This window comes from Ananas comosus, linkage group 4 (genome assembly GCF_001540865.1).
Source record: "Ananas comosus cultivar F153 linkage group 4, ASM154086v1, whole genome shotgun sequence".
Taxonomy (NCBI): Eukaryota; Viridiplantae; Streptophyta; class Magnoliopsida; order Poales; family Bromeliaceae; genus Ananas; species Ananas comosus.
In genome coordinates this window covers 11,700,478-11,761,425 of record NC_033624.1, presented here as the reverse complement: position 1 = coordinate 11,761,425, position 60,948 = coordinate 11,700,478, and the positions used below count along the sequence as shown (strand labels likewise).

Here is a 60,948-nt window from a genome sequence, read left to right as displayed (position 1 = left end):
ATCATGCTTAATTGAAGTGGATTGCTCATCCTTACACCATTATTGTTCTCTCTCTCTCTCTCTCTCATACACACACACACACACACAACTAATTAAGCCAAATTTAGTACAGTTGAGCATGAAATGTACACCACTATAATAAATGCGAACAAACAGGACCAAATTCACTATTCTCAGCCCAGCCAAGATGCTAAAAGTAAGCCACATAATAAAACACATAAATGAATGCATGTAAGTTTCTGTATGGTTTGGTAATTGTCCTTCTACCAAAAAAAAAAAAGAGCAAATTTTTTTTTAAAAAAAAAAACAAAGAAAAAGAAAAAACAGATGTCAAATTGATAGAAATCATAGTTATAGTTACATAACACCAATCAGCGCATAAACTTAATCGAATAATTGACTTGAAAAGGTCTGGATTAGCTAAACCTTCGATCATTTTAAGGTACTTCGAATGTAGAGCAGCGTCCTCCTACGAATGATTTTTTCGAAACTCCGAATCCAAATCAAATTTACCGCCACCACCACCACCACCACCTGCAAGATGATCCTTGCACACAATCCTCCTCGTCCCCACTCTCCTCCTCCTCCTCCTCCTCCAAACCCTATAATTCCTTACTATGGAGCACCAATTAATGCCATGCCTCGCCCACCACCACGAAACACACTCATCAACCACCCCTTCCAACTCCCTCACCACCTCCCCCATCCCCGGCCTCTCCTCCGCCTTCTCCGCCGCGCACCGCGCCGCCACCCGCAGAATTCTCGCGACCACCTCGTCGTACCGCCTCGCCCGTATCATCGGCACCGCCCACGCGACGATCGAGCACGTGTCGCTGTCCACGTCCATCACCTTCCGGGAGCTCACGAGCTCCAGCAGCAGCACTCCGAAGCTGAACACGTCGTTCTTCGGGCTCAGCAGCTTCGACTCGGTGTAGCTCGGGTCGAGGTATCCGATCGTCCCAGCCGGCGGCAATCCAATCGGCTCCGTCCGGCCGCCGCCGCCGACTCTGACGGCCAGGCTGAAGTCCGCCAGCCGGGCGTCCCACGCGGCGTCGAAGAGGACGTTCTCCGACTTGACGTCGCGGTGGACGACCGGCGGCGACGCGCCGTGGAGCGACGCGACGGCGCGGGCGACGCGGAGCGCGATTTCCACGCGCCGCGGCCACGAAGGGGCGGCGGAGTGCGAGCGGAGGGCGTCGCGGAGCGAGCCGTTCGGCATGAGCTGCATGACGAGGAAAGACTGGCCGGCGGAGTCGCGGCCGGCGCCGACGAGGTTGACGATGCAGGGGCAGTCTGTCGTGGACGCGAGGATGGCGATCTCGTTCCGGATCTTGGCGTCGCCGTGGGCGGAAGAAGCCGGCGACGGCTTCTTGACGGCGACCGGCGTGCCGTTGTCGAGGTGTCCCCGGTAGACGACGCCGTGGCTGCCCTTCCCTATCAAGTTCTCGAGGGCGAAGCCGTTCGTCGCCGACTCGATCGCGCCGTAGCTGAACTCTTTCATTGTCGATCTCTTCTTCTTCTTCTTCTTTTCTCTTGTGTGAGCGCTAATGAGAGCTTAAGAGAATCGAGGTATTAATGGTGCAACGATAATTAAGGGAAAAAAGAAGAGGGAAAAGTGTGGGGTATAAAGGAAAATAGAGAAAAAGAGAGTGAAAAAAATAAAGGCAAAGGTATCTCTTGAGGTGGTGGTGCTGCTGCTGCGCTTTGGTACCAAAAAAGGAACAAAGCAGAGAGATTGGATTCTGTTATTGTATTTGTAGGCTGTGATGGGATTTTTTTTTTTTTTTTTAAGAAAAATGAGCTTACCACCTACTTATTTAGTTTTTAAAAAATAAACTTAGCTTAAAAATATAAAAAAATTAGGTTACTATAAAAAAAATTAGGTTACTATCGAATCCTTCGCCACTTGCCTTAGAGTCGGTCGATGCAGTATATCAAGGTGCTTACACAGAACATATCAGAAACCATTTTCAATTAAATATTTAATTTTTTGAGTATATTTGATTCGAGTCAGTTAACTATATTTTGACGGTAAAATTTAAACTAGTTACTTACTAAATTTATAATTGCAAGAGCTATATTATGTATACTAACTAAATTTATAAAGATAAACGTCGTATTCAAATTTTGACGTCAACTAACTCAAATCAAATAAATTAAAAGTTTAGATAGTAAAACCAAAATTTTGAAAAGTTAGGTAAACAACTAAAAATAGTTCATAATTCAGTTAGACCCTTATTCTTTTAGCAAGAATATTTAGCATTTCTTTCTTTATATTAAGAGTTAGAATACTTCTAAAAATAAATAGAATCATATAATTTAAAATCATCTTGGACGATATATCATCTAAGTTAACAATCAGTAATGATTATCTAAACTTTTTAAGATTTCAATCATAGAACCCATGATATTTTAATCTCAAACTTCTATTACTCAATCAAACTAATTGATTGGTTAAGCATTTATTATGATATATTTACATTAGTGACATATTAATATTTAATTAATTAAATCAGACAGCTGGTCTTGATTATATCATTTGAATAAAAAAAGCTGCTTATATTCTGAGGACCACAAAAGTGATTTAGCAAAAGCAAAATGATTTTGTTTTTTAATGCCCAAAGATATGTCCCACATGGAAAGCCCCATCATCAAAACTTTGGATTGTATGTTACAGTACATCTAAAAAGATTTTCAAAACACACCTGCAATAGTTTCAATATTTTATTTCAACCAAATATTTAATTGCAAAACTTTTTTATTCTTTTGAGGGAATTTTGGATAATGAATATTGTGTGCTCATCTCTAGGTTGCTTTTCTTGCAAGGTTGTTTAATTGATTTTTGTCTTATTGGTGGAATTATCTAATTAATACAAGCATAATTAAACATACTTATCTAATTAATTAATTAATAGAGGAGAGAAATTGGTTGAGAGATAAATAATTGAATTGTGGATTTGCTTTGTTAAATGGTTGTAAAAGCAATTTCTAATACATGCAAGAACTTAAAGGTTAAGTTAGTATTCACATGTTTTTTTGTGTTTTTTATAAAAAAAGTCTCCAAATAATTTGACCTGGGAACTAGGATTTGGTGAGATATTGGATAATTAATTTTATTTTTATCCTAATGAGAGATGGGTAGTGAAAGCAATCTCTTTCTTTTTTTGAAAAAAAAAAATTATTCTGAATTCTTCTGAACTTTAGTTTCGTTACGCTTAAGGCACCTAAACTTTTAAATATTTAAAAAATCAGATAAACTTTTAATTATTAGTTTAAATTGCCTGATTGGCTCCAAATTTTTATTATTTTTTAATATTTAATTTAATGAATATTTTTTAATTTATCTTAACATTTTATATATCCGGCCAGTATGAACTCTTACAAATTCAATGATCATCATGAATTATAATTAGTCAACAAAATTTTATAAAAATTAGAGTCACATTATTATTTAAAATAAATTAAAAAGTAATATAACTTTTTTAAACCTTTATGTTTAGATGAAAATTCTACAAGATTTCACACACACACACACACATATATATAGAGAGAGAGAGAGTTTGGGTTGGAATACTATTGATAGTATTTATCCTTTTCTACTATCAAGTTTTTAATTTTTGGATGAGAAATTATAGGTTTAGAATGATATTACTCCTTTAGGATTGAGTGATCCCCCTAGAATTGATTGGTTTTCACTGAGTTATAATATTTAATCCAATGACTAGAAATGATCTAAGAAATTAATCTAAAGGCTAAAAACTTGATAGCAAAGAAACAACTATTCTAGCCCAACTCTCTCTCTCTCTCTCTCTCTCTCTCTATATATATATATATAGAGAGAGAGAGAGAGAGAGAGAGAGTTGAGTTAGAATACTATCGATAGCAAACGGGCTCCGTTGCCACCCATTTATTTTCGATGATGGAGCCTCCGAATCGACGATCGGCACCATTGAACATGATCTATACATTTGAGGTTTCGAATCAAATTTCGTACATTACGATATTTGTCATCTTATTCATCGAGTAGGACACAAAATGAACAAGACTGAATATGAATTATTCTTTAAAAAATGATGATAGGAGCCTTGTAATCAGATCAACAGGTTGAGATATGTTTTAAATAGTTTAAATAATTTTCTAACAAAAATCAATTGATTTGGTATCTTTACGCCGTTAAATGAGAAAACGCCTATATCGGACCATTAAAATTACAAATTTTGAAACACCTTTGATCATTAGTAAATGATGTCGAAAAGATTTGAAATTTAATTTTAAACACTTCAAATGGTATAGATCATGTTCAACGGTGCGATCGTCGATTCGGAGGCTCCATCATCAAAACAAATGAGTGGTACGGCAACGGGTCCGTTTTGCTATCGATAGTATTCTAGCTCAACTAAATACTATAGTATTATATTATATATATATATAATTAGGTATATACGAAGAGCGCTGAGAGAGAGAGAGAGAGAGAGAGAGAGAGAGAGAGTAGGGCTACTATACTCTTATGAGTATAGAACTCTTACTACTCATAAGTTGTTTTCGATGTTGGCGTTTTCGAATCGACGATCCACACCGTTAAATATGATCTAGAATATTTGAAACTTCTAAAAAATAAATTTCATAAATTTTCGAAATCATTATAAAGTCCATCAAGTGAGTATAAATTGAGCGGTTAAAATCGAATGACATCCTAAAAATGGATGATCGGATCCTTCAATTTAAGATTGGAATTATTGATCTTTATTTAGATAGTGAATAGAATTTTCTATCAAAAATTCAACCTATTTCGATTATTTTTTACCGTTAAATTAGCAAATATCTCATACCGACCGTTAAAAATTGTCAATTTTATGACCGTTTGATCGTAAGTAAATGATATCGAAAAATTATAAAATTGAATTTCTAGAAGTTTTAAATGCTCTAGATAATGTTTAACGGTATGGATCGTCGATTCGGAAGCTCTATCATCGAAAACAACTTNTTTGATGCTTATGATTTTTTGACTCTTGGATCCATAATTGAAGATTGATATAATTGTGGTCCCTCCTAGGGTTGAGTAGTATCCGTAGGATTGAGTGGTCCTCAGACGGTAATAGTATTAATTCAAAAATTAAAAATAACTAAAGAGACTGATCTAAGGGCTAAAAAGTTAGAAGCATCAGATCCCCTATGTTTTCGATATATATATAGATATATATAGCCCGGCAGGGATATTATCGAAAGCACGAAGCATTTAGTGCTATCAAGTTTTCTGCCGTTAAATTTAACTCTTTTATCATTTTTATCCGTTCGATTATACTATTCAACCAACCACCCACTCAACCTTAGGAGGCCCACATCATCCTAACCGCACATCTTTTAATCCAAGGGCAGAAAACGTCATTGTTGTTATTAATAGTATTCCAGCCTAGTTATATATATATATATAGAGTCCGGCTACTATACTATCGGTAGCACGGGGCCTCCCGTGCTACCAAGTTGTTTTCGATGATGCGGCTTCCAAATCGACGATCGACTCCGTTAGACTTGATCTACACTATTAAAAGTATTTGGAAACTAAATTTCATAATTTTTCGATATCATTTACTATCAAACAAATAGTCTAAAATTGAACGGCTGAAAATAAAATCTCATAAAAAATGATGATAAAATTAAATTCAAATCAGATATACGATCTTACTCTAAATAGTGAAAAGAATTTTCTATAAAATTTTCATCAGATTTCGATTGTTTTACACCGTTAAACCACAAAACAACGCCACATCGGCCATTAAAATGGTCAATTTTGAGATCTTTTGATCACTTAGACAAATAATGTCGAAAAAATTATGAGAATTTAGTTTCAAATACTTTAATAGTGGTAGATCAAGTCTAACGAAGCCGATCGTCAATTTGGAAGCTGCATCATCGAAAACAACTTGGTAGCACGGGAGGTCCCGTGCTACCGATAGTATAGCAGCTGGACTTATATATATATTAGTCCGGCTATATACTCTTATGAGTAATGACGTCCTTGCATCATAAGTTGTTTTCGATGATAGAGCTTCCGAAACGACGATCCACACCGTTAAACGTTATCTAGAACATTTAAAACTGCTAGAAATTAAATTCATAATTTTTCGACATCATTTACCTACGATCAAAAGCTCACAAATTGACAATTTTTAACCGGCGGTATGGGATCTTGCAGTTTAACGCGTGGAAAAATCAGAATAGGTTGAATTTTTGATAGAAAATTCTATTAACTACTAGATAAAGATCAATAACTCCGATCTTAAATTAAAAGGATCTGATCTCCATTTTAGGACGTCGTTCGATTTTGGACCATTCATCTTTTATGCCCGCTTGATGGACTCTATTATGATTTCGGAAAAAATTCGAAATTTAATTTTTCTAGAAGTTTCAAATACTCTAGATCATATTTAATGGGAGGGATCGTCGATTCGAAAGCTCTATCATCGAAAACAACTTATGAGTACTAAGGCCTACTACTCATAATAGTATAGTAGCCTACTCTCTCTCTCTCTCTCTCTCCTCTCTCTCTCTCATATATATACTATATAATATATATATATATATATATATATAAGCACGTATTTCAAATTTCGGTCTGTCGACAGACCCATTTTTTGGCAGGAAAAAAAAATTAATTCCTCTATTCATTACGTAAAATAAATAACAAAATTAAACAAACTTTTAATTCCTCTTTGTTTTACAACAGGAAAAAATTTATGCTATTCAAATTTTTTGCCTAACGAAAAATATCTCCTTATCTCTATCTATAATATATTATATATATATAGTATCTCTATTCTATCTACTAATATTTTATTATTATATTTAACTATTAATTTTGATACTTTTAGTTTAAAATATTTATTTAAATTTTAAATTTATTAGAATTAAAAATATATAATGTATATCTATATTTAATGTATATCTATTATCTACATAATATAAATTTATCAGAAAAATATTTAATGCATATCTATATTTAATGTATATCTATATTACACTATATGTAAATTTATCAAAAAAATGTTTAATGTATATCTATATCTACAATATATAAATTATAAAATAAAAAAAAACTTATATAATTATTATTGACAAAATATGGTAGGTATTTTCTAATAGTATATAATAAATAAAATTTACTTTTTAAAAAATTGTAAATTTTTAATAAATATGATGTACAATTTCATATTAATTTAAAATAATTATTATTAATTACATTATTACATGCATTTGTACGTGCATTCAACTAGTATATATAAAAGCACGTATTTCAAATTTCGGTTCGTCGACAGACCCATTTTTTAGCGGAAAAAAAAATTGATTCCTCTTTTCTTACATAAAATAAATAACTGAATTAAACAAACTTTTAATTCATTTTTATCTCTACCACAGAAAAAAATTTATGCTTATCCAAATTTTTGCCAACCGAAAAATATTTACTGTGAATCTATATTTTAATTTAAAAATTATTTAATTCTTCTTTCTTTTAATTCAAAATTTATTTAATACTTCTTTATCTCTCTCTCTCTCTCTATATATATATATATGTATATATAATCTCTATTTTATCTACTAATATTTTATTATTATATTAACTTTTTAAATTTGATATTTTTAATTAAAAATATATTTAACTTATAAATATATTGGAATTAAAAAAATATAGAAAAATATTTAATGTATATCTATATCTACACTATATATAAATTTTATAAAATAAAAAAGAACTATATAATTGTTGTTGATAGCAACTATTTAAATTTGAGTTAGAATATGACGGGTATTTTCTAATATTATATAATAAATAAATTTATTTTTTAAAATATTATAATTTTTTGAATAAATATGATGTACAATTTTATATTAATTTTAAATAATTTTAAATAATTAATTGTTATGTGCATTTGTACGTACACTCAACTAGTATATATATATATATAGAGAGAGAGAGAGAGTAGAGCTACTATGCTATCGGAAGTATAAAGTAGTTGGTGCTTCCGATTTTTTAGCCCTTAGATCAACCCCATTGATCATTTATAACCATTGAATTAATATTATTAACCAATGGAGACCACTCAACCCTAGGGGACCGCTATCATTTCAGCCGTAGAATTTTTGATCCAAAGGCTAAAAATCGAAAACATCGACTACTTTATACTTCCGATAGTATAGTAACTCTACACTATATATATATATATANATATATATATATGTTCTTTTATTATTATTATTATTATTATTGTATAGTGTAGATATATGTTCTTTTATTATTATTATTATTGTATAGTGTAGGAAAAAATCCTTCACAGTAACATGTCTAAGTTTCTTGCAAATTGTTGGATAGTGATAAGAAAATATGGTCACAAGGGGACAAAGTTTCCCAGGAATACGACATCGAAAGCATTGGACCAACACTTAATTATTGCTTTGTATATAAATCATTAAAGGAAATAAATAATTTGTTGAGTTGTTGTTGTTGATGTTGTTGTTGTTTTTTTTTAATTTTTGGGAATTATTTGTTGAGCTGGGTTTGGTGTCCACAATGGTGGTATCCTATGACTTATGCTTTGTGGGTATTACTTTTCAAAGATATGCTCAACGAAATTTGATCAAGCATAGTTGGATAAGTGATAAAGTTTATGGGGTTAGGTTATGTACTATATCTTATTTTAATACATTTATAGTTATATTAAAATTAAGGATAAAAAATAAAATAGTTTTGTGGGTGTAGGGATTTTCCAAAATGTGCAAGAAACACTTGAATTATAGTCTATTTTGATTTGATTTGGTACTTTTATCTTCTTAATTTTAATTTTTTATATTGAAGGGCGTTTATTAAAGTCAATGTTGATTCTGTTGAATTTAATTATTTTCAACACCTATTCAAATGCGATGCATTGAATTTTATTAATCATTAATAGTTAATAGCCATCAAAGTGGTCAAAATTGATAGATCCCAAAACTAATTTAGAAAAGTAATTCAAATAAAGTAATTATCAAAGAATTGTCATATTGATTGTATATTCTATCACAATGTACAAACATTCTAAAGTCTAAGATTTTAGAGAACGACGATGTAATATCCGCGTAAGTAAACTATTACACCATTTTTAATTATTTTTTTTCAAATTAAAGAGTTAAAACAAAATACAAATAGTTGAAGAGTATTTCTGAAAATACCCTATAGTTGAGGGGTTTCTCCATAAATAGTTCAACCACTTTATAAATTCACATAGGTGACGTGAATCATTCCATTGGGTTTTTTCAAAAAAAGTGGGAGTTGTTATCAAAGCAGTTGGAATTTAACATGGATAATGTGAACTAGATGCCGTGCCCTACATTTAAAAGGTTCGTGAAAAGGAAATTTATTTTTATTAAATTTTAAATTTAAGGATATTTTGATGTATTTATTATAGGGTAAACTTCAAATATCACTCATGTGGTTTCGTACTCTCTGACTTTAGTACCGTGTGGTTTAAAGTATATTAAGTTTGTGTCATGTGGTTTCATTTTTATCTTTTCGTCAGTTTTTTCGTTAATATTTTGTTAAATTATATACAAAAAATTTCTGATACTCCATCTAGATTTATCGAATATTTACTTTAGTACCCTTTGGTTTTAACTTTGTTACTAATTTAACGAAAAAAATTAGTGAAATCGATAATAAAAGATAAAAATGAAACTACAAGCACTAAATTAATGCACTTTAAACCATAGGGCACTAAAGTAAGAAAATGTGAAACCACAGGGGTGGTATTTGAAGTTTTCCCTTTATTATATGTTAAGTATCACATGCATGTGTCATTTTAATCCTTTTCTCCACCCACTTAATTGATGTAATTATTGAACTAATGTGGGGCTAGAAATGGAGAGTAGCAATTAATCTTAACCACAAAAAAAGAAAAAAAAAAACCTTTATCATTGTATTTTTTATCTCTTTTTTTTTTCTCCCTAATATTTCCTGTCGTATGCACATACACACATATATACATACAAAAAAATATGCATAATATAATTTAAAAAATGTTGGATTGAAACTCTAATAATTATTTGCGCAACTAAATGTCACACATTTATAGTAAAAGTCTATTTAGTCTTATTAAGACTGCTATTGTAATAATTACACGTTGTACTATTCCATTTGGAAAATTATTAAAATTATAGTGACAAAAAATATCAAAAAAGATTCAAATAGTCGCCGCCGTTTCCTATACATTGGCGGCGACAATAAATGTCGCCACCGTATTAAATACATTGGTGGCGACAGTGCTAATCGCCACCAAAAAATCGCCACTAAAAATTATTTTTGTTGTAGTGAAGTGTTATATTTGTACCAAAAGTAATCCAATTTTTTTAAAGAAAATCTAAATAATCTAGGTGTCTAATTATACAAATAACCTTATTTATTTTTTAGATTTTCTTTCTTTTCTTATCATAATCTTAATCTTATGATTCAAGTTATTAATTATTTAATGGTGATGATATTGCTTGGTTTCACACAAATCTTGTGGACAAATAATTGATATTTTATGTGGATTTAGCTAAGGTTAATTACTTGGGTACACCTATCAATATCAAGTTATAATTACTTGGATATTTTCATGCCCAAAGTCGAGTTATTTTGTGTAGTAAGATTTAACAATATCAAGTTGTTATTGGATACACTTATTATCTGAACCGTGCTATTCAGATCAAATTTTGGTAAGGTATATTTGAATCCTACATATTTATCAAGTTCAAATTTGGTTCGGATTTATCAAATGCTTGTAACGGATTAAAAATATTAATTGGTAATGGAAAGTAAAAGGTTTCATGATACAAAAATAAAGGAATATAAATGGAGGATAAAGCTACAAGTAGAAAGCATTTTGACTACATAATTGAAACAAATAATAATTAAAGCTGTTGCCAAAAAAGCATTTTGAATTCAGTGGTGTATCCACATAACTGTTTTTTTTTTTTTTTTGTATTTTCCGCAACTATTTGAATTAAAGACGTGTTTGGTTCGCTTTTTTTTTTACCCTAGAATCGGAATCGGAATGGATTAATCCGTTTGTAGATGTTTGGTATGTGGGAGTTCCATTCCGATTCCGACTCCCGAGTGGAATGGGAATTTTCCAATCACCCCTTTTTTCAATCCGGTTTAAGAAGTCGGATTGAAAGTTGAATCCGGACGGAATGGATATTTATTCGGATTAAATTTATTTTTTCAACTTTTTAAATTAAAATATGAGTTTAAATTTAGAAATTTAATTTTAAAATTTAAATTTTAATTTGAACTTGAATTAAAAATTAAAATTTAATCAAGTATTTCGAATCTAACTTATGAATTTGAATTTAAATTAAATTTTAATTTATATAAAGTTTTATTCAAATTTTATTTAAAACTTAAATTAAATTTATGGATTCAAATTAAAATTTAAATTGTAATTTTAAGTTTGAATTTGAATAAATCGAAATTTAGTTTTATATTTCGAATTATCCACTCTTTTCGAAGTTTAATTTTTTTAAAAAAATAGATTTAAAATTTTGACATCATTTCAAAATTTTGATGTAAAATTTTAATTTTTAATTTTTAATTTAAATTTAAATTAATATATTATAAAGATAGAGTTAATATATTAATCTGATTACGTTTTTTTATATTTATCTGAAACAAACACTGACAATGGGAATGATTTATTCCGATTCCGATTCAGGTGATGAACCAAACAGAATTATGTAACGAGTCATTCCGATTCCAATTCCAGCTTATTTCGATTCCGATTCTAATTCCGACTTCGAACCAAACACGCCATAATAGTTAATGATATAATTACCTCTCATTTGTTTGGTCGATGCCTTATCAATGGACTTTATTTGATCCAACAAAGTTTAGGCCCACTACGAACCCAATTTTTAAGCATTCTAAGCCCAGCCTAACTTTAGCCCAAGCATGTCAAGGTCTAAATGGGCCAAAATATAACTAAGTTGTGACCCATTATTGGATCCACTTGATTTGAATCTTCGCCTTTTTGCATGAAAAATCTGTTGTTTTGATCGCCTTTTTCAATTTTATAGATTCGAACAGTATTTTTTAGAAACGGGTCAAAATACTCTTCTTCTCTCTCCCCTCTCTCTCTTCTTCATTTCTTTTCTGCTTCCGCTTCTTCTCCATCCTCCATCTCTCGCACATCATCATCATCGTGCTCCTCCCTCTACCTCACTCACATCTCGATTGCTACCGGCGGCAGCAGCGCCGGCTCGAATTAATGCAGCAGGGGCTGCGAAGGTGAGGGTGCGAGTAGTGGCACAGTTTGAAGTGATGGGGCACGTCGAGGTGCCGAAGTTGGAGAATGATGAGAAGGAAAGGAGAGATCGAAAGAAAAGGAGGAGGATGGATGTTAATGCTCTCTTTTTTATTCTTTTTTTTTTCTATTTTCTTTCTACATTAAAAAAAATAAAATATTATACTATTTGACTATATATTACACTAGTTAATTAATTAGTGTAGTAAATCGTAAAAATAATATAACAAATTGTAACATTCAGTCAAATAGCAGAATATTTTTTTAATTTTGCATTAATTAAATATTACGATGTACTATTTAATTATACTAGTGCAGAAACCCGCGCGATGCCGCGGGTAGATAATAGAAATAAATTTTAAAATTTTTTTTGAGATAAAAAATAATAGTAAATATTAAAATTTTAAAATATACATGATAACGTAATAAAATAAAATAGTAAGTATATTTTATCGTCGAAATAAATTGAGGGTGATACTACATTTTTATGATTGCAATATCTCTCTCATAATTCATCAGTTGGACCTCATGACTGATCTGCTTGGAACTCCACCAGAATCCATTTCTCGGGTTTGTTTCCTTCCTCTTTCTTTCTGACGTAGTTGTGAACGACAGCCCTACTCTAATATATCAGCTCATTTTAAATTTCAAGAATCATTCTACTTTTTAGTTTATATGTATGCTTTACCCGATAATATGTCTATGTAAGTCAACTTTTATAAACAAATGAAAGTTCTGTACATTATGTATTACAGATGAGGTTAAGTTCTGGTTAGTCGCATTATTGTTTGAAGATTAAGTATTAGTTTAAGTATCTTCATCTTGCAGTTCATCTCTGATTTAAAATTTTGGTCGATTTGTGCATCTGTTAATATTTCTTTTTGTGCCACAGATTCGAAATGAGAAAGCTATAAGATACTTGAGTAACATGAGAAAAAAACCAGCAATTCCTACAAATGAAATAATGACATGTAATAATTATCATTTTCTGTGATGTTAATAATAGACAGACAAAAAAAACTATATCAATATTATTTCATCAAGGTTCACTTGAGCTTTAAGAATGGCCTACACTCTTGACATTACATAGTTTATAGAGAATGAATGGACTATGCACATAAATACTATGCGATTAGCGTGCCAAAGAGAGTAGACTTAACAATTTAACCATCATTACCTTCTCTGATGATAGAAGAAAAGATATTCTGAAATATCTTCTGAGGAGACAATAATGATTAAATTTATCTCAACAATCTGAATACAAATCAAAGTAATAATACAAAATGACATATAAACGTCACTTATTTATCTGTTAAAATAAGCAAAAAGTGAACGGAGAATTAGCTATAGCAGCTTTGCATTTTTACCCCCTAGTCAGTAGAAATAGAAAATAAGTTTTCTTGGCCATACTGGAGAATAATTTTGTCTTTATGTAAAGTCTCTACTCGGACAACAACGGGTGCATTGATAAACTAATGTGGAGACTTCACATCATCTAATAATAACAAAATAGAATTATATAGTTCGTAATGTTGTATATCAATTTTCTGTAATGTGATCTATAAGTGCATCAATTTATTAGAATCACTTCACATAATTTAAAGAACTCTTCAAAAAAGTATAGAATTATATTTTATTGTATGTTCTTAAATAGCAAAACATAAACTTTTTTATCATTATCTACAAATTTGTAGGTTTCATTTGATGTAGCTTTGCCATATGTACGCTAGGAGGTTTAAATACAAAGCATGATGCTAGCTTGCAACCTAGTAAAGTAAGCAAGAAGAATAAATAAACAAAAAAAGATTGAAGACTTGATAGAAATTGCAAATAGGTACCTGCAAAGTTAACATCAAAAGAGATAAAAAGTGCCTTATAGAATATATGCCTAATCAAATATGCAATGTTGAGCGCATACTTGCCAAGAAGTATCCACTTCATTTTGTTTGTCAAGAAGTACAGAGCGCCCTGTCGTCGCCGCCGCCGCCAACACGTGTAATTTTCTCAATCTCCTCGTGCTCTTTCGATTCGGCTTGAATAAAATGTGAACTTGGCTTCTTAGATCTGGTTCATAATCCCATTCATGAATTCATCCATTATCTAAAACATAAAGATAAGAAATAGATTCATCTAAAAATATCTGAAGGGGAAAGAACACTCTAGAAAAGTCACAATAATCATAGTTCAAAACAGGAATCATATATACTCTTATTTGCAATAGCGTAAGCACGTACCCTTTTGACCAAGGAATTTAGAGAATTCGTAGAGCAACTTTATTTCAAAGTAACTTCTCCATTTTGCATCATTTCCTTCAATCCACTAACTTCCTCTAAGCTGATTCCTAGCTTGTAAAGATAGATTCTTTACATTTATAGCTATCGAACCTATTATAATTCCTACTTACTACTACGTAACGTCTAGGATTTTACAACTCAAGCCCCGGGGATAAGAGAGCAACAAAACCAAATTTCAATTCAACAAATTACACGACGAAAGTAAATTACCCTATTGTTGGCTATCATCTCCAAGACTTCAACAATTCAATAGGACTACCAAAATAACCCTATTGGCAAATTTTCTTAAAAAATAGGACAAAAATTGGAAGAACAAAAGATCGATTGAAATAATATGATGAATCCAAGAGGCGAATACAAACCCTAATGTGGTTGAACTCCTCAATGCGTCCGTTCGGGAATCGGGCGAGGAGGCGCGGGCCCTGGCCGTGGCGGGAGATGCACTTGAAGGTGCGCACCACGTTGGTGCGATCGAAGAAGAGATCCGTTGCCATAGATCCGGAGCCGCACCTTCTTCTTCCTTACCTCCTCCTCCTCCGCCTCCTCCACCGCCCCCGGCCTCCTCCTCCTCCCATAAGGTCCTTTTCTCGTCCGAAAACCTAATTTTCGCACCACCCCAGAAAATAGTAATAAAAGTATCTAATGGATCAAAACCTAAATTTTGTATCCAATCAATATAGACAAAAGTATCTAATGGATCAAAACCTGGGCTATGGCTTGGGAATCATCCTTGCAGGAGGCGCTGATGGTGTTCTTGCCTTGGAGGATTTCGTCGAAGGAAGCCGCTGTTCCCGTGGAGGATGGAGCCGTTGTTGAGTGCGGCAAGGTGAGGAAGGGGATGGAAGGGAAGAGAGGGGAGGGGAGAGGAGTGCGGAATAGAGCGAACGACGCAAAAAGGAGAAGAGAAGGAACTCTGCAACGGATAGGGGAGAAGGAACGTCACGGAAGGGATTGGAGAGGAAACGGTTCAAAACCTAATTATTGCCGTGTGGAAAAAAAAAAGGTTTGGATGGAAAAAAAAAAAAACGGTTCAACTAAAAAGAAGACCAAGTGAGGGTGAAGGAATTTTTGCCACGTGGCAAAATTATTGGGAATTCATATTAGTTTATAGATTATAGATTATAGATGATATACTGTTTGACAATATGTTACAGTAATAGAAAAAAAATTATCTACGTGGAGGGTATTTGCCCCGTAGGACGCTTTTGACAACCTGTGACACTATAAATATCCAGGAGCACTTGTCCCTCTCGATTCGCCGCGCCCTCGACCGTCGCTTCCGAAACATTCTCACCGCCTCTCTCTCTCTCTCTCTCTCTCTCTCTCTCCTCCTCCCTCGCCCCCTCCATCCCCCTCTCCGATGGAGGGCTCCGACCCTCTCGTCCATCGCCACCACTACAACCGCGGCGGCGGGGGCGGAGGTGGCGGGGGGTGGTGGTCGGAGGCGGAGCAGGGGCGGCGCGGCGAGCGGGGATGCACGAGGGCGGTGGTGGCGCTCGAACTCGCATGGAACCTCGCCTTCGCGGCGGCGTCGGCGGCGGCTCTCATCGCCGCGGCGGAGGAGAGGCCGCCGACGCCGATTAGGGCTTGGATTTTCGGGTACGCGCTCCAGTGTTTGATCCGCGTGGGGTTCGTGTGCTTCGAGTATAGGAGGAGGAGGAGGAGGAGGAGGATGTGGCCGAGGGGAAGGTGGTGGGAGCGTCTAGGGCATGCGGATGATGATGATGATGATGAGGATGAGGAAGAGGATGGATCGGAGGATAATTGCTTTGAAATCAGGTATTAATCACCATGTGTGTTCTATTTATTCGAATTATCTATTAAGCAAATGAATCGAGTTACAAATGTTTCTTGAAATTGATTGGATTAATGCGACAAATTCGGTTTCCTTTCTTTAGTACTGTTGATTCAATGTAATTTTTGTATGTTTAGTTAAGCAAAAATGTGTACATTTTATCTGCACTGTACTCTATTTTGAAATGGATACCTGAGATTTGATTTACAATCTAATTTTGTATTCCTTTTTATTTCACAAACATTCTTAGAATGTTTTGTCAAAATTTCCTGGGATTAAACAATTTATGATAAAAAAAAAAAATAGAGAATACTGGCACTGCATCACGTGATAGACTAGTCGGATAAATTGTGAAAATATTTCAACGAATAAACTAAAAATGTACAAAACTTACTTGAACTATCAACCATTTTGAATCAGATGCACAACCTTTTAAAATTTTAATTTTACTGCCCAATTTTTCAAGTTTGTTTGATTTGAGTAATTCAACGGCACATTGACTTTAAACAATTTAAGCTAATTACTTATTTTAATGAATTTATAGTTGCAGGCATTGCATAAAAATACTAACTAAACCTGTAAAAATAAACGACACATTCAAATTTTGAAGTCAAAATGTTGTTGACTGATTTAAATCAAACAAATTAAAAGGTCGGGCAGTAAAATCAAACTTTCGAAAGGTTAGGCAATCAAATCAAAATGGCCCATAGTTCAATTAGTTCTATACGTTTTTTTATATAAACTAAAAAATGTTGTTTAATTTTGATGGGAACATTTTTTTTTTTTTGAAAGTTTTGATAGAAACATACTTCAATCCAATAAATTGTGAAATTAGATAGCAGAATAAAAAAATTCTGAACGTTCAGGAATACCAATCTCAAAATGCTTTACAGTTGAGATAAGCTCTATTCTTTCTTGCCTTTAATTTACAAAGAAATTTTGGTTGTGATTTTTCCCTTTTTTTAAAAAAAATAATCAATTTCCAAGCTACACTGAATGCCAACAGCAAGCATTTTATAATTTATTCTTTGACCGAATTTACGACATGAGCGAATGTAGAATGCGGGGCATATCCTTTTGACATCACCATTTGAATATTGTGTAGTCCATGCACCTGAAGAAATATAACATTAGCTGGAACTATTCATGATTATTGTACATTCAATATCAACCAGATTTTGTAGTTTTTGACAGCAGACTGAGAAGGAATGGTTAGGTATTTTCTGAAATATAAAATACTTTATATTTTATGCATTATTCAAAGCAAAAACTTTTATTAGTTGTTGGCCTGTGTTGGCGAAAGAGACACCAAGAACCACACAGGAAGGAAAAGAAAACTAATGCAGCTTATTGGGTCAATTGCATCACTGTTTCCTGAACTCTTCTCTAAGTTTTACTTTAGTGTTGACCTTTCAATTTAAGCATTTCTCCTGGGACTCATGAAAAGTGCTTCCTTACAATCTTCAGTTTAATGAACTCTCTGTTGTGTGCATATCAAATATGATATAGTTGGTAAACCATACCTATCATTACTCTCTCTTAAAATTAGATAATGGCTTGTTTTACAGTGATACACTTGATACTGTTGTTGCTGTATGCTTTCTTGTTTGCTATTACGATATGTTAAAAGGCATATGAGACCTAGTAGATTATTACCTCTCGAGTGCTTTATTGCAGAGAGGTAATGGTAGCTGCATTCCTATAGCACAGAGTCATTTTATGAGGTAACTATGATCTATGAAAGGTGAAGTGAATTATGTTTGTCTTTGCTTTCCAGATCTGTGAAGAAACTGGAGACACTTAATGCTTTGATTTCTGCACTCTGGTGGATGCTTGGATTCTATTGGATTGTAGTTGGCGGGCAAGCACTTTTGCATGACGCTCCTCATCTCTACTGGTGAGTAAAAACTATGTCGTGTAAGGCACTCGTTTCATCAATACCAATCCTAGGATATTGGATAAGCAATTATTCAAAAGAATGTATTTGTCATAAATTTGAGAATATTGAATTAAACTTGGCAAATAGATGCAAGAACGGAAACTTGACAAAATGAAACTAGCGAAAGTTGGATTTTATTTTTTTCCTTATGATATAATTTAGGAGGATTAAGAAGTTGTATTTTCTGGAGCGGAGAATTATGACTGCAATAATTGACCTGTATACAATTTCCTGGCCATTTTCTTGCTATCAACTATGGTCCTATTGTATACCGGCCTTTGATGATGAATCATGTAAGCTTAATCCTTTAGAACTCCTCTAGCATTGAAATAGTCTATAGGAGAATGAAGAAAATAACTAAAGAGTTTTCTAACGGTCCACTTGTAAGGCCAAACCAAGCCAGGGAATCCGATGAAGCCGGAATTGTAGAGCTGCAGAAATAATGAATCTGTTAAAGTCACATGCAGGTTTTTCATTTGTTGCCGTCTTTGTTCTATCTTACAAATTTTCCACATAAAGAGTAGTTAAAAGTTCTTGTCATTATGTCTTTTCTTGATTTCTTAAGTTCGTTCTTGTTCGTCGAATCTGCAGGTTAGCCGTGGTGTATCTGGCGTTCGATATGTTTTTTGCGATATTTTGCATATTGCTGGTTTGTCTAATCGGCATAGCTCTGTGCTGTTGCTTCCCGTGTATCTTAGTATTTCTTGCATCAGCTGTTGTGGGCCATGGAGCATCGGATGCCGATATCAGCGCTATTCCTAAGCGTCGGTTCTGTCGGGCTGATACAACTCAGAACTTCAACAGTGAAGAGCATTCGGTTGCGATAGCAATAGAAAAGCAGGAGCATATTGATGATCTTGCACTTCCTCCTGAGGATTCGGTACATTTTCCTTTACGTTTACAAACATCCTGTTTGATTTTTTTTCCCCCTAAAATATTTGGTACTCCCTGCTTCTTTGTTTTGCATCTTTTTTCACTGTTCAATCTCCATGCTAGGGAATAACCAAAAAAGGGTTGAAGTTTGTGTGAAATAGGAATTATTTGTGACTAATTGGTTAAATGTTTTTCGCGTTAGTTAAACCGGGGGTTTTGTTAAATTTAGCGTTGGCTCTGACATGCTTTTCAGCAAATAAAAGTACAGGTTCCATTAATAGATTTTTTTTGGACTAAATTACAGAAAACATCCATGTAAATACCCGCTTTTTTATTTTCCCTCTCTGTCATTTAAAAACCTACACTTTGTCTCATTATAAAATAAAAAATGTTCACTTCACCCTCTATCGTTAATGTCCCGTTAGGTTCCATTTATAAAATATTATTATATATTTTTTATACCAAAAAATCCTCAGCCTTCTTTCTTGCCGCCTCGCCCTCCTCCGCCTCGCTCTCCTCCGCTGCTTGGCCCTCGCCCACATCTCCATCCACGCCCACAAACACTCCCTCGCCCTCCTCCGCTGCCTCGCCTTCGCCTTGTTGCCTTTGTCCACCTCTCCATCCACGCCTACCTCGATTTCCTCTCTATTGTTGCAGAAATGGAACGACGACGGCGGTGCAGAAGGAGAAAAGGAGTAGGTGGAGAAGAAAATGAAGAGAACTGTGGCTGATCAATTCGAGGCGCAAACCACGGCCGATCGAGGCGGCGGATGGGCAAGATGAGGAAGGAAACGAAAGTGGGGAAGGGCAAATTGATCATTTTGTCATCACAGTTTACACCATACCCATTTGTGAATATTTTTTATTTTACAAGGGGCCAAAGTGTAGAGTTTTAAATGATAGAAAAAAAGTGAAAAAGCAGATATTTGCAGGAAGGTTTTATATAATTTAGTTTTTTTTTTTTTTTTCTTTTGAGGTCCCATTAATTATTAACAGAGCTAATAGAGCCACTCATCTTCTATTTTAATTGACCAAAATAACTGAAAAAAAAAAAGCAATTAACCAAAGCAAAAGGTTGCAATAGAAGAAAATATATAGCTGTGGAATCTATTCTAAAATGCCCAGGCCTGAGTGCATTTCACATCTATCTTATAATTCTTATCCGTTTCCATCGACCCTAATCACAAATTCATCTGCACCATTGATTTTCTCCCTTCTTTTATTTATTTATTTATTTATTTATTTTTGTTTGCAGGAATGCTGTATTTGCCTCGCCAAGTATGAAGATGGAGTGGAGCTGCACCTGCTTCGCTGCAACCACCATTTCCACACTGGGTGCGTAGTCAAATGGCTTCGGATCAACGCGACGTGCCCTCTCTGCAAATACAACATTCTCGAGGGCGACGAACTTGTCTAAGTACGTAACTTATTCATCTGCCTCATTTTTTGAGCGGTCCTATCTCATCAACCATCTCAAAGTTTTATTACCGGCCTTATTGAGCTATTGAGATTGAGATAGATACTGTATATTCTATTCTTCTCCCCCTTTTGTGTTTTTTTTCCTTGGTCGATGGTTCCAGCTGACATTTTCTTGTCCCCCCCCTCCCCCTCTCTGAAACTATACTTGATTGTTTACTCATTGAGCACTCAAACATTTACGGAGAAAGATATTAGAATGTAAACCTCATTTCTCTTCATCAGCTTAAGGGAAAGATTGTGACATCCAACTCCAGTGCCAGGAGCAAGAAAGAGCTTCAGAAGCTCTTTCTAAGCATCCGAGTGCTCATAGCATTTTATCAGATCTTTCATTTTTAAAAAGTAAAACCGGTTTCTTGCAGACAGATATTGTAGAACACCAGCAATTACTACCGGACAAGCTGCTGCTTCCTGAAGTGAGACGAGCATATAATATCATTGATTCTGTGTTTCAGATGCATTTCACCTGGACATTGAATATCATACATGCTAATCTAACAAATTCAAATTTGTCAAGAATGGAAAACATCTTTATAGAGCTGCAGACAATTCCGAAAAAGCAGAAACGGATCAAAAGAAACAAGTTACACTCTGCGCATTGCCAGCCGGCACATGCCACAGTAAAACCAACATGAATTGTTAATGATCCAAACAATGCAACTCCAGGTGTACGAAAGTGCTTACCGAGAGGTACATTTTCAAGTGGCTGCACAGGCGGTGCAAAACCAAAAGCATTTGCGGGCAAATTCACAAATTACTATCGCATTAGAGAAAGCTAAATCACCAAAAGCAGTATGAATTCTCGAATTACTACCAATATGTCATCCGCAAGATGATTATGTTGTGCACAACTATGACTAAAAGCCTTCAGCTGGTCACAATAAAGGCTCTACACTAGAGTATAAAAGCATACGATAAGATAACAGTGAAGCATTCAATTTCTTCACAAATCCATTTTTACTCAACAGATAACGAGAGGTTGAAAAAAGTAGTAGTCAATTCTGCCAAAAATCATTGTTTTCAATTAACTCAACAAGGAAATCTTAAGGGAATAAACAAACATTCGACGTTTAAGCATACCTCATAAGAGCTGGATGAGAGAACAGAAAAATATACAGGCTATTGTATATATGTTTCCTCGAAGTGGAATACAGGGCCAAACTTCAGTAACTGGATGATTACAACAGAAGATAGATAATAGAAATTTCACCATTCCAAATTAAAGGTACCTATTTGTATCCCTTTGTCGTATCCATCGTTCACCTATGATAGCAAAAAGAACAATATCTATACAACGAGTTTTGTACCTCCTAAACCATAGAGCCCACTTCGCTTTGTCAAGAAGTTAAAGACAAAATTATATACAGCTCTACATATGAGTCAAAAGAGGAGTTTTTCTTACTCATGCTCATGAGCAACCAATTGAAGTTTCAATTTTGAATCTCACTTTGCAAGCTTTCTTACTATTATCCCCATCACGTGTGTCAGGGATTTTAAGGCACGATTTAAGATTTGAAGGTGAATGTCCCACGTTAGGCGATGTTGACTTGTGACTGTCACCTCTGCATAATATCTTCCTATTATCCTCTTTCTGAACTACGTCAATGCATTCATGAGACGGGGTATGATTTAGAGATGAAAGCACTTCCTTCTCTGGAATTACATGGTCATTCGAACTTGGCCTCATCCTAAATTTCTCATGCTCATCAAACCAAAATCGGACATTAGCACAATCAAATATGCTCTTCTGTTTCACATATCTATAAGCAGCATCAGCATCAGTATTGCGGAGGAAAACCACCTGAGCAGCACCAGTGTAGAAGAAGAGCTTAGTTCTTGAGCGGTCTAATCGTCCAAACACTCTGAATCTTTTCTCAAGCTCTTCTTTCGAAGGCATTTTAAAATCTTTCGGGAATTTCATATGCAGTGATTTAGGGGAAGTGGGAAGTCTACTGATTGAAGAAGACTTTTTGGTCCTGCTTGTTGGGTTGGATCTTTCCCTCATCATGGGAGATGAATAAAATCTAGTCCACTTCGATGAACCAGAAGAAATAAGTTTGTCATGCTTCTTCTTCCGGCGAATCTTATAACTAGATGCACAATTTGGTAGAGTCAAGCTGCAAAAACCATTTCTTTTATCACCTTTGTTCGCACCAGACGGACTACAATGCTCACTACCAGCTGCCAAAACAGCCCTCTTTTCATTGGTATTATTTCCAGTGATGGATCCATCATAAGATCGAGTATCATAACCAGTGGAGGTTACATATTCCACAAACACTTTAGCATATGACAGAGCTTCAGAATAGGGGACTAGGGACTTGTGCAACTTAAAAAAATTGTTGATGAGATTATCCCTCCTTCGCTCAATGGAATTTGGCGAAAGCGCTTTTGTTGGAGAAGCTAAGGTGGAACTATTATCTATGACGCCTCTTGGAACACCGTCCTGCACAACACAACAAACATCAGAACTAGATTGAGCTCCAGCAAACTTAATTTCTTTGTCTGAATACTGTGTTTCGTCTGTAGGGAAGTCTACAGAAAATCTCTGCTCTGCAGAAGAATCATCATTCCCATGCTTAATATTCATAGCAATATCATCCTTTTCTTCCCCCTTCTCACTTCCTAAGTTGCTAAGTGAAATGCTATCATAAGCAACAATTCTTGAAAGAGGAATATCAGAAGAGTTTATGATATCTTCTACATTTTCTGGCAAGTTATCATCTTTATAACATGATAGATGTACCGAAGCTTGTTCATGTGCATGAAAAACAGATCCATCATCAGCAGACGGAATGTTTTTGTTGCATGTAGTACCAAAATCTACTTCCCTTAACGGCATTCTAGTGAATGACGTTTCCAACTCAAAAGTTTGATCCACAGAGATATCTTTCCATGTTGAATTGCTCTGTTCAACTGCTACTTCTAGACAGTTTGGAAGAGACTCATATTCTTCATCCATATCAAGGAATGCGTAATCTGCCCGGTTTAGCATGCATACCTCTGGGCCCTCTAGGACCTCTAGCTCTTGCTGTTGAGTTATCTCAAATTCTAAATCTAGTATGTTATCATCAAGCTCGTCTTCAGGTTCTACAATTCCTCCATACACCGTCTCACTCTCCGATGATAAATCGGACAAGTCCTCTTTACCTAATCGAGCATTTTAATTATTAAATGAGAAAGCACGTAAAGAATTTTCGGCTTAGTTCAAAGAAAAAAAATAAAAACATTAAATGAAGACTTAGAACATAAAAAATTCAGAAATCATACACCACTACATGTTAAACAATTGAATGCACACTCAAGCAATTAATTCAAATTCCACAATATTTACTAATTTCCAATAGACAGCCACAGAAAACTGAATAAGTAAAGCTCACGCACGAAGTTAGTTTAGTATTGTTTAACAATCTTACATATTTTACTGTTAAAATAGGTTTTAGAATCCTATACTATCCTAATTCTGTGTCGACATACCTAGAAGTTGAAGGTTAACGCTGAAGGAGGAGTAAAATCTGAAGAAGGTGCATCAATGTGGATTTGACAGGCCACTAAGTTTCCCTTCTCAGCAAGAAATGAAGCTAAGTTAAATTCGTTTTCAGACTCAACTGTGCCGCTATGTATGTTGATTTATTTAGGTTAAAATAAAAGGTGCATGCATAAATCATGCCAAAGGTTATTGCAAGATTTAGATTTTAGTAATCGAATTTGTGATCTTAAGAGGCAATTGAGCCTTCATAAAAAAAGAGGGATGTTCAATGATGTCACAACAATAAATTGAAGATTCCAATTACTTTAGAGGTTAGCAGTCAAATTTATTATCCTCTTTGCTCAACTTTCTAAACTTGGTTCAGGAACAATTTTACGATTCCAATACAACTACGTTTAGAGCTTAAAACGGTCCAATTAATTATCCTCTTCGAACACTACATAAATATGCTCAACTTTGGGTCCTAGACATAATAATGCATCTCAGACTGGGTTTAGCCTTCTGTTATTTCAATTCCATCTTTGCATGACTACTTATAATACTGTTTTGTTCCATTCTAGTAAGTTAAGGTGATGTAAAGCTTTAGTTTTTTTAATTTTTGAAGATAGGTTCAGAAGAATATCCTTGGCTAAATAAAAGAAAGAAAGCCGAGCACGACTCCTATCAGTTTCTTATTAGTCAGTCACTTCAGGCTTGGGTCACAAGCGCTAGCACATCGGGCTTCATAGCCTAAGAAAGAAGTGCTTTCCACCTCTTTCTTGTTGCAGTTGCAGGTCTCAGATGAACCTTGCTGTTTACTTGATGCGTAACAAATACGCTGGATTGTGTTACGCGAAAATAAGGCCATGTTTAAGCAATTGAAATTAAACCTCACTTTCTAGTCTAAAGTTCACCAATTACTCTAGTTGGGAGTATGAAAAAGAAATACCGTCATTGCAATGAGCCCAAAATTAATAAATTACCTACAGACTCATCAAAGGGGAAGGCCTCCTCAAGTTCCACTCTTTGCTGATACATCCATCTAGGGAAAACTGAGACGAACCGTCTAAACTCATTGAACCGATCCAATTCTGCCGAAACAACAGAATCATCGACACCATCGATGAACAGCAAAACGGCGAAATCACGAGCAAATTCTAACATATCGGCCACACTAAAGTCACCAGCTACTGCACTACGTCGACACGTTGAAGCATACGATCTATATGCATAAACCTGGGCAGAAAATCTAACTACCCTAGCAGTTTCTTTGTCTGCAACGCATGCGGAAACCCCCAAATCATTAACGAAGCGCAACACTTCCCTCGAATCGAATCTCTCCCTCACTCCGGAAATATGATCGGCCGAAACCCCGCTCGATTCGACCGGCGAAACCCAGCAACAACTCGTCAGTGCGATCACCGTCCTCCGGCTTAAATCCTCCAAAGCAAGATTAATCTCATCAGCCAATTTCACACCCCCCATCTTCGACATCCGATCGTAACCCTCCTCAAACCCGCAGATTTCCGAAACCCTAAACCGCCGCGACTTCTTGCAGCCGTAGAACGAAACCCAAGCGAAGGAACCCTCGATTCTACCAACCCACCCGGGCCACCACGTGTACGGAAAAGCCTTCGCCCAGACGACGTCTCCCTTGAAGAAGCGATTTTGGAATAGGCGGATCTTCGTCCTCTTCCTTCGGGCTCCATCGACATGCCCCTCATCCAAAACCTCGTGAGAATGAGACCTTGAGGGGGAACAAGGGAACGGCTTATCTGAAACGCAAGGTGCCCAGTGCTTCTGCTTCTTCTTGGGGGGAGGGTGGAGCTCGTGATCGCTTAGGATCTTCTGGCGAGGAGAGATCGGAGGGGAGCAAGAAGCGATTGAGCACTGGGGACTCTTGGGAGAGGAAACCCTAGTTTCGGGGAAGATGAGGGTTCTTCTCACTAGCGAGCTCATCCCCTGCTTAGAGAGAGAGAGAGAGAGAGAGAGAGAGAGAGAGAGAGAGAGAGAGAGAGAGAGAGAGAGAGAGAGAGAGAGAGAGAGAGAGAGAGAGAGAGAGAGGGGTTTAGTGCTTCGCCATGAACAAGCGAGGGAGCGGGGGATGGAGAAAAAGAGAAGGGAAAGAAGAAACAGTTAAAAGGGCTCTAGGGTTTTTCTTTATTTATTTATTTATTTTTTTTAACGAAATTTTGAGAGAGATGGTTTAGGAGTAGGGCAGATCTTTATTTGAACAAAAGTATCCTTCCAATTTAGGATGTTAGTGGTTAAGTATGCTCGAAATTTTATTTAAACGTAAATTCGAATAGAACAGATTTAACCGATGCTAAATGTTTTAGTTATACGCATAAAAAAATTAAATTTGATGTTTTCGGGTTTGAGTATGGCTTTTATTTGTATCCAACCTGAATCTGAACTTGAGCTAGTTTTATGTTATATAATATATAAAAATTTTAATTTGTAATTTGAAATTTTAAATTTGAGAATGATATGTTTTGGAAAATTGGGGAAAAAAAAAGATAAAAGTGCTTTCAGGTTTATGTTTTTCGGGTTTGGTTTTAGGTTTTGATTTTCAGTCATATTCGGAATTTGGATATGGATTTTCATAGCCCGGCGATTTTGTGTTTGGATTTGGGTTTCGATTTTTGGTAGTTGGTTTCAAATTCGGATTTTTTATAACCCGCTTTGAACTTGACCCGTCGACATCCCTACAACCAACAGCCGACTACTTGGGAGAATATTTGATCCAAATAATTTTTAAATTTTATAAATTTTTATAAATTGTGAAACAATTAAATTTTTTTAAATATTTGTAATGTTTATTTATTTTTATTTTATTTTAATCGAGGCTTGTAGAGTTTGGGGATGGATGGAGTTTGATAATTTAATTATAATGACTTAAAATTTAGTGCTTTAATTGAGTTTTTTTGGGTAATAAAGATTAAAGTGAAATATTTAAGATAAAAATATATAGAATTTATCTAAATTATGAGCCATTTTGAGTCGACTATCCAATCTTTCACTTTATTTGATTTAAGTTTGTCAACTACACTTTGAGTTTAAAAGCTAAATTTTCTTTTTTATCTTCAAAAATTTACTTAGTATACTTTATGTCATTTTGACAACTATAAATTAATTAAAATAATCAACTTAAATTTTGAAGTCAAAGTATTGTTGACCGACTCAAATCAAACAAATTAAAAATTTGTACAGTAAAATCAAAAAATTTTGAAAAATTGGATAATTGATTCGAAATTGTCTATAGTTTAGATCAATCCTATAAGTTTTCATAAGTTGAAGTGTTGCAATTTATCATTCTAAACTAATTTTTGTTAGCATGACTTTAAATTTTAATACTAATTAGAAATGCTAAAAGCAAAAATAAGCATCAATAATAATAAATTAGTAATAATACTAACTGCAGATAATATTGATATCTTATTAAAGTTAATTCAAGATGGCACAATATAAAATCATTTTCAAGTTGATCTCGAGCTAGTCCTAGCTCGCTCGCGTTCGGCTTTTTTTTTTTTTTTTTCTTTGAAAAGAATGTATACGTTTCATTGAATATAATAGGAGTTACATATAAAACAAATAATATAAATTATAGTCACTGGGGCTCAGTAGTGAATAGACCCACTGCAATAATTGATTCCCAAATTTAACCCCCCAGTTATAAAAATTTGAATCACATTAGCACATCATTGTGAGATACTCGAGCTTGTTCTTCAGATGATCTACACAATCCATTAAAAATTTTATTATTGCGCTTCTTTCATAAGTTCCGGCATATAGCAATAAACATCAAACCAATTTTATGTCACAGTTTGACCTATACTTTTTCCCACATTTGGATCCACGTGGAAAGAAAGGCACCATTTGACTGTAATAGAGGCCAGTGGGTGTATCTGGAGAGTTTTCCGCATTTGGCTCATTGACAATCGAGCCAAATACAAATCAGGTAGAATTAGTTTCAAGTCAATCTTGAGCTGCGCTTAGCTCGCTCGTATTTGGCTCATTGACAATCATAGTAATTTGACGATTCATTTTAGAGCTCTCAAACAATACATTATTAAAGAGCTCATGATTTGCTATCATATATTAGTTTTGTCTCTATCCAATTCCAGCCGCAACAAATAGGCTCAATTATATCGGTCCAAATCCTACATTTCAATTTATATATAATTAAAATTATTAAACAGTTGTAACTATACGCTCTTAGGATTGTACTTATACGAATGGCAATAACGAGCAACGCCCCTACAAATAGAACAAGCTCCGCACGAATTTCAATGCTGCCATTAGTATATCATTAGCTCAAAGACGTGGAGGCAACACCAAAATATATATATATATATATATATATATATATATATATATATATATACAAGCTCTAGTTTAATTATTTGCTAATAATGTTACAGCTACAAATGGTGAGCACGGAGATTCTGCATGGAACGCGTCAAAGGTGCCAAATGCCGAGTTTAGTTTGTTTTCTCAGGATGTTTTATTACTGAATACGGCATTTTCGTTGCGTTGGATTTTTCCATAAAAATAAGCAAAAAAAAGGGTTTTTTTTGCAAATAGCCCCTTGATAAATTTTATTTTTAAAATTGGTCCTGTCAAAATTTTATTTGCAAAAATGGCCCTGACCCCGCCACGCAAGCGCCACGTCAGCGCCACGCGGGCGGGGCTGGGCCATGTGTTTAAGTTGAACACGGTGAACCATTCACCGTGTTCAATGCAAGATTTTTGTATTGGACACGGTGAATGATTCACCGTATCCAATACAAATACCTCCAACTTAGCCAAAAATGACTAAGTTGTGGGTGTTTGTATTGGAAACGGTGAATCATTCACCGTGTTCAATTATTTGTATTGGACACGGTGAATCATTCACCGTGTCCAATATAAATACCTCGCAGTTAACCATTTTGTATTGGACACGGTGAACCATTCACCGTGTCTAATACAAAAACCTTGTATTGAATACGGTGAATGGTTCACCGTGTTCAACTTAAACACATGGCCCAGCCCCGCCCGCGTGGCGCTGACGTGGCGCTGACGTGGTGGGACCGGGCCATTTTTGCAAATAAATTTTTGATAGGGCCAATTTTAAAAAAAAAATTAGTTAGGGGGCTATTTGCAAAAAAAGCCCCAAAAAAAATTCTAAAGTGTAAGGGATTTTTTGTAAATTAGCTTACTTTTTCTTTTGGGTAAACTTCAAATACCCCGCTGTGGTTTCACACTATCTCATTTTAGTACACTATAGTTTAAAGGATATCAAGTTAGCCCTTGTTTTTTCGCACTTTCTCATTTTAATACCCTGCGGTTTAAAGTATATCAGGTTAGTACTCTGCGGTTTCATTTTTCTCTTTTTATTATTCATTTCGCTAATTTTTTTCATTAAATCAGTGTCAAAGTTAAAATTAAAGGGTACTAAAATAAATATTTAATAAACTTAGATATAATATCTGAAATTTTTTGTATATAATTTAACGAAATATTAACGGAGGAAAAAAAATCAGTGATAAAGTTAAAACTAAATGGTACTGAAGTAAACATTCAAAAAATCTAAGTAGGGTATCAGAAGTTTTTCTTATATAATTTAACGAAATATTAACAAAGAACCCGACGAAAGGAGAAAAATAAAATATAGTAATAAATTGATGCACTTTAAATCACAGGGTACTAAACTGAGAAAGTACGAAACCACAGGGTACTAAATTGATACACTTTAAACCACGGGATACTAAAATGAAAAAGTATGAAACTACAGGGTGGTATTTGAAGTTTTCCCTTTTCTTTTGCCTTTCACACGTTGGAGTCGTTACCTTCCCGCGAAAACGCCGCGGGAAAATTGAGAACCCCTTCTCTTCTCTCATTACACCCGCTTCCGCTAGAGAGAGAAAATATTAGAGAGAGAGAGAGAGAGAGAGAGAGAGAAACACCCAGGGATGAGAGAGAAATAGGTGTTTCAGATCCAAAATAAAGAGGAGGAAAAAAAAAAAAAAGAAACAGAGAAAGAGGGGGGGAGATAGAGAGAGACCCCCTTGATTTCAGAATCTTTTTTCTTTCTCTGTCTCTCTCTTTCTCTCTTTCTCTCTCATCGCTCTTCCCAAAGGCCCAAATGTGTGTCGTGATTTGATTTTGGAAACCCATATCCCCAAATTCGATTTGGGTTTTTGCTTTTGTTTAATTTTTTTTTCCCGATTTTTCTTTGCGTTTTGATCGTAATTTTGGGGGAGGAGAAGGGTAAATGGCGACACCCGCGGCCCCGAATCGCAAGAGGCTGTATCAAGTTTGGAAAGGAAGCAACGTGAGAAATTTGAGCCTAATTTTGTGTGTTTTATTGCTAAATTTGGATGTGGTTGTTGATCTTTATGATAGGGCTTGGAATGTGTGGAACAAATTTGATTTTTCTTTTTCTTTTTGGGTTTTTATTCGAAAACTTTATTGGGTTTGAAATTCAGATATGTTTTGAATTAGATCTGGTGAGGTAGTTTTATTCTCTATCTGATTAATGTGTTTTGTTTATTCTTCTTTTTTTTTTAATCATTTATGCATTATTTTATGTTTTAAGAAAATTTACAGGATCAACAAACAGGTATCTAATCGTAACATAGTTTCAGAAATCAAGGATCAAGTGATGTTGCATGAGCTATAATAATTGAATTTAAATCCCATCATGGATTTCGTTAGGACTAATCCTGAGCCGTTTCCTATCATATTGATGTTTTGGGTTAACATGGTATTAAAGTAGTGATAAGCCCCTTCTGGTCCAAAAGGTCTTGAGTTCGGTTCCCTCATCTTCCATTTTATGTTATCTATTTTTGTCGGTGCACGTGGTATGATTTACTTAATATCCATCATGCATGTGAGTGGGGGTGTGTTGAGTTTAATACTCGATCATTCTGATTTATCTAATATCATCATGCACGTGAGTAGGGGTGTGTTAAGACAAATCCTGGACCGTTTCCTATTAGGTCGATTATTTGGGTAATAGATATCACACAACGAAGATCTGTTTGAGCTAATCATGGATCAAAATTTACTTCTTTTCATTGATGTCAAAGGGTAATATGCAGATTTAATTGATAACATAGTTATTTTTTATTGTCTCAATAACATTTACCATTCTCCAGCTTGGTTTGTACTATTTTATTGCTAAGATGCCTGTACCCAAGAATAAATCGATGGTGAATGACTATGAAAATCCAATCACCAAGTATAAAAGTTTGCGAGCGCATTTGAGAAGTCATTGTTGATGATTTCATACTGATTTATAGCAGAGGGATTTGGATGAGAATTTAAAATTCATACTTTTGTAATTTTGATATTTGTATGGCTCACAAAGATAATGCCTTTTCTCATTTATAATAGATTACTGGGCACGAACTTTCCCTTTCGTGTTTAGTTTGCATTGGCATTAAAAAATAGTTTGCATTGGCATGGATACATGGAATTTACTTTTAATAAGAGTATGAGTTTAAACATAGTACTCATGAAGTTTTTTTTTTCCTGTCCTTTTCATATTGAGCATAAGGTATTATTTGGAAAAAAAATAATTTCTTTGATCATCTTCTACATTGTTTCTTATGTCCATCTACATAACATATGTGTGCAATTTAATTGATACAAGTATTCCCACACTCTTATGCTTTCTGCTGCTTCTTCTTCTCAGAAATTCTTCTGCGGTGGGAGACTGATATTTGGTCCAGATGTGGCTTCTCTCTTTCTGTCTACAATTCTAATAGCAGGTCCATCAGTCGCCTTTTGTTGTCAAGTGATTACAAAGCTCCATAGCCATGAAAGTTCACACAGTAATGCCTCAAATAGTGATCACAAACATATACTTGGCCTTCCAGTGTTAATCGTGACAATCGTTATCATGATATCGGTAAGTGATAAATAATTTTCTTCGTTCATTAACTAGGCTTCGCCCTATTTCTCGAGTAGCTTATGCATCTGTACTCTAGTAAGCAGAAAGCTCCAAACTTTTGCCGTGGCAAGAAAGCTGAGCTGGACCCTAAAAGCAAAAGCTCCAATTTGATTCACTACTGCTAGAAGCTGTAGTGGAGATACTTAATAAAAGAGTTTATAGTGCTTCTTCGAAAAGATCTACTCAAACAACATATATGTAGACGCTCTAGCTGGCTCCTAAGTGAGACATTTACTTACATTGTTGATGGGTGGTATAGGATTTGGCTTTTCTCTTTTTGACGTCTAGTAGAGATCCTGGTATACTACCGAGAAATTCGCGCCCGCCTGATGAGGCATTCGATGTCAACACTCCTTCGATGGAGTGGATCAATGCAACAAGCCCGCACTTACGGCTGCCGCGCACAAAGGATGTTGTTGTAAATGGCTACACTGTAAAGGTGAAATACTGCGATACATGTATGCTGTATCGGCCACCTCGGGCTTCTCACTGTTCAATCTGCAATAACTGTGTCCAGAAGTTCGATCACCACTGCCCATGGGTTGGTCAGTGCATTGGATTGGTAAGTTATCTGAATTATAAATTGCTGAAAACCTATGGCTTATCTGAACTGCAGCGCATTTTGAAATAGCTATCCGAACTATGAAAATTTGGATTACACTACCTAACGTTTTATAACCTTTGATTTCAGAAAGTTTCTCAAGTTCATCAAAATTTATTGAATATTTTGTGACGTGATAGCATAGTCCATTTGTTTACAGAATATTCCTTCAAAAGAAGTAAAGAACAGCATAAAGTTCTGTTGCTGAGATACTTAGATCCTATATTTTGTAAGGTTAGGTAGTAAAATTGATATTTTTAGAGTTCAGGTATCTGTTTCAAAATGCACTAGACCTCAGTTACGATCCGTACATTTTTATATTGTACATTTTCACATAATATTTCTTGGAACTAACAAAACTTCCTAAAATTGATGCAGCGCAACTACCGGTTCTTTTACTTATTTATATCATCGTCGACCTTCCTTTGCATATATGTCTTCACCCTTTCCTGGCTAAATATTATCGAGGAGAGAAAAAACTACAACAATTCATTGTGGAAGTCCATGACGGGCGAGGTTTTGTCCCTAGTGCTAATAGTGTACACTTTCATTGCAGTATGGTTTGTCGGTGGTCTCACGGCATTCCATACATACCTAATCAGCTCGAATCAGGTAAATACTTAATAATGTCCACAAAAACTTGCACATATTTCTCCTAAAATGCTGTATTTAGTATATTCATTCTAGAAGTATATGAGGGGCATCATATGCGAATAATTCTTTCATGGTGACCTTGAATTAATGTGATGAAACTTTTCTTTTTAAGTTTATGTGATTCTTAAAGTTTTGAGTTATTGTTATAGTTTTCTTTCTTCCTATTCTTTGCGGCTACCGAAAAGAGCTGATGCTTTTTTGGTGCAGACAACTTATGAGAACTTCCGATACCGCTACGATAAAAAGGAAAATCCATATAACAAGGGTATATTAAGTAACTTCAAACAAGTCTTTTTCTCGAAAATGCCCCCTTCATTGAATAAATTTCGATCATGGGTGACCGAGGAGGCATCAGAAGTTGGATCCGTTACTATTGCTCCATATCACGGAATTAGTTTGGGTGGCCTGAAGGAGAAAATAGACTTGGAAATAGGTGTTAGGCACGAATTTGACAGCAATTTGTCCGTTCCAAACATATTGCGGGGCTTGGATTACACCGAAATCGAGAATAATTTACAGGCGAAGGAAAGACATGGACTAGATGCATCAGATCCATTCGCTTTTCCTGTTATTCAACACACTAAAGATACAGAATCTCTAGACTTAAGTGAGAGCTACAGTTCTGAAGATGGAGATATTGAAGTTGCAAGGGCTGATGAAGAAAGAGCGAGCACGACATCAGCTCATGGAGATGGTCATATGCAACAATCATAAGGTAAGTTTTGTTTTTCCAGATTAACAAATTTACAATTATGAGAACATACTAGTACAATTAAGCCTTGTGCCTAGTACGTAATCAAAATATCCTTTTTAGGAGGATGAATTGCCAATGTTCTGTCGATTGATTATGATGTCTTACATTCTTGCCGATGATTCTTTCTTACAGGGTAAAGTCGTATGCTGTTGATAAAACTGTAATATTAAGCATGGTTTAATCAGGGAATTGAAGAGTCCAAGAACAAACGACATGACATTATGTTAAAACCACTCTATAGACTCTTGCGCCTTTTGTTATCATTTGCATGCCTAAAAATGAGTTAGAGCAGTAGTAGATATCTCGAAATGTTATTTTTCATGCAAAATTGCAGATGTTTCTGAACCTTCTATCGGAGTTATTGCAGGATTTCAATTCTATGTCTGACAGATTTTAAAAGTATATCTTGATGCTTTTGAATTGGAATCTGCTGAGAATGAATTCCCTTACTGATGCTAATAATATTGTAACTTATAAGTCTAACTTAGAAACTTCAATAAATATTGTTAAATTAAAAATAGATCTCTTCCATTGAAGCCGATATTAGTGAGAGAATGGGCAAAAAAGATTTACCGACATTGGTCTTATTTTGCAGAATTGTTCAAGTGAGTCACCTAAAAGTTGATACACGTGGAGACTCGGAGTCATCACAACAGACATAATCCAATCTGCAACTTTTCAAGATTTTATTTTCCGAAGGTTAGAAGAATACAATTCATTTCATTCATTCACATGAACTTCAAATTCAACCTGGCATGTGGTGTAATTATAAACAACTCGCCAAAGTGCGGAAATGACGATTAAGTATCCTGTTCTGCATTTGAGGGTGAGTGGGGTGATAGGTGCAATTCTTAAAGGCTGATTTTTGTCTCTCAAGTGTGAGTGCATTTGATGTGTTTTCCAGATTGTTGTATTTATGTATACTCTTGTAGATATTATTGAAGTTATCTTTTTTCTGAGGAAGACCCAAAAGTTAATGCCTACAATGAAGTTTTCTTTCCTTTTAGCAGATCTCTAGTTTTTGGAAGGGGAGAAACTTGGACATTTTATGTAGGAAATGAGAAAAATCCTTTCTGTTGTTGTTTTTTTTTTGTGTGTGTGTGGGAAAAGCTTGTAAATAAATTCATTAAAGTTTCTCTCAAAAAAAAAAAAAAAATCATTAAAGCTTGACTCATGTCTTGGAAGAAAACATTTATTGAAATATAATGAAGTTTCGAACTACAACCCTATAGGACCTTATGATTGAGTAATATTGTTCTAACAGCTTTGGATCATTATGCCACGTGCACTGACTGGAGAGATAATAACGGAACAATTATCATAAACGCATGCCGTAAAACAACAGATGCAGAAATTAAACTCAAAATCTCTTAAAACAGAGGGAGCTTAGAATTGGCTCTTATACAATCTTATTCAAAATATCGATCTAGCAAGAAATAGTTCAGGATTAGTCTTAACACGCTCCGCGTCATGAATTATCAACTCATCAATAATCTATAAGTGCAACACTCTGGGAACCTGTAGCAATACTCTATTTCATATCTCCTAGAGGGGCCAGCATAGTTGCTAAGGTTATCCCTCTGTCTTCACCTATTCAATTCAATCATTACTGCAAGTCACCATCTGAACATACAGGGCAATATCATGTGCTCTTGTCCAGGAAAACCCACTATATGTTGTCCAAGCATATTCTTCTGGATCCTTCCAATGCCCTTTTATATTTCCCCAATTTGTGGTTACTCCTATAAAAGGCATTGGCACATTTTTTTTCCTCATCTGAGTATAGGAGTACTCAAACTTTTCTTGTCCACACAGAAGTTTTTTAAAGTTAACAACAGATGATGTTAACATTACAACAAGGATTGAAACATCTCTCTTGGGGGAGGCCCATGTGCCCTAAAGTCCAATGTTAGCATGGTCCAGTACTCCATATAGAAAGCCTCTAGAGCTACACTTTAGTGTGTAGTCATTAATGCTGTACAAAACTTACATGTTCTTGCTGTATGGGAGAGTTTAGGACCATTTTATGTATGGTCTCAACAAGGTACAACGTTACATTTACAATTGTTTGCATGCATTAAAAACAAGGTAAAAATGTATATAGTACTTTAGCTGAACTTTGCCTAGGCTTAACTCAACCACACAATCTTTTAAAAGCTTGGTTTTAAATCCAATTTTTCCGATCTATCTGAAGCGAGCCATTTGATAGCTCTTTCGGTATAAACTCTAGATTAAATAGAATTATAGTTGTATAAATCAAGTAAATTATGCTAATTAAGTCTACAAAAATAAATGATGCATTCAAATTATGAAGTTAAAAATTATTGGATTATTCAATTCAAATGAGTTATAAGGTTAGATAGCAAATTCAAAATGTTTAAAGATTAAGATCAAAATGAGTCGTAATTTAGATCAGTTACGTACGTTAAAACATACAACTCAAAAGTGCACTGTACTTTTTTTTCTTTCATTTTATATATGTGGTGATGAGATTACCTCTAATGTAGAAAAAAAACAATTTCTATTTAAAAGTGATTAGGTTTGTAAGTTTAGCTTGTTTAAAGTAAAACTCGATCTCTAACTGTTGTAGTTGAATTGCGGTCAATTTACGCATAATTTTAATTGCTACAGTTGGACCTTCTCATGCAATTCTAAATACTGCAGTTGGATACAAATGCATCAGATAAACTACTGAATTTAAATTTACATATAGTTATAACTATATGTAATCATATACCCCCTTAATTTAATTATTTTAGGTTAATATGCACATCATTTTCCTTCCCTTGATTCTGAGAGGATTGAAACAGCGACATCAAGGAACAGCATTAGTAAGAATACAAACAAATTACAAAATATTTGAGATGACAATAAGCTGTGCTACACTGTTCCTTTGAAGCTTATCCTAACCACATAAGCTAGATATTTACAAGCACGAGTACTTGAATCAAATTAAACATTTGCTTTTGGTGAGTTCAGGAACTTGATGTTCATGATGTGAAGTCGAGAAAATTCTTTGATTTTCAAACAGTAGAACAAGTAACACAAAAAACATTTTTGAGATCTGATTAATTGATTCTATTGTAGGATACAGTGTTATTAAGCGAAAATATATCTCATGCATTATATTAGAATTTATTTAACAGGGTGTCCTTTTTTTTTTTAATAACTTCAGTAATAGTGGAAATAATAAATTACTGCTTCTACTTACAGTTTTCTGATATTATTTCCATTTTCTGCTACAAAGTACTTGTTTCTGAAAATAAAAATTTGCCCTTTCTATGTAGTATAATGGTACAGTGTTGATTGATAAAGTGCTAAATAGATCAATCAGGAACAAAAATTATATATGGACAATCTCTATGACGACTCCGTTAAATCCACCTTTTGTATTGTCTTAAGATTTGTACATAAATGACGAATTTTATCTCTGCTGCATACTTCTGCTACTACAAAAATCAGTAAATATTTTTATTTGTAGAGCGCTCTCATCTCTACAGCATAATTTTGCTACTATAAAAAACAATAAATATTTTTATATGTAGAACTCACTATTGCTGTATGGCATTTCGAGCTTTTAAATTTTATCTCTGCTGCATATTTCTGCTACTACAAAAATCAGTAAATATTTTTATATGTAGAGTGCTCTCATCTCTGCTGCATAATTTTGCTACTATAAAAAACAATAGATATTTTTATATGTAGAACTCGTGCCTTCAAATTTTATCTCTGCTGCATACTTCTGCTACTACAAAAAAATTGTAGATATTTTTTATATATGTAGAACATCTTAATCTCGGCTGCATATTTCTGCTACTACAAAAAATAATAAATACTTTTATATATATATGTATGTAAAACTCGCTATTATGCCGTAAAGATATTTTTATCTATAGAATGCTCTTATCTTCGCTGCGTAAACGTAGAAAGCTGCGGCGAAAGTGACTGTTATCGAAACGCCCAGATTCTATATCTGCGGCTTGCGTGTCAAACTTAGCAGCAACCACTCTCATTGTGCGGTGTCTAACATCTCATCTCATCTCATCTAATCTAATCAACTTAATTTTTCCATTTATAGCCGCAAACATCAACGAATGGGACTACGAAAAAGGAATAGTACGAATCCCCACGGACTATGTCTACGGTTATATCTCCAAATATGTCATATATAATAATATAATATGTTCAAATTCATGCAAAACTTTAGTAGTGCATTGAATGTCCACATATTTGCCCATGGCCTATTTTGTATGTCGCATTCATATATGTTGTTGTTGTTGTTGTTGTTGTTACTACTTGGGGTCTCTCTCCATTTAAGAGGAAGCTTCCTAACATTCCAGTGTGGCATATATGTCTACACTTTTTCTTTTCCTTTTCCTTTTTTTTATTTTTCTTTTTGGTGCTTGATTGATTGGGTAGTCATGATATTATTATCTGGCATGATAGAGACATAATTGGTTGTGTGATACAGTTGATGGTATTAGGAAAAATTTAAAGTAAAAAAAAAAAAAAAAATCAGACCCATCTGATTTTTTTGCGTGATTTGTGAGCATTAGTCGGTTTTTAAAATGACGTAAGTTAAACGATCTGAATTATATGATTTTGTGACAAAAGAACAATCGAGGAATGGTGATGCTGCATCTGATTTGTATGATAATCTTGAATGAGAATTTGGGAGATCTGGACGTGAAATACTTTAGAAGCTCAGGTTACTAAAGAATAATATTATAATATTTTGAATTCAATACTTTTTATCGCATCTGAACTGATGACTTGTTGATACGCTCGGAATATAAGCTTGAACTTAATGGGAGAAAATGTGATAATATCATGTGAAACAATTGATTTACTCAAAAAGATTGAACAATTGAGGAACATTAATATTTTGGTATTGTATACAACGTTGGGACTATTTTTTTTTTTTTCCTAATTTGCACTGCAGGTCAATAACTCTTTGTTAAATTTTACTTTTATATTGGCTTTGTTCAGCTCTTTGAATTTATTTAAAGAATTAATGGAGCCCTTTTTTTTTGTCGAACATGCATTTTTGAAAATTTGGGAGTATTAAATGTTTTAATTTAAAAGTTGACTAAAAACAGTACTTTAAGTGAAATTTAAGTGCAAAAAATATTAATTTGGAGGGCCAAAAATCAAGAGAACTAATGTTGAACTTGAAAGTTGGAGGGCCAAAATAAAACTTGTCTAAAAGTTTGGGGATTACTTGTGCATTTATTAATTTATTCTAATTTAATTTAGGGTAAACTTCAAATACCATCTCTGTAGTTTCACGCTTTCTAACTTTAGTACTCTATAACTATACCTAGTCTGTTTGGTTTTATAAAGTTACAACTGCTTACCTAGTCTGTTTGGTTTTATAAAGTTACAACTGCTGCAGTGACATTTCTTCCGTTTGGTAGTCTGCAGTTGAAATTTATATTTATAAATTTTGTCAATTTTTAAATAGAAATGTGAGATTATCTCTTCTGAGCATAACTTAATCATGTTTTAATTATTAATTAAGACTTTTATATCTATGTATAATTTATATATTATAAAATTATGTATGAATTTAATAAATTTTAAATACAAATATATTATAAATTTGGTCAAAATAAAAATTAAGATATTATTAAACTAACCGACTGAAAAAAAAAGAAACATATGAAAAAAATTTATTGACCCTAATAGACATTATTAAATCCTATCAAATTTCATGAATAGGTATTTTTGAAAAAAAAATAAAAAAAAGAAGCGTATGAAAAAAATCACATTTTGTTTTATTTTTTTAATGGGTGATCGCTGACTCCGGCCCAACTGCTGCAGTTGGTACTATAGCCAATTTGGCTGCAGTACCAATTACTGTAGTTGGGCCTTCTCGTACAGATGCAACTGCAGCACTTGGGCCTAACTATACCAAACTAAACAAAGATTTAATAGATGTATGCATTTTCAACTGCAATGCAATTAGAAATGCATGCAACCAAACAGCCCGGTAGCGGGCACCCATTTTGGATAATTCCAAATCGGCGAGAAAGAAAAGCTAAACACGGAAAATCTATAATCGTCTACATTCAAGCCCCACACAATATTTTCCAAAAAGATAAGTGATTCAAATAGTACTCCTTTGAATGGTATATATCCTTTATATTCGCTGATACGTTGCTATGCATTATATATATAAGTCAATATATATACATCAATATATTATTGCATGCATTAAATTGAGTGTCGTAGGACCTATATATCTATGCACAACTATCATTTTTCGTCCAGTACAGAAAATTTTGCATGAACGAAGAGATTCCCTTTGAAATATCGATTAGGCGTACGTGTAATCGTTTGCGAAGTCCAAATTTTGCTTCATATGTTGATTATGTGGTTCTTGAATCCTGTAGAATCAATGGTTCAGTAAGATCTAATTCTTGTAAAATAAGTTAAAGAAGTGCGGCCAAACAGGCTCTAAATCAAATAAGTTGTTTCATCTTGAATTTTCTAGCCTCACAAAATAGGGTTCCTAGTAAGCTCCATTTATCTTGATTTTTATTGCCCTCTCAGGCCCTAAAATTTAAAATTTGGGAACTAGTGGGTGCACTTGGGCTGCTGATAGCTTGTCTTCACCTAAGTTTGTAATTTTCCTTGGTTTCTAACCTTTATCTGATATATATATATATATATATATATATAAACACTTACGAGTACAGAGGGCTCTATGCTCGTAAGAGTATAGTAACTCCAACCTATATATGAGTCTGGCTATTATAGTTTTATGAGTATAGACTGCTTTATATTTATAAGTTTTTAATCGTTAGATCTATCTCTTTGATCTTTTCTATCTGTTATATTATGCTATTCAACCAATCACCTACTAAACCCTAGAGGACCGGAAATGGCTCTATACTCAAAAGAACATAGTAGTCACGTATATATATATATATATTATATATATTATAGAGTAGGGCTAGAATACTTTTACAAGTATCACCCAAGTGATACTTTGTGTGTTTTTAGCCATTAGATCTACTTTTTGATTACTAATAGTCCTTGGATCAAACACTATTCCCTACCACCTACTACCACCTACCACCATCATCTCAACCTCACATTCTCATCAAGGGTTAAAAAACACACAAGTATCACTTGGGTGATACTTTTACAAGTATTCTAGCTCTACTCTATATATATATTTATATATATATATATATATATATAGAGTCCGGCTACTATGCTTTAATAGCACGAAGCACTTGGTGCTACTAAGTTTTCCGCCGTTAAATCTATCATTTGGTCATTTTCACCGTTAGATCATCTATTCAACCAACACCCACTCAACCCTAGGGGGCCCACATCATCCTAACACAATCTCTTAATCCAATGGCTAAAAACTTGGTAGCACCAACGACTTGGTGTATTAATAGCATAGTAGCCTAGTTTATATATATATATATATATAGAGGAGAGGAGAAGAGAGGCTACTTGCTATCGGAAGCATGGAGCTTCCGTGCTTCCAGCTCGTTTTCAATGTTACGGCTTTCGAATTGTCGATCGGCTCCGTTAATTGATCTAAAGTATTTGAAGTACATAGAAAATAAATTTTATGTATTTTCGATATCATTTGCCTAGTGACGAAGGGGCTCAAAATCACGGTTGAAAATAAAAATTTACAAAATGTAATATATGACATTAAATTTTAAATCAAAGATATTGATCTTGTTTTATATAGTATAAAGAATTTTCTATCAAAATTTCACGTGATTTGTATTATTTCTACAGCGTTTAAACTTGCAAATGGCTCAATACGGCCATTGAAATTTGTTGATTTTGAGTCCATTCGATCACTAGGCAAATGATATCGAAAAATAATAAATTTATTTTCTAGGTACTCCAAATATTCTTAGATCAAGTTTAACGGAGCGATCGACGATTCGAAAGTCGCTACATCGAAAACGAGCTGGAAGCACGGAAGGCTCCGTGCTTCCGATAGCATAGCAGCCTTACACTATATATATATATATATATATATATATATATATATATATATATATATATATATATATATATATAGAGTCAGCTATGGTGCTTGTAAAAGCACCAAGCACTTGGTGCTTGTAAGTTTTTTACTGTTAAATCATTTATTACTTTCGGATCATTTTCAACCATTAGATTATACTATTCAACCAACCACTCACTCAACCTAGGAGCCACATCATCCTAACGATATTTTCTTAATCCAATGGCTAAAAACCTACAGTACCAATAACTTGGTACTTTTAAAAGCATAGGAGCTCAATTATATATAATATATATTATTATATATAGTAGGGTGCTGTGCTCTCAGGAGCACGGAGCCCCGTGCTCCTGACCGTTTTCGATGATGGGACATCCAAATCGACGATCGGCTCCGTTAGACTTGATCTAGGGTATTTGAAGTCTCTAGAAAATAATTTTTGCGATTTTTCGAATCATTTACCTAGTGATCGAAAGGATTCAAAATCAATAATTTTAATGGTTGATATCTGCCGTTTTCAAGTTTAACGATGTAGAAGTATTCAAATCAGATAAATTTTGATACAAAATTCTTAATACTGTCTACAACAAGATCAATATTTATGATCGAAATTTTAGTCTATATCACACGTTTTTATAGGATTTTTATTTTCGCCGTTAAAATGATTGATTTGAATCTTTTCGATTGCTAGGTAAATGATATCGAAAAATGCAAAATTATTTTCTAGAAACTTCAAATACGCTAGATCAAGTCTAATGGAGCGATCGTCGATTTGAGAGTCCAATCATCGAAAACGGCCAGGAGCACAGAGGGCTCCGTGCTCCTAAGAGCCACAGCAGCCTGCTATTATATATATATATATATATATATAGAATTGGCTGGATACTATTAATAGTAAAATGCTCTTTTTGCTATCAAGTTTTTAACCCTTAGATGAAAAATTGTAAGGTCAGGATGATATTAGTCGGTTAGAGTTGAGTGGTCCCCCTAGGGTTGAGTGGTCCCCACTGGGTTATAGTATTTAATCCAATGGTTAGAAATAATGAAAAGAGTTGATCCAAAGGCTAAAAACTGGTAGCAACAATGGGATTTCTACTAATAGTTAGCCCAGTTCAACTCTATATATATATATATATATATATATATATATATATATAAAACTAGGTTGGAATTACTATTAATAGCACCAAGCTATTTGGTGATATTAATTTTTTAGCCATTGGATTGAGAAATGTGTGGTTAAGGATGATGTGGGCCCTAGAGTTGAGTAAGTAGTTCGTTGAATAGTATATCTAATGGGTAAAAATAATCAAAGAGTTAAATCTAGAGGTGGAAACTCTGATGCTATCGATAGTATTCCAGTCGGATCCTATATATATATTATATATATATTGTGTGTGTGTGGGCCCTAGAGTTGAGTAAGTGGTTCGTTGAATAGTATAATCTAACGGGTAAAAATAATCAAAGAGTTAAATTTAGAGGTGGAAAACTTTGGTGCCTATCGATAGTATTCCAGCCGGATCCTATATATATATATATATATATATATAGAGTTGAGTAGAATACTATCGGTAGCAAACGGGCTCCGTGTCCACCCATTTGTTTTCGATGATGGGCTCAATCGATTGATCGGAACCGTTGATATAATCTATACCACTTGAAGTATCTAGAAAAATTTCATACTTTTTCGGATATTGTTCTCTTATCATCAAGTGAGCGTAAAATAATGACACATGGTTGAAAATTAATATTATAGTAGGGCTGCTGTGCTCTCAGGAGCACGGAGCCCTCCGTGCTCCTGAGCCGTTTTTCGATGATGGGACATCCAAATCGACGATCGCGTCCGTTAGACTTGATTAGGGTATTTGAAGTCTCTAGAAAATAATTTTTGCGATTTTCGATATCATTTACCTAGTGATCGAAAGGATTCAAAATCAATAATTTTAATGGTTGATATCTGCCGTTTTCAAGTTTAACGATGTAGAAGTATTCAAATCAGATAAATTTTGATACAAAATTCTTAATACTGTCTACAAAGATCAATATTTATGATCGAAATTTTATGCTATATCACCACTTTTTATATGATTTTTATTTTCAGCCGTTAAAAATGATTGATTTTGAATCCTTTCGATTGCTAGGTAAATGATATCGAAAAAATTGCAAAATTATTTTCTAGAAACTTCAAATACGCTAGATCAAGTCTAATGGAGCGATCGTCGATTTGAGAGTCCCATCATCGAAAACGGCCCAGGAGCACACAGAGGGCTCGTGCTCCTAGAGCACAGCAGCCTGCATATATTATATATATATATATATATAGAATTAGGCTGGATACTATTAATAGTAAAATGCTCTTTTTGCTATCAAGTTTTTAACCCTTAGATGAAAAATTGTAAGGTCAGGATGATATTAGTCGGTTAGAGTTGAGTGGTCCCCCTAGGGGTTGAGTGGTCCCCACTGGGTTATAGTATTTAATCCAATGGGTTAGAAAATAATGAAAAGAGTTGATCCAAAGGCTAAAAAACTGTAGCAACAATGGGATTTTACTACTAATAGTAGCCAGTTCAACTCTATATATATATATATTATATATATATATATATATATAAAACTAGGTTGGAATTACTATCAATAGCACCAAGCTATTGGTGATATTAATTTTTTAGCCATTGGATTGAGAAATGTGTGGTTAAGGATGATGTGGCGCCCTAGAGTTGAGTAAGTAGTTCGTTGAATAGTATAATCTAATGGGTAAAAATAATCAAAGAGTTAATCTAGAGGTGGAAAACTGATGCTATCGATAGTATTCCAGTCGGATCCTATATATATATATATATATATATTTGTGTGTGTGTGGGCCCCTAGAGTTGAGTAAGTGGTTCGTTGAATAGTATAATCTAACGGGTAAAAATAATCAAAGAGTTAAATTTAGAGGTGAAAACTTTGGTGCTATCGATAGTATTCCAGCCGATCCTATATATATATATATATATATATATAGAGTTGAGCTAGAATACTATCGGTAGCAAACGGGCTCCGGTGCCACATTTGTTTTCGATGATGGAGCCTCCAAATCGATGATCGGAACCGTTGATATAATCTATACCACTTGAAGTATCTAGAATCAAATTTCATACTTTTTCGATATTGTTCTCTTATCATCAAGTGAGCGTAAAAATGAATATCCTCTAAAAAGTGATGATAGGAATTTTGTAATCAAGATCGAGAGTATAGATCTTATTCTAAATAGTTTAAAGAATTTTCTAACCAAAATTCAATTGATTTGGATAGCTTTACACCGTTAAACGAGAAAATGCCTTATATCTACCATTAAAATTACAAATTTTGAAACCCTTTGATCATTAGGTCAATGATGTCGAAATGATTTGAAATTTGGTTTCTATATACTTCAAGTGGTATAGATCATGTTCAACGGCGCCGATCGTCGATTTAAAGGCTCCATCATCGAAAACAAATGGGTGGCAACGGAGCTAGTTTGCTACCGATAGCATTCCAGCTCAACTCTATATATATATATATATATATATATATATATATGTGTGTGTGTGTCAAGTTGCTATGCTATCGAAAACATAAAGCATTTGATGTTTCCGATTTTTTGACCCTTGGATCAAGAATTATACGGTTGGAATGATTGCGATCCCTCATAAGATTAAGTAGTACTCTTGGAGTTGAGTGATCCCCACAGGATAATAATATTAATCCAAAAGTTAGAAATGATTAAAGGGACTGATCTAAGACGAAAAAGTCGGAAGCACGAGATCCTTTATACTTCCAATAGCATAATAACTGTACTCTATATATATAATTCAATATAAGTCCAACTACTATACTATCGATAATATCAAGCCCTTGCTACTATCGAGTTTTCTATCGTTAGATCTACCTTTTGATCATTTCCACCCGTAGAATATACTATTCAACCAACCATGCACTTAATCCTCAGGAACTACTATCATCTTAATCGGAGACCACTATCATCATAACCACACATTCTTTTACTTAACGGTCGAAAACTCGATAATACAAAGTGTTTGGTATTATCGATAGTATAATAACATAATTCAATATATATATATATATATAGTCCATCTACTATCCTATTAATAGGATTGAGGACATTGTCCTATCAAGTCATTTTAAATGATCGGAGCTTCAAATTCATAATCGGTACCATTGAAATTGAACTATACAATTAGAAATGTTTCGAAACCAAATTTTGTAATATTTAAAAATCATTGTCAAGTTCATCGAAGAGTTTGAAAAATGAACGGTCATAAATGAATGACCTTCTTAAAATAGAGGTTAAACTTTCTCAATTCATAATCAGAATTATCAAACATTATCTAAATAATATAAAGAATTTTTTATCAAAAATTCAAGCAATTTGAATTGCTCTACACTGTTAAACAAGCAAACGGCTCATATAGGCCATCAAAAATTGTCGATTTTACAACACTTTGATCACCATGTAAATAATTTTTAAAATTTATGAAATTTAGTTTCTAGATATTTCAAATACTCTAGATCAACTTCAACGGCTCCGATCATCGATTCGAAATCTCTATCATCAAGAACAACTTGATAAATATTTAATAAATTTAGATAGACTATTTGAAGTTTCTTATAAATAATTCAACGAAATATTAACGAAAAAGCCGACGAAAAGATAAAAATAAAACCACATGATACTAAATTGATACACTTTAAACCACATGATACTAAAATGAGAAAGTGTGAAACTATACGGATGGTATTTGAAGTTTTTTCTATTTTTAATGATAGAGACTTTATTGAAACAATATATACTGAAGGTTCGAAAACTTATTTACAGAAATTAAAAGGCTGAGGCTTAAATGGTAAAACTTGAATAAAGATTGGGGACCAACAGTGTGGTTATTCTGTATAAAATATTAAAAAAATTTTGCAAGAGAATTCAATAAAACTAGGTGTCTAGGGTATACTCGAACTTAAAATATTTTATTCTGATATAATGTGAAACAACTATTTACTCTTAAAAACCTAAGTTGTCGTAGAACAAGGCTGTGAGATCGATCCACCGCACTTAATCCTCCTAAAGCGCGCCACGGCTTCGTCTCTCTCTATTGATATTGACAAACCAGGAAAGACCAATTGTCCCTCATGCAAGTGACAAAGGACTTGATGATTGGTATCTGGGACCGATAAGTTCGAATTTTAGTTGATTCATATTTTTACCTAAATTTACATAAGAAAAAATAATTTCTTAGAAAAATTACCACTCATAATTCGTACGTTCACTTATTCGCTTGGTTTAGTGGTCCAACCATATATATAATACAAGATGCAATCATTGAAAATATCCTTCGTTTTTAACTGTGCCCTACTTTGATCTTTTTACTCCTTACACTTTATTAATTCCAACCTAAGCTTGAAGGGAACTCAAAATAATTTCGTAACATCCAATTAATTGCACTCCTTATGCATTGTCTCACAACAATTAGCAAGAACCCACTTGACCAATTTTGTGTTTTATCAACTACATCATAGATCAATTGCATGATCAAGTTCCAGGGAATAAAACAAAATAAAATAAAACATTAAGTGTTGTCGCATTTATTTCTATGTTTAATATTAGCTATCTTTTGTTTAGCGCTTACAAAACGAAAAAAAAAATTGTACTGTTTTTTGTAGGGTAAATTCTAAATACCATTCATGTGGTTTCATATATTTTCACTTTACTATTCTATAGTTTAAAATATATCAATTAGTATTACGTGGTTTCTTTTTTCTCTTTTCGTGAGCTCCTCCGTTAATCATATATAAAAAATTTTAGATATCCAATTATAGTTTACCGAATATTCACTTTAGTACACTTTAGTTTTAACTTTGTCGCTGATTTAACGAAAAAAAATTAGCGGAGGAGATAACAAAAAGAGAAAAATAAAACCGCAGAGTACGGAAGTGATACAATTTAAACTACAGATGTTAAAGTGAGATAGTGCGAAATCATATAGGTAATATTTGAAGTTTTTTCTTATTTTATAAAAAACAAATGATAAAAGCAGTAACTTTGTATTGCGTATGATCTGAATAAGCTACTACTGGATCAGCACTACACTTTACAGTGAGACCTAAGGACACTCAGTGGTATAATAATATGCATACATAAACATGCTAATAAAAGAGTTGGTAACTGGAAAGTGGAAACTATCCAAGGTAGGAAAAGGCCCAAAAGCAGTTAATAACTATGAGGTGGAGAAGAGGGGGTGTGCAGAGTAGAAGACAATGGGGGAGGAGATATGGATTTTTTTTTTTTAAAATAACCCTCTAAAATTTTATAATTATGAAATAATCCTGTAAAATTTATATTAACTCTCTTTTCTCCATCTGAGATTATTTTTCGAAAAGCGGTGAATCGTTCACTGTGTCCTCCCATGTCTTTTAAAGATGGTGAATCATTCCCCGCATTCTCCAATTTTTTTTGAAGACGGTGAATCGTTCGCCACATTCATTAAAATTGTTAAGATTTGGTTAGATTTGTAGTTAAATTCTATTTGGATAAAAATTAATATTTAAATGATAAATTAAGATTTAAATATTAATTAGAGGATAAATCTAACTAGATTAGGATTAATATTTAAATCTATTAGAGATTGATTAAGATAGATTTAAATATTAGAGTATGAATCCTAAATATATTAGGATTGTGGTACGTTTTAAGTTGAGCATTATAAATAGCTCTTGATGGTGCTTTTTTTGGGAGTAGTACGGTTGAGAGCTTGGAGGTGCCGTACCAGAGAGAGAAAAAGAGAGAGAGAGAGAGAGTTATTGAGTACACCTAGTGCACGGGTGTGTGTGAATGATTGTCTTCTTTATGGGTTTATAGAAGACGAGAGAAGGGTAGAAGAAATTAAAGAAAGAGGGCTCGGGTTGTAGCTACTCTGTGCAGAAGAGGAGGCAGGTGTAATCTTCTCTTATTTAATGAATCTTATTTTACCTGCATATTTTTTTTCTTTTATGATTGTATCAGTTTTTGCTGAAGAGACGGGTTTATGGTAAAAACCCGATTCGAAGTTTCCGTTGCGGAATCCCAACAATCGATACCGGATCCACAGCAGTCAGTATCGGAGCGGGTTGCGGATTCACGATATCCGGTACTGGGGCGAGTACCGGATTCCCAATAAAACTTGTGCGTGGATTATATAGGAAATATAAAAAAGTGAGGTTGCTAGGATTATATATAGATAATTAGAATTTTTATTTGATTATCAGGATTGTATGAATATATTATTAGAATTTTTTTTGATTGTTAGGATCGTATGAATAGATTATTAGGATTTTCAGGCTGTTAAGATTATATAAAATTATATGGATATACTATTAGAACTTTTAGGCTGTTAAGATTATATAAAATTATATGGATAAATTATTAGGATTTTCAGGTTGTTAAGATTATACGTGATTTGTTAAAATATTTACGTGATAGTTAGAATTTTATATATATGATATAGAAAGAAATAATAAATAAGCGAAGTCTTTGTGGAAAATTAGGAAGACGGTAAATGGTTTACCGTCTTCAAAGAAAATCTTCATAAGAAGGTTAGTTTTTCAAATATAATTTGGACACGATTGTTGTTGTAAATTATCAAATTTTAAAGAATTATTTTGTAAAAAAGTTCAGGAGATAAAGAGGGAGGTTATTTTGTAAATTATCAAATTGTAGAGGATTGTTTGTAAAAAAATTCAGGAGATAAAGAGGGAGCGGGGAGCGTGAGAGAGTCCATGTGGCGGTTTTCTTCGTTTTGAACAATGGCAAAGGACATTCCAGTACAAAGCTGGTATACATAAAGAAAGAGAGAGAGAGAGAGAAAAGAGGAAAAGGCCAAAGCTTTTGTCACAAACTTAGTGGGGTATTAGGCCCCGTTTGGGTACCTCTAAAAACGTAGCATAGTTAAACTATGCAATGCCGGTAGGAAAATAATCCTATGAAGCGTTTGGACGAAAAAAAAAATAACGTAATTTTTGAAGTATAGTTATACTATACTTTAAAAAATAGAGTAAACTTACAATCTACTTTAACCAAAGGAAAAAAATTCTACCATTTTGGGCTTCAAAAAATATATCAATTTCTAAATTTTAAATTTCAACATAAAATTTTAAATTTCAAAATTTAAAATTTTAAAATTCAATTTAAATTTTGATTTTAAATTTCAAATTTCAAATTTAAAATTTTAAATTTCAAAAAGTTCAAATTTCAAATTTCAAATTTCAAATTTCAAACTTCAAATTTCAAATTTCAACTTTCAAATTTCAACTTTCAAATTTCAAATTTCAACTTTCAAATTTCAAATTTCAAAATTCAAATTTCAAATTTCAAATTTCAAAAAGTTCAAATTTCAAATTTCAAATTTCAAAAATTTCAAATTTCAAATTTTAAATTTCAAATTTCAAATTTTAATTTAATTTTTAATTTTTAATTTTCAATTTTCAAAATTTAAATTTAAACTTAAATTTTAAATTTTAAATTTATAAATATGTAAATTTATAAATTATTAAATTTAAAATTTAAAATTTTAATTATAGATTTTTTAAATTTCAAATTTTAAAGTTTAAATGGTATACTTTAAATTTTAAAATTTAAAGTTTCAAATTTCAAATTTTAAATTTCAAATACCAAATTTCAAATTTCAAATTTAAAACATAAAATCTAATTTAATTTTTTAATATTTAATTTTAAATTTTAATTTTATATTTTGAATTTTGAATTTTAATTTTTAAATTTTTATTTTTGAATTTTAAATTTTAAAATTTTAAAAATTTAATTATTATAAATATTGTGAAATTATATGATCTGTATTCAAACAGCCTAAAAATAAAACTGTGAAAGTTTTTTTGTAATTACGTGATTCCGTATTTCATTTAGGTCAAAACCATAGAATGCATCCAAACAGGACCTTAGTGTTTGATGGAGCTTGGGATGCTATTTACACAACCCCACCCTTTCCCCCATTTCCCTCATTCCCCTTCTTCTTCTTCTTCTTCTTCTTCTTCTTCTCTTGGTTTGTTCTCTACTGGGTTTCATTCCACTCATTTGATCACTTTTGTGAACACCTAGGGACAAAAATTTAGGGAATACATTGTAAAGGAGCCATTTTGAGGGGCACCAAGTTGAGATCTTTCCTCTGTGGGTGCATGCGTGTAGAGTTTTGTGGGCTCTGGGGTTGGTTCTCTTCCTTTTCCTGAAGGTTTGAGATTTTTCATTTCTACTCTTGTGTGTCATTTGGGGGTTTGAGAATCTTTCACATATATATATATTTTTTTTCCCCAAATCAAGAATTTTGTTTTTTGATTTCCTCTATGGGTTTCTGTTTTGGCACCAAAACAAGAATTTAGTCTTTTTTTACTTAATATTTTATTTTTAATATAATATTGAACATAGGTGAGCTTTTCAAAGTGTGGGAGTCAAATTTCCTATGTTTGATTGTTCAATGGTTGCTTTTGCTGATTTTGACTGTTTAGTGCTTTGTTTGTTAAAAAGTATTGGAGACTTTGTTTATAAATTTGCTTTGTATATGTATATACTATTGGGATTCTGAACTTTTAGCTGTTTCTTCTTACAGTGAGAAAGAATATCCTCTCTTTCCTCTTTAGACTAATATAAGGGCCTCTTTCTTTGGTGCCATGCTCATTTTCTAAGTTTCTGATGTGTAACATGGACTGTATTCTAATAATTTAGTATTTAGTTATATCTTGGAGATGGTCTAGTATATATAGTAACATTGTGGACTCTACATTAGAGGGAATCTGGAGGGTTTTGCGAAGGGCAATTGGATTCTTATGCCCAGATTCGGAGGTTCGAAGTGTTGCAACTATTAGTTTTAGATGTTAGATAGTAGTTCACTTGCTACTGTTAGTAGCTTCTGATATAGGCATTGCTTTTCATCTTCGAGCTAACTCACTCATATTTTATCCTATATGTTACTTCTGTTGGAGTTCTTTGCACTTGGATCTGATTTTTGTTACTTGTCGGATCTGAAATTCATCTGGAGAGTATAGGCGGTCTGCGTTGTTCGCTTTCAGTTTGTGTATTAATAATCTCTTCGAGATAATTTGAGCTTCATTTATACTTCATTACATTCCGCATTTTGCATGATATGTTTGATATCAATATCTTAGAAAGCTTTTTTTTTTTTTTTTTCTAATGGAGTTATGTAACTTTCAAATTTACGAATTCTTTTACATACCTTCTACTATGAGGGAAAAAATGAAATTGTTTTGAACGAGGGCGTTGAGGTTTGGCGATCGGTTGATGTTAGCTTCCTTTTCCTGTGATTTTTCTGGAAATACCAATTCTATAATAATGTGAATTTCTTTCTATGGGTAGTGATTTTAATGGGAATCTTTGTCGCTGAAAATCTTGTGACTTATCTCCTAATTTCCTATCTTTTCTTATCAATGTGAGTGTTAGTAGATTTTCTCCTATCAAGAATGTAAAGAGAAACCTTTTGTTTTTTTTTTTTGCTTCCAGGTGTTTCAGAATTTCTCAGAGGCATTTGCTGGAAAGTCTCTTCTTTGTTTTTTGCAAGAGTTAAAAATGAGTTATAGATCCAAGTTGACTGCATCAGCGCCAAAAGTGAAGCGTCGTGTGGGCAAGTATGAGCTCGGCCGCACGATTGGGGAAGGGACCTTTGCGAAGGTCCGGTTCGCAAAAAACTCCGAGACGGGTGATCCCGTCGCCATCAAGATACTTGATAAGGAGAAGGTTCTGAAGCACAAGTTAGTCGAGCAGGTCTCTTTCGAATTCTTCGTATCACCAGCATATTCCCTTACTTTTCTTTGTTTTGTCCTGCTTGTCTATCTTCATGGCATCGTCGTTCGCATTAGAATCTCTAGTCAATAGTGGCCTGCTCCAGCCAATATGCTATTCAGCTCTTGTATCTTATTTTCTCATTGGCTTTTTTTTTTCCTTGCACCAATGTCACATCGTGCCCTTTTACTTTAAAACTCTTTGTTTTTTCTGAACAATTCAAAACGCATACCGCAACAGAGTTTTTTATTTGTACTACAATATTTTGCATCTCGAGATTTCATTCAAAACTCAAAGTTAAGGGAAAAAAACAAAATGCAACACTTATCCTCCGATAAACAAATCCTCTCTTTATTTAACGAACTGCTAAACTCGAAGCCACGTGATGGTGTTTTAATATAATTTCCATTTTAGTGGTTCAGAGACGACAACTATTCATTTATGAACCTAGTTATGCTTCATATTACTTCTAATATGTATAGATGACAGTCATCGTTCCAAAATATCCAAGAATGATGTCCAAATTGAACAAAAATGCTTTATAAAAATTGTGAAGCACTAGCCCTGCAGCTTCTCATGTTTCGTACGAATTATGTAACAAAAATAAAATTTTCAGTTGCAGCATGCTGTTGTAAGGCTGTGTAAATTAACTCTGTGATTCCACACTTGCGAGTGCCTCATCCACCTATTTCTATTTTAAAATCCATTTTGTTAATCCCCAAGAAAAAGCCATTTTATTTGATATAATCTTATCACGTTTAGATTGGTTTTATTCTGTTCTTATATAGGTTACGCACTTATTTGCCTTTAAATGAAACACTTCTCTTTATCACATCTCAAAATACCATTTCTATAACATCTTCCACTCTCATTATGCTTAAGTAGCTTTTGAAATTCTGTGCAGATTAAGCGGGAAATTTCCATAATGAAGTTAATTAAGCATCCTAATGTTGTTGGACTGCATGAGGTAACTTGTCATAACTTTTCTATATATCTGATATTAGTTGTTTCATACTTCAGTTGGAAAAATCTAATGTTTACCGCCGCATGTCCTCGTTGCTTTATTGTTGCATGTATTTGAACTGCAATAGCGGAAGGTTTCGAACCTACCCGTTGGTTTTATTTTCATAAGAGAAACTTTGGCAAATATGTTCAAGCCGAGTGATGTTTCTATCGTGTAATTAGACATCAGAGATTTATTTTTATTTATTTATTTCCTTTCTATTTGTGAAATTTGGCCAAATTACTCTCTCCAGGTGGTTCTGATTATATCCTTGCTTGCTGAGATTTTCTTCTTCTTTTTTTTTCCCGAGGAATTTTCTTTCGGAAATTAGATTTGAGAGACAATTGCTTAAGTAATTTGTTATCTCCTCTGAATACTAAAGAGACCACTCTATTTGGCAATCATTCATCTAGCGCTCATTCCTTTTCTCTACTTTTTGAGACTTGTTCTGTAGTAGATCGATTCCTAAAGGTCGATTTTTCGTTCTGTAGTAATCTATTCCTAGAAGTTAGTTTTTCTTTTGCATGTTTAAGCTCACATTGCACATAGTTTTCCAATTTTTGAGGGAGGTAATGATTGATTATTCAAATACTTATGAAGTGCAGCTGGCACAAACAAAATTTAAAAGTTCAATAAATTGGCCTTGTGGTTTTCATTGCGACTTGTTGGATAGGAGTGTAAGACTTGTCGCATCTTTCTATTCACTTCAATTTTTAGTTCTAATGCAGAAATAAGCTTTGAAAATCTTATCTGTGAAACTTGAATATTTCCAGTGATTATAAGATTGCATGTTTTATATTTGTTAGGTGATGGGCAGTAAGTCGAAGATTTTCATTGTTTTGGAGCTTGTTACTGGCGGAGAGCTCTTCGACATAATTGTAAGCTGTAGAGATTTGAAATGAGACTCGTAATGCACTCAATCCTAGATTGTAATGCACTTTTTAACATCTTTCTTCTTTGATTATGTGAAGGCTAATTATGGGCGGATGAGGGAGGACGAAGCTCGAAGATACTTTCAGCAGTTAATTAACGCTGTCGATTACTGTCACAGTAGGGGCGTGTATCACCGAGACTTAAAGGTAAAAGAACGGACAAGTTCATTACCTTTCAAATATGATGTATACAATGTGCCTTCGATATTGTTGCTGCTTAAAAAGGGAAATTGAACTTGTTTATTCTTTTTTTCGCATCTCTGCAGCTTGAGAATTTACTACTTGATGCATATGGCAACCTCAAAGTTTCCGACTTTGGGCTAAGTGCACTGTCTCAGCAAATCAGGGTAATTTTACAAGTCTAATATACATTGAATTTTCAATCTGGAATCTGTGTTAGTCTAAACTACTGTACCCATCATTTTTGACAATCTGGTATTCATTTTGGTGTTATCTATTTTAAGACTCCCCGATCAGTAGTGTGTTTTTTTTTTTTTTTTTTAATGTTCCAAAACTAAAATTTGATTTCAAAATTTGTTTTGTTACCCCTAGGGTGATGGCTTACTGCACACTTCTTGTGGAACTCCGAACTACGTGGCTCCTGAGGTACCGTTGCTTGTTGAAGTTCATCATTTTTGAAATCATACATTTGTATTCTTTATGAAATGAGTAAACATCTAATTTAGATGTCTAATTGATTTCTTTATTAGGTCCTCGAAGATGGAGGCTATCATGGTGCCGCTGCGGATTTGTGGTCGTGCGGGGTTATACTATTTGTAATGCTCGCAGGGTACTTACCTTTCGAGGACAATAATCTTATGAACCTATATAAAAAGGTAAGCATGATTAAAGTTTTCTTTTCTTGTTTATGCTGGTTGTCATCTTTATGTAAAACGATCCGACACCCTTGCAGATTTCTTCAGCTGAGTATACGTGCCCTTCCTGGCTTTCCTTCGGTGCCATGAAATTAATTGCAAAGATATTGGACCCTAACCCTGTGACTGTAAGTGTATTTTTCAGCAATTACTGAATCCTAGCTCTTTCCGTCCTCTGATCGTCGTTTGATATAGTTACATATATCCCCTGCAAAACTATCTATTTACATATATATCACTGCAAACCTTCGGAAACTTCGCTTCTTACATATACACCCTCATACTTACAAAAATGTTGCTCTTTATAAAATTTTCGGCTTGTATAAATTCAACTGCCCCCCGCATGAGATGGTCGACCCACCAACTTAAGGTTCTTTTTGTAGAACACTGCAATTTCAAGGGGATATATGAAAATTCAGATACTAAAGGGGCATGTATGATATATTTGTAAAATCTCCTTGTATTTTTTATGGTTATAACCTTATAATATATGCCTTAAAGTTACATCTCTCTCCCTCGGAAAAGATCATGTATTTAGTACTTGGAAATTAACTGCTCTCCTATTACTGATATTTCTGTTTCTTCAACACCAGCGAATTACTATCCCAGAAATACTAGTCGATGAATGGTTTAGAAAAGGATATAAACCACCTGTGTTTGAGGAGAAATGTGAGGCGAATTTGGATGACATCGATGCTGCATTTGGGGACTCAGAAGTGAGTATAAAATGGACAATGCGACATTTATAGTTTTTTATTCCCTCTCTATTTCCCCTCTAAAATTTCCTTTCTATCATGTACTTTTTAAGTAATCTTATTGAAAAACTAGATACATTGTAATGTCTTCAACAGGATCAGCATGTCAAAGAGAAAATAGAAGAACAACCTGCGTCTATGAATGCATTTGAGTTGATTTCATTATCGAAGGGACTAAATCTTGAGAACTTGTTCGACATTGAGAAGGTTTGAACCTCTTTTCGTCAATAATTAGTTGGGGACAAAACAAATGACTATACTCTTGTATATAATCGAACTCTATTCGTGATTGTAATTTGTCATCAAAATGTTCTCTTCCATATAAATGCTTACTCTTTAGTTTGTTCAATTCATCTCCTTGTTTTTTTCTTTTTGTTCTTATTAGTTTTGGCCGATAAAGCAATGTCTTACTAGCTTCCCTTCTGTAATAGGAATTCAAAAGAGAAAAAAGGTTTACATCAAAGTGTTCTGCGAAGGAAATCGTCACTAAGATTGAAGAAGCTGCAAAGCCTCTCGGGTTCGATATTCAAAAGAAAAATTATAAGGTAAGCAACGGGAGGTCGAACACTACTCGATTCAGTTTTACCTCGCAAGTTTCAAACCTTAATGTAATGAATAAAGACAGGATAACTTCAATGCTTTTGCTTCGTGACTTTTGGTAACCAATTGTTCTTCTTTTTCCAGATGAAGCTGGAAACCATGAAAGCAGGGCGAAAGGGAAATTTGAATGTCGCTACTGAGGTCCGATGAAAAGTTATATTGATTAGTTAACTTTGAGCCTGATTTGTCGTAATATAGTACTCACTTTCTCTGTCAAATTTCAGATATTTCAAATGGCCCCATCTGTTCATATGGTTGAGCTCAAAAAATCTAAAGGAGATACTCTGGAGTTTCAGAAGGTAGTATTTAGATAACTGCGCACTCCTTTAAAATCTGTGCATTTAAAGTAACATACCAATCTTGCTTAACTTGAAATGTTCTATTTATGCATATAAAAAACATACACAATATCTGCTATTCGCAGATATTCTTTTGAAGCACACAATACTTTTGGTTGTTTGGAAAGATTTTAATTTTACTATCTATCCTATCGATTCATTTGATTTGAGACATTTGATGGCTCTTGAGGAATTTTTGCCTGCGGCCAGTGCATTTGTCAATCAGCACCACGAGATGAGTTGCGCTTTTCCGTACTAAGGATTGGATGGTTGCAGTAAAAGTATCAGAAGAATCAAGGGCAGATGGGGGTGCGGTAATGGCGGATGCACTGGCTGCAGGCAGTAAGTTCTCAGGATGCAGATAAAATAATTTGAAAGGTTATACTGCGAAGTCATGATTTTTTGAAGGTTGCGCTGTCGTCTCCAGCAAACCGTAGTTCATGCTAGTTCCGCATGTTTTTACCTTTATTCTTTTATTAGATATACCAATACACGCACGCATCTGTTTCTTTACTGATTGTGCTCTAACAGTCGAATTCCTTTATATCTTTAACTTTGTTTCATCTGTTTGCAGTTCTACAGAAGTCTCTCCGTCCAGCTCAAAGACGTCGTCTGGAAATCGGAGGAGGAAATGCAAGACAGCATGACTGCCTAAAAGAATGCCTCCTCCGATTGCACCTCCTGTGTTTAGGAGGCAATTAAGTTCCCGGTTTGTAGTCTGCGATGCTGAGTTGAATGTTTTTTGCATTCCGGCTATCTTTTCTTTTCTTCCCTCCATTTGTTGAACATCCTTCAAAGTGTACATGGCAGACAACAATATGTTCCCTTGGTTGTTTTGTTTCCTGATGTTTGTTCGAGAAAATTGCGAAGAAGTGACTCTCTACCTGCTGTACATATGTTCTCATCTTGTTGCATTACAGTTTTGAACACAAGCTGAAGTAAATAATGTAAAAATGGCAGTTATCGAGCTTTGTTTTTGCTCTCTTTTTTTTTCGTTCTTAAAGTTACAATGTTTTATGCTCGCTACGAGAAATCCTTGTGGAAGTATCTGCGATCCTCGGCCCGACATTTTCTTCCGAGAAGTTTGAGATATTGAATGTGGCTGGTCAGTTGTTTTCTGTACTGTGTAGCTGCATCTGTGCCACACGCCATGTGTAAAATCTTGTGTTTTGTGATTTGAACATTGTGTAAGATGGCGAGTTCTGTTCGTATGGCGAGTTACTATTTGTAGGTGGAACTCAGGCTAGCTTATCACGTGACGAGTGTGAAGTCGTGAGTTCATGCAGTATGCAAACTCGCCGCCCTGTGAGACTGCTTCACGCGTGCAGGCTGTGTGGGCCCCACGGAAGTTGGCAATCGATGTTACATCATATATGTGCAAAGTCGCGAGTTCGTGCAGTATGCCAACTCGTTGTCTCGTGAGACTGTTTCACGTGTGCGGGGGCCGTGTGGGCGTCACAGAAGGTGGAGGTTGACGTTACCTCCAAATGCCAATGATCTCGAGTTATTACAAACTTGCGAGTTTCATGCCAAACTTTAGTCTAGACAAACATGCCGTTAATCTTTGTAGAACGCAACATAAGTATTCGTTCATACTTTTTGTGGAAGTGACTCGTGCTAAAACGCGATGAGTTTGGATCGTAGAGGTTGATTCACGCATTCTCGGATCGTTCACGAAGGTCTTCTAACACTCCAAACCCGCGGTAGATCGAACTACAAACGAGCAATAATCTCGAATCCATCGTTCAAGACTTTTTAGAACAATAGGTTAATGTAGGATGTGGCTTCTCGCTCACACATGACGGCTCCCGAATTACTCACGAATTTTTGAGTATTCTGTCTCTATTTTTTCTTATTATTTTTATGAGAGAATAACCACGTATATATATAAGGGATCCCAAAACCTTAATATATATATATAAGTAAGAGATTAGACTGAATTTGTTTATAATTGTTATCCTAATATAGTTAGAACATATCTCTAATTAGCTTTTCAATTTAAAAACGAGATTAATCCTAATCTAATTAGACAACATAATAACCGTCAGATCAAGCCCGATCATAGGCGCACTCGATTCAGTTTAACCGAATGCTAACATCTCCCACTCGCACATGACGGGATTAATGCCATCATAACAACTTTCTCAACATTACACCACTATCGATTCCATTCATACGGGAAAATGAACAGTACGACCGCCGAGTCAACCTATATTTTGGGAGCTTTATATTAAAAATCGCATACAACCAGCATATAGACATCAACCCTCAAAAAGAGAATATTAGACTCGTGATGTCCTAGACCATTAGATTACATTAGGTTCAGCATCTCTAATCCCTCAAAGATCCATACTAACCTCTACTGTGCACATTATGACATTATACTCGTGATTGCTCGTGCTAAAGTGACACAACCTGTCGACAATGAGTCAAAGTGTCTCAATATAATTCAACTAGTCTTCCTTGAACCCTCATGCGTTATATAATGCTAAACACAATTTTTCCATTGTCGAATAACGTCGTTCGACGTCTAACAAGCGTCATCTGAGATAATAAATAGCCTACTCTTTTAGATGTTTTTCTAGGCCAATAGACATCCCAAATTCTCTTCTGCAATCGATATATTGTAACGACCCAACCTACTAATAATAATAACTCGTTGGGCCCAAACCACCGGCTCAAAGTGCTTAAACTCAATTATTAATTATTACTAGCGTGTAGGTCTCATATATTTTAATCAGAATCAGTTTTCCACTCGTGTGGGACTATTGGGGCGTTACAAACACCCTCTATTTAGATCTTGACATCCTCATCGGATCCAAACCAGATCACAAATGCAGAGCAGAATTTTCAGGCAATCTGAGATTTTAGAGGTAGCTCCCACGGATTCAAGATGTGGCCCCCAAACCTGTTGGTGTAGTACTTTGCCCCATATAACACTTAGCTCTTACATTTCCAACTAGTATTCGGCTCTGATACCAGTTATAACGACCCAACCCGCTAGCAACAATAACTCATTAGGCCGAAACCACCGGCCCAAAATGTTTAAGCTTGGTTATTATTACTACCGTGTACGCCTCATATATTCCAATCAGAATCAATTTCCTACCTGATGTGGGACTATTGGGGCGTTATATACATATAACTTCATCGGTTGACCTTGTGGAGGAGTGAGAACAAGAGGATTCACTAAATATTTTTTAATATTTTTAAATACTTCTTGTTGTTCTCTTGTCTAGATAAACTACTCTTGATTTTTGAGCCGAAATAATAGAGTGAATACTCCAATTCAGCCAGCTAAATTCGATATGAAGCGCCATAAATAATTTATATATCTTTCCTAGTAGGCTCTACAATTTTTTTTTATTCTTAGATGGTGGCAATTTCACAATCGTCTTTGCTTTGTTTTTATCTATTTCGATCCTTTTCTAATGTACTAGAAATTCGAGAAAATTTTCCACTCATACCTCAAAAGCACATTTCAAAGGATTTATTTTTAAATTGTATTTTCTCATACGTTCG

The 60,948-nt window shown here is 34.2% G+C and overlaps 5 protein-coding genes and 1 long non-coding RNA gene across 12 annotated transcripts; 3 read left to right on the top strand and 3 right to left on the bottom strand.

Moving 5' to 3' along the window:
* Positions 310-1,764, bottom strand: LOC109708571 (serine/threonine-protein kinase-like protein At5g23170). Its single transcript, XM_020230370.1, has one exon. The coding sequence runs from the start codon at positions 1,499-1,501 to the stop codon at positions 470-472; it is 1,032 nt and encodes a 343-aa protein (XP_020085959.1). The 5' UTR covers positions 1,502-1,764; the 3' UTR covers positions 310-469.
* LOC109709552 lies at positions 14,101-15,590 on the bottom strand. The gene is made up of 3 exons (XR_002216138.1): positions 15,308-15,590; positions 14,965-15,201; positions 14,101-14,408 (listed from the first exon to the last, which is right to left on the bottom strand). It is a non-coding gene; the product is annotated as an uncharacterized LOC109709552 (long non-coding RNA).
* Positions 15,867-20,936, top strand: LOC109708500 (E3 ubiquitin protein ligase RIE1-like). Of its 2 annotated transcripts, none has more exons than XM_020230270.1 (4): positions 15,867-16,381; positions 18,175-18,294; positions 18,928-19,216; positions 20,465-20,936. In XM_020230270.1, exons 1-4 carry the CDS (start codon positions 15,963-15,965, stop codon positions 20,624-20,626), a joined length of 990 nt encoding a protein of 329 aa, XP_020085859.1. In that variant the 5' UTR covers positions 15,867-15,962; the 3' UTR covers positions 20,627-20,936. The 2 variants fall into 2 exon arrangements, with proteins under 2 accessions (XP_020085859.1, XP_020085860.1); XM_020230271.1 differs by lacking the exon at positions 20,465-20,936 and adding an exon at positions 19,867-20,009.
* On the bottom strand, positions 21,781-26,291 carry LOC109709225. 3 transcript variants are annotated; one of them, XM_020231339.1, is made up of 4 exons: positions 26,219-26,291; positions 25,138-26,148; positions 23,687-23,835; positions 21,781-23,131 (listed from the first exon to the last, which is right to left on the bottom strand). In XM_020231339.1, the coding sequence occupies exons 2-4, from the start codon at positions 26,111-26,113 to the stop codon at positions 22,094-22,096; spliced, it is 2,163 nt and encodes a 720-aa protein (XP_020086928.1). In that variant the 5' UTR covers positions 26,114-26,148; positions 26,219-26,291; the 3' UTR covers positions 21,781-22,093. The 3 variants fall into 3 exon arrangements, with proteins under 3 accessions (XP_020086928.1, XP_020086926.1, XP_020086927.1); XM_020231337.1 differs by having other exon boundaries at positions 21,781-23,835; XM_020231338.1 differs by having other exon boundaries at positions 21,781-23,835; positions 25,138-26,154; positions 26,219-26,255.
* Positions 30,075-35,114, top strand: LOC109708531 (probable protein S-acyltransferase 4). The gene is made up of 6 exons (XM_020230321.1): positions 30,075-30,473; positions 31,839-32,054; positions 32,356-32,658; positions 33,076-33,309; positions 33,559-34,066; positions 34,701-35,114. Exons 1-5 carry the CDS (start codon positions 30,414-30,416, stop codon positions 34,063-34,065), a joined length of 1,320 nt encoding a protein of 439 aa, XP_020085910.1. The 5' UTR covers positions 30,075-30,413; the 3' UTR covers position 34,066; positions 34,701-35,114.
* LOC109709018 (CBL-interacting protein kinase 31-like) lies at positions 51,088-58,410 on the top strand. 4 transcript variants are annotated; one of them, XM_020231055.1, is made up of 15 exons: positions 51,088-51,361; positions 52,645-52,905; positions 53,828-53,890; positions 54,733-54,804; positions 54,898-55,005; positions 55,125-55,205; positions 55,411-55,464; positions 55,569-55,694; positions 55,772-55,861; positions 56,327-56,449; positions 56,585-56,695; positions 56,920-57,033; positions 57,173-57,229; positions 57,313-57,387; positions 57,617-57,972. In XM_020231055.1, the coding sequence occupies exons 2-15, from the start codon at positions 52,711-52,713 to the stop codon at positions 57,683-57,685; spliced, it is 1,338 nt and encodes a 445-aa protein (XP_020086644.1). In that variant the 5' UTR covers positions 51,088-51,361; positions 52,645-52,710; the 3' UTR covers positions 57,686-57,972. The 4 variants fall into 4 exon arrangements, with proteins under 4 accessions (XP_020086644.1, XP_020086643.1, XP_020086642.1 ...); XM_020231054.1 differs by having other exon boundaries at positions 51,089-51,361; positions 57,637-57,972; XM_020231053.1 differs by lacking the exon at positions 57,617-57,972 and adding an exon at positions 58,001-58,410 and having other exon boundaries at positions 51,091-51,336.

Coding starts and splice junctions, on each gene's coding strand:
- LOC109708571 (XM_020230370.1), bottom strand. CDS start 1,501: ATGAAAGAGTTCAGCTACGGCGCGATCGAGTCGGCGACGAACGGCTTC.
- LOC109708500 (XM_020230270.1), top strand. CDS start 15,963: ATGGAGGGCTCCGACCCTCTCGTCCATCGCCACCACTACAACCGCGGC. Junction 18,295..18,927: donor GACGCTCCTCATCTCTACTG/GTGAGTAAAAAC, acceptor TCGAATCTGCAG/GTTAGCCGTGGTGTATCTGG. Junction 19,217..20,464: donor CACTTCCTCCTGAGGATTCG/GTACATTTTCCT, acceptor TTTTGTTTGCAG/GAATGCTGTATTTGCCTCGC.
- LOC109709018 (XM_020231053.1), top strand. CDS start 52,711: ATGAGTTATAGATCCAAGTTGACTGCATCAGCGCCAAAAGTGAAGCGT. Junction 57,034..57,172: donor TTCAAAAGAAAAATTATAAG/GTAAGCAACGGG, acceptor TTCTTTTTCCAG/ATGAAGCTGGAAACCATGAA. Junction 57,230..57,312: donor ATTTGAATGTCGCTACTGAG/GTCCGATGAAAA, acceptor GTCAAATTTCAG/ATATTTCAAATGGCCCCATC.
- LOC109708531 (XM_020230321.1), top strand. CDS start 30,414: ATGGCGACACCCGCGGCCCCGAATCGCAAGAGGCTGTATCAAGTTTGG. Junction 30,474..31,838: donor AAGTTTGGAAAGGAAGCAAC/GTGAGAAATTTG, acceptor TCTTCTTCTCAG/AAATTCTTCTGCGGTGGGAG. Junction 32,055..32,355: donor CAATCGTTATCATGATATCG/GTAAGTGATAAA, acceptor TGGGTGGTATAG/GATTTGGCTTTTCTCTTTTT.
- LOC109709225 (XM_020231337.1), bottom strand. CDS start 26,113: ATGAGCTCGCTAGTGAGAAGAACCCTCATCTTCCCCGAAACTAGGGTT. Junction 23,836..25,137: donor CCCCTTTGATGAGTCTGTAG/GTAATTTATTAA, acceptor ATGCTCGATTAG/GTAAAGAGGACTTGTCCGAT.